The following is a 69,918-nucleotide window of genomic DNA, read 5'->3' as shown; positions in this document are numbered from 1 at the left end:
AATAGCAGTTTACAAGTACTGGTCTTCTTGCCAGCATTAAGCTTACATAAAGCCAATCTGAAGTTCCCAGCCCTATTTGTAATGAACTGTGGATCTGATGCAGATCACCAATATTCTCCTCAACATGTTTATTTACAATCTGCCCTCTGTGCTAATTAGGATGTGACCCTGCACACACAAATGTGGAAGCTGGGTGTATGTGCAGCCATACACATGCATAGACATACACACATCCCCCAGCAATATTACCAGCACAATTCCATCCGACTGATATTGGAATTTTCCGAAAGAGCAAACCAATAGATAACCTATTACAAAACTATAAGAGATCAATAGCTAATTTCTTTGCATTGATTACCACTTGGACATTTAACATGCGCCCTGTGGCCACAGTGTGAGTTCCGCAAGCTTAGATCCCCATTGGCCCTCATGAGTATTAAAATTATCGATTGAGACAGAGGACTAAAAATGTCAAGCTGTTCATTAATCTTAATAAAGACTGGACTTGACCAAGGCAGCCTTTTTCCCAATGCAGGGATACAACCTATCCAACTAGGAGCACATACACGGATAGATTAATGAGCTTCTACTGAGGGATGTGATTTAAGTCTTTGCCATTAATATATCAATTACAAAAGAACAACTCTTTTATAACAATACTGACTTTCACCTAGTGTGCATGCCAGCACAAGAGTTTAAAATTCATAATGACTGTCTAATTGTAGTTATTTGTTGAGAAATTTCAAAGAAACTTCGCAAAACAAGCAGCGCTGCAGTAATGAGGTGTATGAAGCTGATATGAAGCTGCATCTGCTGTTTTGCTACAGATGGCCCTCTGCAGTCCATAATGGACAAATGTTATCAGGCACTGCCTAACAGCCAGTTTCATCTCTCTCTTATGTAGATGAGTTTCAAAGCATGCAGGGGTGTCCTTAGCTTAATGAGGGCCTTAAGCAGGATTTGGTTTGCTCACTTTTCTTACTTTTAATTACTTTAATATTTCTGCCACACTTACTCATATGTTTCCTGCTCACAACCGATTGGCACTTAAGCTGTTTCTATGACTTGCTAGCTGTATATCCACTAATCAGATCATTTTGAAATAAATACAATTAGACAATGCTTGTTTCACATGTATACATACTTCAATAAATGGAAAAAATTATTATAATAATAGCTGAAACGCCATTTTCACTGGCCAGACTGTTTTACCATATTCTGTGGATCAAGAAAAAGCTAAAAGCTTTACAATGCATGCCAACCCTGGAAGAACTATAGTTTTGTATTTTGATAGGGATTATGTTAATCTTATATTTATTAATATCCTGATTTACAAACTTAAACACCATAATACACTACAAATCTAGTCATGCCAATTGGATTGCAGATTGGCTTGCTCCCCTAAACATCACTATACACAGCACAAATTCTTATGCTGATTTTACAAAAGCATTTTCTACACATTTTTCACTATGACATTGTAGTCATTGTTGCACTGTTTTGCTGTCTGAAGAACTTACTTAGCCAGAGATTTGGCTTTTGTGCTGTTCAAACCAAGTAGGGGCTATCTGTTTTGACTTTCTAGGCAAGTCCTCATTCTAAGTGGTTATTTTAAATTACTTGTAAAAATACTGAGCTGTATGCAGAGTTCATGTCATGTGGTGTCAGTTCAAACAGGCCTTACTAACAGAAATATGAGACATAAAAACTAAATAAGCCAAAACTGGTAAACAGCATCCAAGGGAAATTATTCAAGAAGAGACATCTAGATATATTTGACTGAAAAACACTGTAACTAGAGCTGAAAAGTAATCAAAATATTATCAAAATTGCAATATAGCCAAGTGCAATATCCAAATTGCAGCAGCTGCCATTTTTTTGATAAAAGGTGAAATCTGTCACAACACTCCTTATATAATGCATTATGGTGCTACAGCAATGCCTTGGCCTACAAATCATATTCTCCAGACGTAAAGGAATGTTTCTTCAGTACAAGTCCCAACAAAAATCATCAAATTTAAAATCAGTGAAAATGAATTCCATTGCAACGGAAATCATGACTTACAGTATATCACAATCGTAATATTTGCCAAAATAATCAGTTTTTGCATATCATATGCAATCATATCATACTTTCTTCTCAAAAGTTATGTTTCTGTTTCTCCACTCAAAAAGTAGGTCAAGATTTGGAATCTTACAGTTCTGATTTGCACTTCTGAATGCCAAACAAATGGAACAATTAGACAAAAAAGGCAGAAACACACTTAGCACACAGCTAACAGGAACTAACCTGTGCCAGGGTTAAAGGACTTTTCATTTCACCGTCTTCTTTGTTTCCATTCATTTTCTCAGACTGGCCTTGTTGCCTTGTGGCCCTGACTTCATTTCCTTCTCCTCCCATCATTGCACTCACCACATTGGCAGGGTAACTGTCTCCATGGCACCTTCTGTTAACAGCACAACGGCTGTTTGAGGTTAGCTTATTCTTATCTAAACTGGGACAAACTTTGAAAGCAACAAGTATGGAGGACCAGGGATGTCACTGGAAAAGTAACAAAGCATTTCCATAATTTAATTTTTAATAGGCATTAAAAACAGGAATTGTAAAAGGAATTTATAAATGAACTATTAATACATCAATAAATACCTCAGATTTAAAAGTAGATTTACAAAAACAGCATAAAACACTCGTTAAATACACCATTTGTAAATACATTTATTAATTAATTAATAAATAACAGAATTTGAAAAACTATTTGAAAAGCCATTTTAAAAATGTGAATGCATACCTGGATTCCCTCTTCAATTTCCATTTCCCTTTTCCAGCAGCTTTTCCATTTCCTATTAATTGATTTGCTTAGTCATTTAGCTTCTCCTTTTAGCCACTCCATTTAGCCTTTCTGTGACACTCTGAGCCTTTAGTGCTGGTAAAACCAGATTGAGCAATCCCAATTGGCCATGGGATGCAACAAGCTCTCTGATTGGTTAGAGAGCTAACTAGTGAGTTTTAGATGGGAATCCAGGTATGTATTCCCATTTTTAAAATGCCTTTTCAAATAGATTTTCAAATTCTAGTTTCTATTCATGAAATAACAAATGTATTTCTAAATGGTTTATTTAATGAGCGTTTTATGTTTTTTTTGTATATGAAATTAAGGAAATGCTTTATTACTTTTCCTATGACATCCCTGGTGCTCCATGAGAGGTATTTTAGAAAGGCACTACTACACAACATTGTGCTGGTAATTTTAGTGTTACTGAGTTACAGTTATGACTTTAACCACAGACAGTGAACAGAAGACAGTGTTTGTGGAGGCCTAAAATGTTAGTCTGTGTTTTTACTTTTCAGTGTGCTTGTATGTGATTTTCTGCAACAATATGAAAGAGGGAACTGTCCGCATGAGTTATTAATTGTATTTGTCACAATTTAATTGTAACTGCCACAATGATTGTCAAACCCCTATTTAGAAGTAAATAATATGTCAATTATAAAGCATATATATAATTATTTACTATACTACGATAAAGTATGTGAAAGCAAAATTTGAATTTCTAGACAGAAACTTTATATCATCAATTTAGTTAGCGATTAACATTTACTTTGGATGAACACAAGAGGTCACTTGAGCTGTGTTCAAAATCCATATTACATACTAATTTTATACAGTATGTACTATACTAGTATATAATTTTAGAAGTTAGTATACTTAAAAAGAAAAAAGAAAAAAAAAAAGGTGCATTCATGTCATGTCATATCAGAGTTATGATAATTACAAGTTTCCAACTTTGCCTGAAAACAAAGACCACTGTTTAACTGCTAATAAACCCAAATTCGATGGATACAGATTTATTTTGTCAATGCACAGTAATGTAATCCTCACACGACCAACTCACACCACATTTCCTTTGTGCACTGCATTGAGGGAGAATAGTATCCATCAACAGCATCTTTCTGATTTCACTATACTCTTTTACTTTCCCAGTGGAAACACACTTTATGTTAAAAACATATAAGTAGTATTTAGTATGGATTTGGGATGTGTAAAAAGGCTTGTTCGAGGTTAACTGCACCCCACCTGGGAAGCAGAGAGAGCAGGCAAAAGCAGCAGGGGGCATGCACAAGAAGCTGAAGTCAAAACAATTCCCAACAGCCTTCCAAGTCTGTAAAATAAATATTCACCTCCTGTTAGATCAGATCCTGATTTAATTGTTATCAGACAAATCTATTCAGTCTGTGCTCCATAATGTGGTATCTGTAATCATCTTGACAATGTTAAGGTATTCTCCAAACTCCATGTTATTCAATTAATTTACAAAATAATTTGATGGACTAAAATTCCCATATAAGGAATGCCATCACTTCAGTTTGCCAGTGAATATAAATCCACTGTCCTGACTTGATTACTTGTCCTGTCCATCTTAAGAGAAATTCAAAACATGAATCAATAGTCCAACTACATGGAGAGAGGCAAGCAGAAAAACAGGTCATTAGTTTTCATCTTCATTAATCTGTCATAAATATGTGACAGATATTTAGACTGTAAGGGATTGAGATCAGATGTCATTTTAAGAATCATCACACTTGTTAACCAATGTTTAATGTCGCATTTTAATACTTAAAAGACTTAAAAAGGTATATGTACCTTTTCTGCATTAAAATATCTAAAAACAACTAGGCCTGTTATATATATATTTGGGTTATATACTTACATTATCCCAAATGTTTTCCAGCAATTTTCAAATCCGTGATTTTAATCAAGGTAACAGCCCGTTTCATTTGGCCGCCTGTCAATGACGTCATATCCCCTTTGCACATGTATCAGCATTGTGGTTGTCTGCCAGAAGCAGACAAAATTTACTTTATATTCAGTTTTAAGATACATTTTCAAGTTACACTATTTAACTCTTGGTCATTTTAACCATATATTTTAACTGGATGAGGGATTTTTGCCACCAGATGTCTGGATCTTAAGTTATCAGAACAAAGCTGAGCAAATGTTAGTCAGCAGCAGGACAGGCAGCCCCGCTGAGATGTCCTGTGTCCGCTGAACAGCATCAGAGAAACACTGATTTTTTTTTTTTTTTTTTTTTTTTTTTTTTAAAAACATGAAACTGCTTTATTCTGTGTTTTTACCAGATTTAAATCACCAGGTGCATTTCTTTTGCAGAGGAGCAGACCACTGTGGATAATTTGGCTCCAGGTAAAAACCTCCTGAACAATTAACACTAAAGGAATCCTATTCAGAAGCAGCTGGCTGCAGTGACGACAATAAGAAAGAAAAAATTTACAAGAAAAAAAAAAATCAACTATTTCTTATTTTTCATGTGATTCAAATAACTTATGATAAACAAACTAGTTGTTTTGGGATCATGGAAACAACATGTTTTGTGTTTTTCTCACTTTTTGCTATGAAGACATCACTCTGTTCCTGAAGTTACATTTTCTTATCTAGTTGAGCTAATATCAAGCACTCTTGAAAAGTGGAAGTGGCACAGTTCAGACACGGTTAATATGCTCAACAAAGACATTTCTATAATAACATTTCATCCAAAATTGCATACTAGCCTCCTAAGTACAGATACTGTGTAGAAAAACTTGGACTTCACCTCCCACACCTGTTCCAGTTGTTCATTCAGTCCCTGGTACTTCTCAAACTTGTCATGCTCTTTCTTTCTGTTGTTATTGTCATCTGGCATTGCCACACCTATCACAACTGACCCCTTCTTCTCTTTTCCAACTTTCCCAACCACTTGGTTATGCCTCTCAGTGTATGCTGTCCCAGTTTGCATCTTACACCCTGCCACTACACGCTGGACTGTCTCAGGGCATCTTTGCACATCCTGCACCTTGGGTCCTGTCTGTTGTGGTACACCCCTGCCTCTAAGGATCTGGTGCTTAGGGCCTGTTCTTGTGCTGTCATGATCAGAGCCTCTGTGCTGCCCTTTACATCGGCCTTTTCTAGTCAATGGAAAGGTAAGATTTCTTGATGTCAACCCCCTCCTCTATCTGCCATGGAAGGACCACTTCCTCTATCTGTCTTGGTTCACTCAAAGCAAACCTGGCAATATGGATGACACAAGCGCAAACACTGAGCCTCAAGCTATGTCCAAACTAATTCATTTTAGTTTTAAAACACATGAATTTGGCTACATTAATGCCTGGCTTCCATTACTCCAGAGTTTTCAAGCACTTAAAACAGAAACTTTTGGAAACGTTGCTGGACTCATTTTAGTTTAGGTAGCTAACCTAGCTTGGTAGTGGTGTTGCACCATTTACTTTTTTTATAACCTCCTCTGTCAGACTAAACACTCTTTCAATACAGAGCCATCGTTTACAGACAGCTGTGATACATGAGTCAATGTTAATTACATGTTTTTTATAAAATTCCTGAATTTATTGTTCCTTTAGTACGAGCTAAATTACATTTGCGAACTAAGATTTAGCAGGCTGGTTTGCACGGAAAGCTTTATATTCCCTCTTCACTAAATTTGTACAGAACGAAATGCCAGGGGTAAGTAAAAAGGACAGTAGAGAGAAAACAGAGAGGAGTCCCCGAAGCTATGGTCAGTTCCACTAGCCAATTAAGGTTAGCTCGACAACTACAGCGGTTCACGCGCTAGCCCTGGGAGTATTTAATGACGTGGTTTACACCCCAGGTGTTTTACAGGTACCTTTTAACTCCATGGCATGAACACGTAAGTGTCATTTTATGGTTTCACCACAGTTGTATGCCTCACCTTAAACCTCAAAAAGGTGCTAGCACATACGTTGGTTTGACAAACTAAGGGCACTACTTTGCGATGTAGTGCCACGTTGAGGGAAACTTCATAAACAACAAATTACAACACTACCTACACTAACATTTTCAGAGCATTTTGGTGTTAATTGAACTTGTGCAAAACACAAACCTAAGAGGCCTTTGGGTTTAAGCTAACCACACTCTCAAAGAATCGTTGTTTTTACTACGGTAACAAGGTTGCCAAAGTACACAAGCAGGAAAAAAGATACCGAGGCTATTTGTAATTGCAAACAGGTACCTCAAATTATGCTATTACATTAAATAAAACAGGCTGATCAAACTTACATGAGACTAGAATTAAGTTGACGAGTCGTCAAGAAAATGGCCGACCGCTTTGACCGTGGCCTCCTTCAGCCACGGACATTTCTGTAGAATGGATAGGCGCCATTTTGGATCCAGGATCAAGGTGTTTTAATGTATCCATGCCTATGACACGCGCAGTAGGTGGTCTCCCCACCTGTTCCCACACAGCTTTCTTTTACTTTTTATTTACTTTTCTTCATACATGAGTAATTTTAGTTCATGATTTTCATTTTAAATATCTCTGACCATAAATTCTAAAATTATTTAAAATCAATTTGATCCTTCATGAAGAATATAAGGTGTAACTCTTTACTAAAATCAGCATTTTTTTCCCATTTCCAGCAAGACTTCCGCTGTAGGTGGTAACCTTCAGAATAAAAGCAACCAGTTATTTTATGTTCTCCTAAGTTTGTGAATACTATGATGCAGCACAAGATATCTTCTTTTCATTGGCACAATAAGTGATGTTAGGGGGAAATGTACTTTATTATACTTGAGTGCAAAGTGCTTTTGCACTCGTTTCCTACGATGAGTCCCCATTTCCCTCTCCCCCATTTTCTCCTTTATACATTGGATGGCAGTAGAGGTCTTTGAACACACTTTGGTAGGGCGTGTCTTATCCCACTATCTAGGGTCCAGCCGCCATGGGTGCCGTGTTGCCGTGTCATCAGAATAACATATAGCAAAAACGTTTAGAAATTGAAGATCGATCATCGCATTTATTTAATCATTTAACCGGCATAGTCTTGATTTACTTACGACAATGCCTTCCATTAGAAGCTTGACGATGACTTTGGACGCGGTGAATGAGAACGGGACGTTTTCGGAGGGAGACCGTTTAACTGGAAAAGTAACACTGGACTTAATCAAGGAAATTACGGTTCAGAGTCTGCATATTAAAGCTAAGGGAGACGCTGTTGTTCGTTGGACGCAAAAGAGGGGCGATCACTCCCATACATACAGTGCACAAAGGAGATATTTCAAACTGAAGCAGTTTTTAGTCCCAGTGGAATCCAAGGGTAGGCGGTAGTGGTTTTGTTAGTCCTGCATGCCCTACAACCCATATAGTTAAATCTGGCATGGTGCAGGCCTTCTCTGTCCCTGCCTGATCGTACGTTTATGCTATTTTCTCTTCTTTTTGTCCAGTGATGGTGATTACTTGTTTGATTTCCACATTCAAAACTTAAGTAAAAGCACACAAGTCTTCTCAGCTAAAACTAAAATAAACTGGAACTCATTTTAACTACTTTAGGTTGTAGTTTATTCTATAACGGTGCAAAGTGATTAATAATTAGATTACAGCAACAACAACATTAATGTAGTGGACAAAATATGCCATATTAAAATGAAGAGTATGAGAGTAAAAGCATGTTATACTCTCCACCACCGTCTTTATTACTATTTGCACTATGCTAGGAGTGGCTAGTAATAATAGTAGACTACTGTCAGTACTAACACCAACATTATTTCCTTTTCAGACACCATCATTCCCCGAGGGACCCATGTCTATAAATTTAGCTTCAACATACCACCAGGGTAAGTACAGTAAGACAAGTTTACCAAAACGTAATGTTTGTAGTGACAATGTAATTGTTTTGAACAAGCAGGACCAAATAGCTTACTCCTGCCACATTATATAAGTGTTACTTCAATTTTTGATTTGATATTAATCTGCTTGTTCTCCAATACAGAAGCATGCCTTCATCCTTCAAGGGGACTCATGGAAAGATTGTTTACAAGCTGGAAGCTGCGCTGTCCAGGAGTTGGAGGATGGACCGTAAAGTAGAAAAGGAGATACATTTCGTCTCCAAGTCCTTTCCAAATCTTCAGTCTCTGATGGTGTGTAAACATCTAACCATTCATACACACATCTCTGATATGTCAGTTGACAGGAAAATATGTGCCCTTTGGTACAATATTGTATATAGAGATGATATTTTGTAATGTGATTTTACTTTTCATGGGGGTTGTTGCATAGGAGAGAAACAGACTATTGGAATTGAAAAGTATTGTTATCACTCACTTAAACCACATTCATTCATCTGCAGTTCTACCTAGCTACACAGATAGTTTTAGTTTAATATCCAGCTCCACCACCACAGTATAATGGAGGTAATAGGACTTTTTCACAGCCTTTTTCAACATGTTGGAAAAGCGTAGGAAAAGCACTGTTGTATTTAGTAACAGTAATGATGGCTACATTCCATTTAGAGGTGTCAGTTCCAGCGTCAAGTTATGGCACATTCTCACTCGCTGGTTTGGCTTCCTGGAAAACTTATAGTAAATACAACACATCAACCATTAATGGTAATAGCTTCACATGTGCTTTTCCTGCTAATGACAAAATGTCTTCTGTGAAAAAGAGCTATAAGAATTTGGATTTGAATTTTAACTGATGAAATGTTTTGGAAAATTCGATAAAAAAATCTCAACAGCAATACGTCTATACAATAACAATATCCCAGTTACTTTGGATAATTCACCAACTGAGCGGTTGACAGTTTTCATAGATGCTATTTCTTCTGTAAAAAGTATACTAGTACCTGTGAAAACTGCTCACAACGACATACTGTACAGTGGGTGATGAGATTCAAAGGGTAGTGCAGTAGTATTCACTTGTGGTCTTGAGGGCCTGGATATCATGCCCTGCTATACCACTGTAACACTTAAATCATGCACTGTATTGTCTTCATAATGGAAGTGGATCAAAAGTAATTTTTTTCCCTATTCATTGTATTCTAGTCATCCCAAGTTGCTTCAGCAAAAAAAGAGATGGGGCTTTTCTCAAAAGGACATGTACAGATGGATGTCACTGTTGACAGAAGGGCGTATGCCCCAGGTAGTAAAATTCCACTTCAAACATGGTAGGTTCAAGTCATGGAAGGAGATCTTCTTTTGAAGGAAGATCCTGAAAAACATGCTTTTGTCATTTGATGGATGTCACAGCCATCAATTTGCAAAACAGCAAACTATTCTGATAAAACATGCAGTAATACTATTTACATTATAGTTCACGAATTGTCTTAAACATCTTATTACGTTTGCCAATTTGAAAGAATCAGTATGTACTGCACAGTCCTCTTTCATGATAGACATTTTGATGTGTCGTCGCAGGAGAAGCAGGTGTATCAAATGACATGAAAAACAGGTTAGTTCCATTTGAATGTCTCTACTCCAGTGCTCTGGTGTTGTGGATGCTGGTTTACATTTCTGTTATCCTAACACACTTCATTATAGATGACCCAGCATTAATGACACTAGTTACACCTGTGCTCTTGACAGGCTAAAATGTCTGCCAGGAAAATGGTCTGTCAGTGAAGGGTTTATTAAAACTATAATAAAACAGTTGAAAGAAATATAATACTTTAGGATGGGGTTTATCATCTCAGCACTGTTCATGTAATGTGAGTAAGGTGTGCCTCTCAGGCATAGTAAAAAACTTTATATATTAACAATACTGGAATAATACATGAAAAATAATGTAAAATATTATGTTGTTTTCCTCATAGGTCAAACAGTGGCAATTGTTGCAAAAATCAACAATTCCTCATCCAGTGACATGACACCCAAATTCAGTTTAATCCGGGATGTTTTGTTCCATGCCAGCAGCAATGTGAAGCAAGAAAGAAGCGTTATCCACAAGGTGGTTGACAGCTGTATTAGATCCCACACAGAGAAGAGCGTCAGCTGTGTAATAAGGATTCCTCATGGTCAGATACAGACAATCCAGAATTGTGAGATTATCTCAGTGGAATACTATTTAAAGGTATGTAACAGTGGATCTTAATGGTAAAGCACAGTAAGATAAGGCAGTTGACAGAGCTATTTCCCTGATTTTGTAACACTGCTAACCCATAAATATTGTTAAAATTCCAAATTTGTTGTAACTGTCAGGTGTAGAAGTAAAGCATCATGTGCTAATGAAGCAGTGTTTTTTTTTTTTTTCAGGTGTATCTGGACATCAGCTTTGCTTCCGATCCAGAGGTCACTTTCCCAGTCGTCATTCTTCCTCCTGACTTAGCTCTTGGCACTCAGCCTGGTGTGGCTGCGGGTCCCTATCCAGCTGGGGCTACTGGGGGCCCAAGTAGGAGCGACTTCCCTCCCCTAGCAGTGTCTAAGCATTCTTCTCCTGCATCCCCACATTCAGGCAGTCACGAATACCCAGGAGCTCAAAGGTATTCAGCACCAGGACCTGCATACCCAGCTAGCCCACAAATGTATGCTGCACCACCCAATGTGTACTGGGGTCAGCCAGCACACATGAGCAGGGGCTACAATAACCCAGTGCCACAGCACGCTTCTCCATATGGATCTCCATTTTCATCCTCATCGTCAACTTCTGTGCTTCACCCTCCGCCTACTGCTCCAGCGTTTCATCCATCCCCATCTGCCCCAGAGATCCAGCCATCCCCTTCTGCACCGTTTAACATATCCCCAACTGCTCCTTCATACAATGCACTGCCTTCTACACCAATGATGAACACAGACTTCCTGTCTCAATCAGATGAACCTCCTCCAGCGTATTCTCTCCTTTTCCCATCCTCTGCAACTGACACGCCTGATGCAAATAAATAGAATAGTTAACAATGCAAAATCGGATCACATAAATCATGTCTTATTTAGGCTATTGGTGTGGTTAAATTTGAAGCGTGATTTTAAATTTAAAAAAAATCATTGAGTGCAATATTTACTGTTTGCATGCAAACAATTATATATAAAAGTAGGACTTTTGAATTGTATGTGTTAGTGGTTTTCTGGTCAGTTGTCAGGTTGGTAATTGGCTTTGTCCAGCTCCTAAAGTACTCACTCCAACCTCAGTTATCAGGATACACTGTGTTTTACGTGCCTTGTTCAACTCAAGTGTCCCGCTGATCAATTTTTCTGCCTTACAGTTAATACCTACTCTCTACCTCACTATTCTGTGTGGAGGCTACTTACTGTGTTAAGAAAAAAAAAACTTTTTATACTTTTTTTTCAGTGAAGGGGCCAAATATATATTTTCCATTTATTTTAATGTCTGTTGAGTTTAACATGAGACAGCGACTTCTATCTGTGTCATTAGTAACAATACTTTGCAAACCTGATTTGTTGTTATACTAACAAATTGCCAGTGTTGTCTTGGAATAAAGAACTGTCAGGTAAAGTTTCTCTGGGAATCTCTCAGTGTTTGTGTGAACACCTTGTAATAACTAATGTAGGTAACTAGGTAGTACAGTTCTTAACATCTTCCATCTTACAAAGATGCACCTGTTTCTTTGTTTTTATCTATAAGTAATTTGAAATTTCATATCCTATCAGTTAATAGCCTAATAATATAACATAGCTCACATTGTATAATGCTTGGCCCACACATATAAGTTTATTTAAACTCGAGTTTGTATAGCCATTAATCACCTTCAATTGTGAAATACTGAATAACCTGTTGTGCATTATGATGCGTGCCTTCTCGTAAAGGATGTTGACGCAATGTTGGAAGCTTTATAGTGGCTTCACTGTTCGGGTGTAGTCGGATGTAGGCTTGTTTAAAAAGTGCCTGAGTGCCAGCAGGACTATTGGTTCAGTGCTGCGTGCTGTAAAGCAGCAGGTGAAGAATGTCTCGGATCAAGGAGTTCGATCTGACTTATGAAGCTCTCAACGAAGCGGGCACTTTTTCCGAAGGAGATACGGTGTCAGGCAGAGTTAGTTTGACTTTGGCGAAAAACACGAAAGTGAAGAGTCTCTCCGTGAAAGTCAAAGGGGAGGCACGCGTTAGGTGGTCGGAAGGATCACAAGACGACAGGAGATCGTACAGTGCTCACAGGAAATACTTCAAAATCAAAGAGTGCTTAGTCGCAGAAAATGATAAAGGTAGGCCAAAGAAGTCTTTATTATTCTTACTTATCTCAACACGTATACATATTATATGTTGTCTAAAATTAAAGGTGTCAGTATGATAAAATGGATAGATTGTATAATATCTTTATAGCCTTGTAAATGGTACTGCACCCATAGGCTTTTTTTGATACTGGTATACGTGAGGAAGTTTCCACTGTCTGCTTGTCAGGTGACTGGTTAGTGTTAATTCTCGCTTCTTTTGCAGACACTGTTCTTTCTGAGGGGGTCCATCAGTTTAAGTTCAGGATGAAACTCCCACAGGGGTAAGTGGGACTTTTCCAGCATCTATAGCATTAGTACTGTATCAGTGTCTGCTTTTACAAATTGCTGCATTTGTGGACCGGTTCTGTCTTACAGGGAAATGCCATCAACCTTCAAGGGGCTTCATGGAAACATTGACTACACGCTTGAAGCCAAGATGTCCAGGAGCTGGCGGTTTCCCTCTGGAGTACAAAAGCATATCTGTTTTCTTTCGAGGTCTTTAACACACCCTCAACAAGTAATGGTAAGTGGGATGCTACAATGATAAAGGTTATACATTTAATAGACTAGTTCCACATTTACAATGAAAGTAAATGTTTTGATTTCTGAAGTACTTAAAGTGGCTTGTAGCTGCTGAAAACAGTCAAATGACTTAAGAATGTGTGTACTATATTTAAATATGATGGGGAAAAGGCAGACAGCAGGAAGTACAGCAACGTGACGGTCTATACAATATAATGTGAACTATGTTGAGGAAGTAGAAGTTCACCTGTTTCCCTGGACAAATTCAAAGGTTAATAGTGAGATGACAGTATTTTCTCCTGGACTTTGAATTTCATCTGTAAACTGCTATGAAATGATCTTTATTTTCTTCATTTGTTCTAGTGTCCACAATCTGGTTCAGTAAATAAACAGATGGGAATTTTTTCTAAAGGACAGGTCCAAATGTCTGCTACGGTTGACAGAAAGGTTTGCGCTCCAGGTAAAGTCACTACAGCTCACTTACTTTCAAAGTGTCAATTTGAGACATAAAATGTAGTAAATTCTCAGCTAATATCAGATATTTACAACTTTGTACATTGTTTCATTGCTAAGTCAAATGGAAGTGTTAATGTTAGCAGGATTACCACATATCAAAACAAAGGTGATTAAAGTTATTTACATGCTTTCTTCATACAATGTAGAAAACTATACAATTATTTGTATATGATATATTTATACATCATATTTATATTTATTTATGATTTGTTTTTGATAGGTGACACCTTGTCTGTTGTTGCCAAAATCCACAACTTCTCTTCCAAAACCATGAGGCCCAAATTCAGTCTACATCAGAAAATAGTCTACAGCGCCAGTGGCTCAACTAAAACTAGTGACACAAGTCTATGCAAAGGTTTGGGGGAAACTATCGCAGCAAACCGAGAGGAAACAGTCTACTGCCAACTGAAGATTCCTGATGATGCCATCTACTCTATCCAAAATTGTGACATCCTCTCAAATAACTATTACCTCAAGGTATGTAATGTAATAGTGATGCTACATCAACTCAGTAATGAATTAATTGATATTGGTGGTTAAGTAATTGTAGCACAGAGAAACCTTGTCCTAAATCACACACTTCTACAATCATTGGAAATATAAAACATCAAAGCAAAATTCCTCATAAAATTATAGTATAAATATAAACATGACTCCGCATTCTAACAAACAGAAATCATGTTTATCCATCAGTAAGCACAATCACCTTAAATAATAGTTCAATAAGCGGCAGTTTAGTTTAAAACATTTCTGCTGTAGACAGATTCAACCTCTCAATAATGTGTGTTTTCATTTCCCAGGTGTATTTGGACATCAGCTTTGCCACTGACCCGGAGGTGGTGTTTCCACTGGTCATCGTTCCTGCTGGCTTTGCTAACCCTCAGGCTCATGAGGTTGTGGGGCCTTACCCACCGGAGGCTGTTGGGGGCCCAAGTTACAGCGACTTCCCTCCCCCTGCTTTCCCCGTTGGACCTTATCATGTACCCCCAGGTCCAGGTCCCTATGGATACTCAGCGCCATTTCCCGCTCAACCTGTGAACATAACAAGTGGCTATAATAATCAGTGGCCACAACAGCCTGCTCCGTATTTTCCAGCTGCAACCTTCCCATCATCTTCAGTACACTATCAAGCTCCTGCTGCTTCACATCAGTTCCAACAGGGAGAAGGACCTCCATCATATATGGACATTTCCCTTCCTTCCTCTTACACTCGTGGCTCAGATCATAAAATCTGAGCTCCAGAAGGAACACAAGCAAATAGGGTTGAAATAGGATGATGATGATGAGAGTATTTGAGCTATTTTTAATGTGAAATGGGAAAATATTTGCTGTTTACAAATGAAAATATATTTTGTATTTGCCCTACTGTTTAACATTCTTTTACAGTCATGTTATATATGAAAGAATGTTTCATATGTTTAGACTGTGTGTGTCTGGGTGTGTGTGTGTGTTCTGATGTAAAACCAAAACTACCTGTCTGTGCCCCTCATTCATGTCATTTTACAGGGGAAGATTGTTGTATTAAGTTTAGTAATAACTGTTACGGCCCTGGCTGTATTTCCTTAGCTCTGTTCTAGTTTATGTCCTGTGTTGTGTGTGAGTGTGAGAGTGATTGCTCTCCTCCTGTGAGGATGTCTGCAACTGATCAGTTCATTTGCAATATCCTGCATTTTGAAATGCCCTGGGTCCCTGCAATCTGCAGGTAGCTTTCTGACAACAGCAGCTGGTACTGTAGTTTTGTTGTGTAGTGACTGTGTGTATTAGATGTAAAATTGTTGGGCCTTTTGCCCTTGTTGTCAGTGATCTTGGAAATTCTGTAAATAGAATAGGAAGTTTCTCTTCATAAATAGCACTGAAGTTGTTGGGACGAACTGCCATTTTATTTGGCACTGTTTTCTACAGCTTTTATTTACTCTTGGTTTAGAAAATGTCCCTTTGTTTGTTTGTTTGTTTGTTTCACATAGGGATTAGTTAGCACAATTTGAGGAGATATATTCTTTTGTTTGTTGTTTTGGCCTTGGTTCACCCTGAGCTATATTGCTTAAGTATATTGTCACCATTCCACATTTTGTAGTAATAAATTATTTCACTGTGACTGCATTTGGTATTCAGACTTTGGTTAGGGGACCAGGGGGGCAACACATTTTTTTTATGTTGCTCTCCCACTCCCCTAGACAGGGACGTAACAAAGCATATTTAAACTTGGTTCCTTACTTTCAATACAGATGTTTATTTATTCATGCACATCAAATTATTTAGGTCATTTAACTCAACTAGTTTTCTTCTGTGTGCAAGCTTAAAGTTAACCAATGTGGAAACCAGCAAATATGGTTTGGATTGGTAAATAAAACCTCAGATGTCGTACAGAGAGCAACTGTAAGAGTTGCAGGCAAAATGGGAACAATTCTCAAATTTTGTTAGGAGATAAAGTTTAAATTGTCCCTATTCCACTGAATATATTCATTTTGATCAAGGCCTCTCACATTCTTTGTGGTGCATCATGATAGAGAAAAACATCATGTGACCATGCAGGCCCCAAAAGCTGTCCCATTCCTCACAGTAACGAGTGAGCAATCCTATTCAGCTTGGAACACTGTTTTCTCCTTATAACAGATTTATGATCTTTAAATCTAATTGGTAGTCCATGGAGTTGTAACACACTGGTAGTAAACACATTTTCCTGCCTGCCATGGTGGTAAACAAGGAGTGTTTATGAGTTGTGTATATTTTTTTTGAAAAACACAATTTTCCAGAGCAAAGAGAGACAGTAAGCAGAATATGCAAAACAATACACAAATCAACACAGCAGCCCACAACGATTTTTGTCCATAACAAGAGACCTATACAATGACCACCTACTGTACTTGCATGTGAGAAGAAATGAGCAAGAGTGGAAGCTTTCAAAACCTGTCATAGACATTTTTTGCCTTTATTCGGATAGGGACAGTGAAAGGAAGGTTGGGGAGAGAGAGGATGACGTGCAGCAAAGGGCCAACCCATGGCCGCTGTGGTCAGGCCTGAAACTAACTGGTACGCGCTCTACCAGCTGAGCCACCTGTGCGCCCTCGTTGAAGACATTTTTAAAATTTACCCAAGAAATGACAAAGCATTTCGATGACATTTCGATTTGACAACACTACATTTCCCTTTTGAAGTGTTTTTAGAAGGAATGCGTGGCCTCTCTATTCATCCATCCATGTGATGGATGCACAGAGGGAGGTTGCGTAAAGTTTTGTACCCGCCCACTTGCACTAGTTGCTGTTGCTAATAGATGCAAGACTCCAAACTATCTCTGCCTGTCATCGCCATCGCCATGGGGAGAAGACTGCTGTGGGTCTTTCTGCTTGTCGTCGTCATTTTTAAAAGTAAGACAAATAGTAAGGGACGTAACTTTCTTCTTAGTCAGCTAGCGAATATAACTGTACTTGTTTGACTTCAGAAGTTAAGGACAACAAGGACGTTAGCTGTCCAAATTGTTGCATACATCGTAGTTGCCGAAAGACACTTTCCAAGTCCAAGCTACATTAATATTAGGTATATGAATCAATATTAGGGTGTACGTTAACGTTAAGTAGGTAACAAACTTTATCTGTTTAGCTTAGCTGTCTTCTTCATCTTCCACCCGAATAGTTGAGCGAGATATTAGCTAGAAAATTGTTGAAAATTGTCGTAAGAACAAGATTAATTGCTGTTTGCTGCTTCGGCTGAATGCCGATTAGAGCCAAGTATCACAAAACGCGTATTTCATAAACATCTGAAGTAATAATTTATGATACAAGTTTGCTAAGAAGCAAAGAAATATTAAATTGCCATCTCTTTAATGGAATTTGGCTCGACATTGTCTTCTGTTGACACCATTGTTCTCATGTCCTCTAGTCCAAGAGTCATCTCATCTCATATTAGACAACCAGAATATTATGCACACTGTAAACAAACCAATATTTTACCTCAGTGGCATTTATTAAGGTCAAATTCAACAGATGTATTTGCTCAGGTGAGAAATTTGTTGTAAATTGAGTTAGAATATTTATCTCAACTAATTTTTACCACTTTATACCTAGTTCCCTCTCCATATGAGATGAAATGTTTATAAAATTGAGTTAAGATAAAGGTTTGGACAAGGCTTCTTTTTTCATGTGTCCTCCACAGGGGCGTCAGGCTTAAAGATTCGGAACAAGCTGATAGGTAAATGTCTGCAGGTGCAAGAAGGAATTCTGGGAGGTAGAGTGTCCTTGGGGGAATGCAGCCCATATTCACCCTTACAGGAATGGCGTTGGGTCCCACAGAGCCAGGCTCTCAGCAGTCACCACACTGGGGAGTGTCTGACTGCACCGAGAGAGCAGTATGAAGGTGTCCATCTGCAGCCCTGCATCTTTATGACTGAAAGTGACGAGATAGGTGACGGATTGGCAGCAGTGGATATTGGCAGAGATGCAAGCAGCCAGGCGTGGTCCTGTTCCAAGAAAGGCCACCTCACCTTGATAGGGAGGGGACTGCACCTCAGTGCCACACCAGAATCCACTTTGGTCTTCCTTTCGCAGGAACATAAGCAGGTAATGAGGTTATGGAGGAAGTCCTTCTCTATGTGACATAACATCTGATAGTATTTTAATCAAATGATTTAAAATGTATGTAAAAAGTAGGGAGGAATTGTATATTGTAGATTTTTTTTTACCCCCACCCTTCACAAGCAGGGCAGCAGGTGGCGGACACTTGACAACCAGACATTGTGTAATGGGAGAGATAGCAAACATAACCAACACCAAGACCAATCCCACCACTATCTGGGAAAATCATTGGAACCTGCCATCTCTGATATGCACAGACAGGCTGAACCATGTAAGGACATATCTCATTAGCTGTAGTCTACTGAATGTTATCTTATTAGTTTACACTAATAAAAGTAACACACACTACCTTAAAGGTCCAACCACTGGCTTTACTAACCACCTTTTAATTATAAGTCGCACTAGCAACAATGTAAATACTTGACATTATTGCTAACCATTTTTCAAATCACATGAGTTTTATTTTGATGGTTTTCCTTCTTCTTAGCCAGCTAGTGGTATTAGGTCATGCCAGTGCAGTGTACATGTTTACTTGCAGAAAATTGGGACTGGATTTAGAGGAAATCCTTTTCATATGAGAATGCAGCGTGTTATTTCTGTATTATTTGTTTATTTTGTGGGAGTCTTGCAGTAGATTATAAGAAATTAAGGTGATTATTAGAAAAAAATAACAGAAGATTATTGTTTTGTTGTTATGATGTTGCAAGCAGAGACCATTTTTTAAAAGTCTTCCCAGTGATGTGTTCATGGAAACACATCTATGCACTGACAGCTTTACTTCCCACCAAGTAAACATGAACTTCATGAAAAGGATATTGAATTTAGTCATTTTTTCTTGCATTCAAAGGGTTGCTATTCAGCAGCTGATCCTCAAAGCTTGAGCTTGAATGTTTTGATTTCTTTGAATGCACCGACATGGAGCCTTTACAGGATATCCTTCTTCCCATGCATTGTGATTGGTTAGCTCTGTTAAGAGTATTTCGAAATCTTTTTAAGTTGAAAAGTAAAAAATCCATGTGGTATGTCTGATCTCAGTAGCATTATTTATCTGCCTCCGCCTGGAGATTAGATTACAACATGCCTACTTTAGGCTGAGGATCTAATTCATTTAAGTGCGCATTTGAGCAATCAATATGTCCCTCTCTCTGGAAGACAGCCAGCCACTCCATGAAACAGCATCGTTGTGACTTGTCAAGTCCTGGAAATGCTGATTCACTGGCTTAGTTAGAACATGTGATTTTTATGGCCTCCACAGATGATGAAGAAATCAAATCTATATCACTTTCAGTCATCACCTCTGGTTGACTTGTTTCTTTTTTCCACCCACTTCCAGTTGAAGGTATAATGGACATCAAGGGCACAGAAACATATCCCTTAATAGATGGGACTCTTTCATCCTTGAGTACAAAATCCCCTGCAGATCCCACCATGATTTTCTTCAGTATGGACTATGGTAGGTTTAGTAAACTGTATTCAATAAAAGACTGAATGTATCCTCTGTATGACCAGTATTATGAGTGGAAATCATTTCTTTCAACAATACTGTATGTAGCCTGACATAGAAGCCTTAACAGTTCAGTTGTAGAGTTACTTTTGCACCACTAGGTGGAGACAGATGAACAAGAAACTTAGCAAAGTTTATGGTGGGTGTGTAATGATTGTGAAGGAGTTTCAATAGGCTTTTATTTGCAAGTTCAGAGCCCTGACAGGAATTAAGCAAATGCATGAACAAAGATTCATAGTGTAGAAAGAGATAAATAGTTGAAAGTTTAAATGTGTGTCTTGTGAAATGCATGGTGTGTTGCTTGGTCTGTTTATGCATGTGAACATGTATATACTCACTGTATATGTGTATATAGGGATGGGCTGGAAGATAACCATGCTGGTACTAAGCTCTTTGGCTCTGGTACTGGGAACTGTTATTCTTATCCTCAATGTTTACTCCAATAGGTGAGTGCCTAAACAGACGAATAACACACGTGAAAGTAGACATTTTATTTTCATAGATTTACTTTTGAAAAGATAAGTGGATTCATTAATTAGATAACAACATAACATTAATTAAGTATCATTTTGTAGATCAGTTAATCATTTATCTGGTAAAAAAAAAAAAAAAAAAAAAGCCGATGTTTTACTGGTAACAGCTTCTCAGACAAGATTTTACTTATTTTTTCTCTTTTATTCATTGTAATTTGGATACATTCGAGTTGTGTGTGTGGGTGTTTTTTTCATGATTTTGGTCTCTAAGTAATTTGGGTTGGCCATTTGACATTTGAGTGTAATGAGTTAATTGAAACACAAGAACATAAATACAAAACAGACTGCAATAGACACTGGATACCCATATCCAATAACCCTAACCAATTAAAAAAAAATTAATTTAAATTTAATTTTAATATTTTAACAAAAAATGTATGAAACTCAATTTGAAAACATAGAGCCTAGTTAAATGAAGATACAACACTTTATACAAAACCTTACTGGGGGAGAAAAATGTGAGGAATATATTGAGCGAAACATTTCAAAAAGCTCTGATAAAAAGTGAAATGTTATGTGTTCGCTCACTTTCTGCGTTTTTCTGTCTTGCTGTGCCAGAAGGAAGAAGGTGGTGTGTGTTTTGAAGTCATACACCGTGAGGCCAGAGGTGAGTGTTCCTGGGTCCCCGGTGCCTAGTGAAAGGGCCCCACTGACAGAGCACGCCATGCGCCTCCCACACTCCTCCCCCACTTTACAACGTGGAGAAATCCTGATTGAGTGGAAGGACGGCACTGTAACTCCACTGTACGAGGCCTGAAGGTTGTACTGTTATGTTTGGACATGCAAGCGGGATTGGTTTATTTAGTTCTTAAGAAATTGTATGCATGCTTTGTCCTGAATGTGTCTGCAGGCAAATCTGTTGTCAACAGAAAAAAAATTGGCAAAATAAGATTTCGGTATTTTAAGATTGTTGGCATCAAAAGATACTAAGCAAACTGTTCATGGTGTACTCTGGACTATTTCATAAAATGTAAAGTTCATGGCCCATTATCAGACAGTTTTTGTGGGACTTAGCTGCCAGAGGAAGATAAAAGCTGTTGTGAAGCTGCCAGAACAAAAAACGTATGAGCTGTACTGTAAGTTTTCAAAGATACTGACTCTGAGTCCTGACCTCTTGTGTTGGACATCTGAAGAATTGCTAGTACGATGAAAGGTCTGTAAAATAAATGTTTAAGCATTCAGCCATTGTTTGTAGACCTACTATAAGTACAATTTAAGAGCTCAACAAAGCAACCAATAGCAAAGGCCTTAAGTTGGATAAACACTTGAGAAACTAATCTTTATTTGCCAAGGCCTAAACTATATGAAGATCTGATCATGTAGTTCCAGTTTGATGTTGAACACTATTGTGCTGTGGGGTCAGCTCAGGTGTCTCTTTACATACAGTGAAGGGACAGTGAATAGGAAAGTGGTCTCAGATCCCACTGTATTTCAAGAATTTAAAAGGTCTAGAGGTAATCATTGACAGTGTGCTGATTTTTCATTTAAAGAGATTCATAACAACATAGCACGACACACCCTAAGCTCCTGAGACTCGCACCCTTAATATTAGGATTAGTAGGCTATTATGGGAAAGTATAATTACTGTTGTGTTGCAACTTACTTTACTATGTTGTGTTGCAAGAAACACTGTATGGTGAAAGTTGTTTTCATACCATAATTCAGGATTAATTAGTTTCAAGTGCATGTCTTAGCAAAGAAATATTTCCAAAGAAAATATTACCCTAGTTTAAACAGGAAATGTTAGTAGTCTGGCACTGTATAATTCAGTACTGTTCATTTCATGATGCACCTTGCTTTGATACTGACCATACATAAACTTGTATTGATTTACATTGTTACTTGAGTGTACTTATAATGTACTATAGATTTGAGCTTAACGGTTCGTTCTTGACCTTGCACAGCAGTTGACAAAACAAACTCCACTCAAGGGCCACTTACTAACTTTTTCTGGGGTTTTCAACTACATCACACTGTATTCATCAGCAGATAGAGTTTGCTCAGCAATAACTGAACTGTAGAAGTTTAAACTTTCCATTATTCTGAGCACTTCTCATCCTTTGAAGTTCACCATGATGCGGTTGAAAGCTCCAGAAGCCCTTTCAGTGGAGACTCTTTTGTCCACTATCATTGATGTTTTGGTTTTTCTATGTGGAAACCAGGTACACCATCAATTAGTTGTAAATTTGTTAGTTTTTTAACTGAAAGGTTTTTTAAAACTGTGAACTACCTAATAAAATGGCATATATACCTGACTTGCTTTTACAAGTGTTACACGATGTATTGAGTAAAGCTTATGTTATTTTGTGTTTAATGTACATCAGCAACCCCTTTCCCATGGATTGTTATCCGGAGTGAAGCGGAAAGGGAATGACTGCTGATAAAAGTCACTGTTTATAGTAATTGCATCAAACAGTCTGTAAGGATGCAGTAATCATAGATATGTTGACGGTGATAGCTCCAGAGAACATGGCATTTCCTTGTGGCATGGAAACTTCCCAGCTGGAGGAGTCTGTTTACAACTGTACAACCAAAAGGCTGTTTTACAGTTTTTTTTTTGTTGTTGTTGTTTTTCAGAGGGGGTGGGGGTCTGTTGTTCGGCAGGTTCATTTGATCTCCTTTATTTTAACATAATGAGGAGATTTGAACCAAACACTGCACAGAGTGAAAGAACATAGCTGTGTTTTACATTTAAACCTTCTGCTTTGTGAAAAGTGCATTTGCAGCCAGTACTTCAGCCTCTGTTATATGCGTTTTTAATGGATATTTTTGTATTTTTTTTAGAAAAAGTAACACCAAACCTAGAGCTGACACCCTGTCTCCCCTGCTGGTAGTGTTTATACTAATGAGAGGGCACGAAGTTTACTGACAGAACACAGCACCCTGAAAATGACATGGCATCCTACACCCTTCTAAACCACATCCACATGCCAGACAAGAAAAAAACAGGTTATTTACAGTCTTTCTTTTTTTTTCTGAGAAGGAATCATTATTTAATGCCACAACAATCGTTCAGTATTTGTGTTTATTTAGTCTTGAACCTGTGTGTAGTTTTACCATACTTTACTACTTTACTTACTTGTGGTAAAGTTGCCACACAGATAACAATAGAGTACATATTTGGAAAGTTCATTTATGTCTTGTCTATACTCCAGCAATGGATTTGAAAAGAAAAAAAAAGGGAGGGTAGAGGGTGACGAGCGGACATTCAGCTCTATAATTTAAGGTTGTTTACATACACACGGTGTGAATAGTGTAGGAATCATAACCTGCCCATTTTTCTCCTGCACAATACTGGACTTTAGGGTGCTCATGTGAACATTCTCAGACACCCTTAAAGCTAAGTCAGTGGTTTGACCAGATTGTCATTGTTTCCTTCCAAATGTGGTGTGCCAGAGCACTGAGCCAGAACAACAGAGTGCCACTGTCCAAATACTAACAGGCTGCACTGTATGTGCACAGACATGTCTTTTTGCAGGTGAGGCAGAAGAAGGAGGTGGGAGTGACCCCTGTATGAATAAGAGGTGTGACTGACTGACTCAGCACTTTCAATAACCGGCAGATAGTTTGTATCTGGTTTCATACTCCCTCCCTTATTCAGGTCAGGCCATTTGCAAACCATTATGAAAAACATTTTTGAATGATTTTTCAGCTTTATTCTTTTTTTTTTACATGTAGCATTGATGAGGTGATCTGTCCACTGGTTGAAAAAAATTAGCTTACCATGAACTAAGACTGGCACAAAAACATGTAACATATTGCAGAATATATAATAGAAATAGAGGATCATAAGTACACTGGCACTGTATAAGAAAAAAAGAAATAATGTAGAGCGAGTTTTGCTGATCAATTTTAAGACTTTAAAATGCTGAATATACTTGCTTATATTGCTCATGGTTGCTAGAAACTCTGTTATTTCCCAATCCTCCCAAAGTATCCCTCAATCACCAGGATATATTGCTGTTGGGAGAAGAGCCTCCTGACTGGAAAGTAACCACAGTAATATCCTGCTCATCTCTAAGCATCCTAGTCATACCACATGGTATGACTGTGGTACCAGCTGAAACAGACTTCCTGAGGCCACCTTGACCTTTGTATGACCTGTCAGAAAAGTAGATTGTGTCTCCTAGATGAATACCAATCACCCAACGGGAAACAGTTAAAAATCCTTGCACTGTAAACTGGTGTGAAAAGCATTTCAGTACTGAAGACCTGGATGAAAGGGAGGAGAGAACAAGAGGAAGGAACAGAAGCAACAATAAACAGATGTGTTCTTAGGACTCCAGATTTATGAGCATCCTCTATTTCCTTCTCACCAATGCACAATGGCCACTTCTCAATTGAATTCCAACCCCCCCCCCCCCCCCCCCAAAAAAAAAAAAAAAAAAACCATGCAAACATCTTGTAAGCACTTGGTTGTTGTTTCTGTTAAATCTGTCTTCATCACAGTCATTGACTGAGACTCACAGGATAAAGGAAATGATATATGTCTTAAAAACACTTGTGTTTTTATTGTGGATGTCAAAAATCTCACATTTTTCAAATTCTGTTCAACAATAACAGTTGCAACTTAAAAACCTTTTTGTTGGTTTTTATTTTGCTCAAAATCTTACTGTTACACTGGACTGAACTGTTACAACTCCAAAAACTTATCATATAGCAAATTTGTGTATTTATGTCTGCCCTGTTTTACTATTCATTCAAGAATTATGGCAGCTGTAGATAAACTATTGCCAACTCTAATAGGTATATTAACCAAAAATGCTGAATAGCTGGGTTAAATTTGAGACATGTTGGCAAGCTTTATTGGCAAAAAGTAGAAAGAAAATGTTGCACAAGCTTCAAAATAATACAGTCGATACATGTTGAAAAGGAAATTCCATTTAACTAGTGTGGGTGTGTGTGTGTGTGTGTGTGTGTGGTGTGTGTGTGTGTGTGTGCGTGTGTGTGCGTGTGTGTGTGTGTGTGTGTGTGCGTGTGTGTGTGTGTGTGTGCGTGTGTGTGTGTGTGTGCGTGTGTGTGTGTGTCTGCTGTTACTGGTGTTGGTGTGTTGGTGTGGGGGGTTAATTAAGTTTCTGAGTAAATGCACAGTTTGGCTTGCTCATGTAAATTCGGGTGTTAGTGCCTCACCACAGTCTGCAAAAGTGGTGTATTGAACTTGATGTTAGCTGTCTGTTATTTGGATTCACTGTGGCTTTAAAGCTTCACAGTAAATTCTGCTGTTATCACACATGGCCTGCACATGTGTACCAGCTCTTCCCTCAGGTGTTTCATACTGTTTTTAACAAAACAGGCCATTAGTGTCCCAGTCTGAACCAGACACTCTATACAACTGTGTGAGATACATTTTACTGCTCTGTAAAACATAGGGTGAAAGTTGTTTGAACTTACCAGGGCAATTCACCTTTAATATAGAAACTTTTTCTTTCTTTCTTTCTTTCTTTCTTTCTTTCTTTCTTTCTTTCTTTCTTTCTTTCTTTCTTTCTTTACCAAACAACCAGACATTGCAATATAACAATAAGAAAGTTAAAGAATGTCAGTTTTCCCACCTATCCATCAACTTGTTTTTCCTGTTAAAGTGTGTTATACTATGCTCACCAGGTGCAAATAGTTCAATGAGATTCAAACATGCAGGAGGCCAAGGGATATAAATGAGATTTCACCGGTATCCTCAATACCAAACCCTGTAAAAAGGAATATACTTGGTATGTGAGATGTTATTTTGAAGGTATTATATTGGTTTAGCATGAAAGCATTCTGTTTTGACACCGAGGGATACTTTTTTTTTTTTTTTTACACCAGGCCTTCATGGGATCTTGGCCTGCTCTTTGCCACAAAATGTAATGTTAGAAGCTTATGTGCCTTGCCACTGTGATTTTTATAACCTTACTTGTGTTTTTTCTTGTAAAACAGAGGGCCTGCTGAAACAAGCAGCATTTTCTTTAATGTTATTTTCTCACTAACATTTTTGGGCCACATAAGAAATTACATTGACAGAGATTTCTCCACCAGTTCTATCTGTACATCAGAAATGATCTGTATGTGCAGATGTTCATCGCTCACCAAAACCCTTGTTTATGCATTTAACTGAAGTTGCATACATGTCTTAACTAAAGACTATGGCTGCCACATTTGGGGCTTAATCTTACAGACTTCAAGAATGGAAAGGACAAAATAATTGCTGAAACAACAGGCCTATGTTACAAACCTGGTCTAATGGTCGAATTCCACTGGAGCCTCAGGCAGCATAGTGATAGAGACAGATAACACATGTCCACAGTCATAATGTTGGTGAGTGCTGCTTGAATCACCTCTATAAAGGATTGTATCGGTGGTTTTGCATGTTTTAACCCATATCTGTAACTGCAGATTGTGTATACCTAACATTACCGCTAATAAGCTTCCAAAGCATATCTAGATTTGTTTAGAGGAATTTCCTTCGTTCCAGGGAAACATTGTTCATTTTATGACAATATCATTTTCACTGCAGACACCTTGCAGAAACTTGAGTTTTAAAAAAAAATGTAATTTCATGTTGTGAGGAGCTGTTTTGAATATTCTTGCTGCTGATTCTTTTTGTTCAAACATGTCCCAAAAAACCCCATCAGGCAACAAAAGTCTGGCTTTGATTCTTTGAGTCATCATGAGTGTGATATTGTTCGTCTGCTGGTGTTGACATTTTGGTTAAAGATGCTTATTTACTTTCTTGCTGAGAGTTAAATCAGAAGCCAATGCCATTTTCTTGTGCATTAAGTATGGAACTAGAGCATGTGATTAGCTAAGCTTAGCATTAAGACTGGAAGCTGAAGGTTCATAAATACACCTTGCTAGCACCTCAGCAAGAAATACAAACACAGACTAAATTGTGGTTTTTACATTTAATTGTGTTTAGGATTAAACAAGCAAGACAAAATGTGTTACGCGGTGTTGGAAAGCAAATTTTTGAACTTTGAACAGAGCCAAGTTAATTATATCCCCTTGTCTCCACTCTTTATGTGACACTAAGCTCCATACATGATGCACAGACAACAGTCTCTCACCTCATCTAAGTCTTGACAAGAAAGCAAATAAGCATTAGTTTCGCATCTAATTTTCACAACAGCATGACCATATCAAAATAGTTTTGACTAAAACAAATAATAAATGAATGAAATCTTCCCAGGTGCAAATGTTTTAATGAGACTCCCCAGTCTAGGGAACATAAGTGAGATTTTTAGGTATAGGAAGGAATATACTTGGTATGTGACATGCTTATAATTACAAGAATTAAGAGAGAGTGACACAACTGTGACCTAATATTTATAAAATCTGCCATTAATCTACCTCCAGTTTTCAAATTAGCTTTTCAATGAATATATGAAGTAAATCACCTTTTAAGTTGCAATTTTCCAAACTTGTTGGCAAACAGCTGGTACAGAGCAACACTTGAAGTGACGTTTGAGCCACCTGGCAAATCTAAGTGGAATCTTCACTCTCTTTTCGCTGTGCAACTCCTGACGGAAACATCTGCCTCTAGTTACTAGATACTAAACTGTGTTCACTGGCTAGATGCTTACTTTGTCTGTCTGCCATTTGGTGCGGGGCAGGTTGAGTATAGTGCCTGAAAACAGCTGCCTGCTGTGGCCAAAAAAGACACTGATGAGAGCAGAGAGAGTGAATCAAAACAGTAGAGTTAAATGAATTCACATACAAATACTGATGTGATCCATTGTTACAATCCATAGATCTAGCTTTACACTTTAAGGTGTTGTGTTAAACCTATCTGTGTTGTCAATTTATTGCATTTCTAAAAAAAAATTCTGAGTTGATTGATTTAAATCTTCAAGATGAAAAAAAAATCTGATAACCCTGTCTGTTTTGATAATAACAATGCCATGAAGTTTTTCTTTTGAGACTCAAGTAATCTCTTCTACACATGCAAGGTGACCTGCTAAGACCTGTTGGAAGTAATTGTACAAACCTGCTGATTCATTTTGGCTTGCCAGAATCCAAACACCAAACTGCAAGAACAGATTTGCCCTTTGTATGATATTCTGTTCAAAAATTAATCACTGAATGGGCGTATTAAGGTGGATAAAGAGCAAACCTGTTTAAATGTCTTTGTGTTTTGATGATAAATGGCAAGTATGCAAAAGTTTCTATCAAAAGGAACCTTTGGCATGGAGGACCAGGGCTGATTTGATTTAAGCACTGAAGGACGCTGGCCCAGTTCTGGTCTGTGGATACTGAGCTATGCTTGGAAATAAAGCGCAGCCTTGAAATAGCAGTATAAAATACTGCTGTGCACTGCATAATGATGGAGCAGGTCTCCTTTTGGGAACAGAAAATCCCTATTAAAGAGCATAGCTGAGTGAATGGAGAGATCACTTTGTGTAGTTCTGTTTCCTGCTTAGCTCTTAACTCTGAACTCTGCTGCTATACCCTTAACTCTCAAGAATCACAAAAACATGCATATACCAACAGATTTTGGAGTATTTTTTAAGCTGATTTCACAGATATATTATCTCTTTTGTGACCTTGAAAGTTCCCACCACATTCAATTTCTATTCATTCTCGTATAAAAAACTTCTGAATAACAATATTGCAAACCAAGCTTCTTTTTTTTAAGTGATTTTTTTGGGCATTTTTGCCTTTATTGTGATAGAGACAGTGAGGTTGGGGAGAGAGGCAATGACGCGCAGCAAAAGGCCACAGGTTGGATTTTAACCTATGGCTGCTGCTGTCAGGACTAAGCAGATGTAGTATGCGCTCTGCCAGGTGAGCCACTGGGCACCATGTGACCCTAAGTTCTTGAAAACTGATGAATTTGAAGACTAAATAGAACCAAACCAATTACTTCAATCTGCTTAGTCTTCCCCAAAATATCTTCTGACCATCTGACCCAGTGTTGTCCCACCACAAGCAGTGCAATCTGGGCTGCTTACATAGAGGTGCAACTTCTTAGTTTGTCCAACTGAATTTTTTTCTGATGTAATCTGGTTAGGGCCTCCCCCAGAAATGAGAGGCAATTGTGACAAACAAGAAAAAAAGCGATAACAAGAGAGTAACATGAGCCGCATGCCTGCAACAATAAAAAACAAAACTTTATTGTATCAATACAAAAGTATTTCCACTCAACCTACATACAAAATATAAAGGTGCTCACAGTCCAGGTTAGCACCCAATCATGGAGTCATACACAAGAAACAAACACGTGAACAGGCATAACAATGAACATAACGATTTTAAGACTGATAGTTGCTGTACAAATAAGATAACTGTTAACATACATCTGATATTTTCAAACATGAAACTACACGGCCACAATGGCTTTCGAAAGCACTTGGTTCATGCAAAGGGTAAATAGTCAAGTTTGGTAGCCGATGACATCACAATAGTTTGTGAGCTTGTTTAGGAATTGCTGGTCAGGCCTTTTACAGGGCAAAGAGAGTATATAAAAAGACAGCAGCTTTAATATGGCCGCTTTAAGATGGCAGTGGTGAAGTGAAAAATGCTGTGGGAAGGATGCAGCCTCACCACCATCTGTCAGCTCTAAACAACAGCGGTCTACATAGATAGCATCATTTCTCTCGGTGTGCTATAATCTCAAGCAGGTATTCACTGACAGTTATTTGAGCATCCAAGTTTCAAGTTTTAAATTTTAATTTCCCAATTTCCTGGCAATTTCCCTGAATTCAAATCTTACCATTGAAAGGCTCCGGACTAACAAAATGCATAGAAATTGTTTTGGAAAGATGTGCATCTCTCTAGGTATGTCTACTGTATATAAGTGTGCAAAACTATTTTAAAAAAGTGATATAACACTACATTAGTATGGAGCATACAATACTGTTTAAACCAGAGTGTGATAGACACTAAGAGCCAAATGTTCATCTCTTTAGAATTAATGTAATTCTGTGTTTCTGAAGTCGTGTTTCGCTCCTCTACACTCATATACAATTGTTCCTCTACCATACAATACAATCACATGATAATGTAAAGAGAGTGGCCTGTTTTCACATACACACAGTTATATTGGGAGATATCCCAACACCTGTAAAGATGGTCTGTTAAAAAACAGTTGTGGCTACCACAGTTGTGGAAGGAAAAATGTTGGTGTGTGTATTTACAGAATGTGCATCTTTTAGTGTGTGTAGCGGGATATCTCTGACACACTCAGTGCATTTCTTTGGTAGCCTTGGCGTTGTTGGCGTTGACATTGGTGAGTCGGACATTTTCCTCCTCTAAGGTCTTTTTGTCACGTATTTCTCCCTCCACATGGAAGCCAACCATCAACTGGTAGATGATCACACCAATGAAGGTGCCAAGGAATGGGGCAAAAATGGGCACCAGGAACCAGCCATTTCTAACCCTAAGGAGTGAAAAAAGAAATTATACAATACAATACATACAATTATACAAATTTGCTTTTAGCTTGTCCCCAGGCGAACGAGGGACATTAGATGGTGAGCACTGTGAGAGTGTTGCGAAGGAATTCAAATTGTGATAAACAATTCATGAGGAAAACACTTCAAATCTGTGCACTCACGTGAAAACTTCACTGCCCCACCCAGCCATAGAGGTGAAAATACGTGGTCCGAGATCTCTGGCAGGATTGACAGCGTAGCCTGAGTTAAAGCCCATAGACAATCCAATAACCAGAACCACAAATCCCACAGTGAAAGCCTCCAGCCCTTGGGGGATGGGGTTGTTGTATGGATCCACAATAGCCAGAATACAAACTATTAGCGCTGCTGTGCCAATTATCTGGAGAGAGTAACATAAGAGGAAAAGGTAAGTGAGAAACCTGAGCTGCAATATCCATATTTGTAAAATTAAAATTGAGTGTATATTTCAAGAGAGTACCTGATCAAAGAAGCCATTGACAATGGTGAGATGTTTTCCAGGGTAGGTGGCAAAGATGCCAGCTGTGGCTTTAGGCCCAGTCACATTGAAACATCCAGGATGGTCCCACAGGGCATCTAAAGGCGTACAAATGACAAAATATGACATAAAATATTTTTTGTTTAGACAGCTGTGTACTTAGACTTTGCAAAACCAAAACCATAAATTTGTTCATATATGGTGGTAACAAGATCATTTAAATTTGGCTCTGCATCTGGAGTGGTCTCTTACCGTAGTACATGCCAAAAATGATGGCGGCTCCAAAAAATGCACCGATTGTCTGAAAGAGGAAGTACATGGGGAATTTTCTCCAGCGCTCTCTTCCAAGTAGACACAGGGCAAAGGTCACTGCGGGGTTCAGATGGCCACCTTAAAATGTACACGGTGACAGTATGTCAGTACATATACCATAGACCATGAGCAAAAACCATTACCTAAATAAAGACAAAAATACAGACTAACCCAGACCAGGGATAAATCAGGTTAAAATGTGGTCCGACAGACAATCTGTCTGAAAAATGTAATGCTCTGAAAATACTGATTCCTATGCATCCATAATAAAAAAGAAATGAGTCACTGAGAAATCTAATTTGGAAGATGTAATTTTAATTAAGTAAAATTAAAAAGAAATTAAAATTGTAAGTAAAATTGTTTGTGTACCTGATACCTGGCCACAGACCAGGATGCCTAAGGTGGCAGCAAAGCCGAAGGCAAAGTTGACGGTGAGGAACATGCCATGTGAACCGCCGCTCAACACCAGCTGGGCCACAGCACCGCAGCCAAACATCTGGAGAAAAAGAGGTAGGATAACAAGTTTACACTTGTTCCCAATAACTTCCTGCGCAGAGACAACAGGTAATCTAATTATGGTGATATGATATGTGTGATTTTAAATTTAACCTCAAGTGTTAAGGTACTTGTTCTGTGTGTTTAAGGAAAACAAAAGAAGAGACCAAATGTATTCAGTACCTCTGTGCTGTATGAAGAAAAAAAACAAAACATGAATACTGTTCATTAAGGTCAAGGTCAAGTCAAGGACTGAAATGACGCAATGTGATCATTATCAGTGAAACCAGTAAAACAAAGAGCCATTAAATGAGCTCTACTCAACATTAAATGAGCTCTACTGTGTTCATAAGAGGAGTGCAGTAACTGGATGTACAGAAAAGGTCACTGTGTTGACCCTGACTGTGGGAGAAGTGTCACTGCTACTGCCCAGCTGATTCATCTGGGAGAGAAAGAAAAAAAAACTTTCCACTTTGAATAAGGGAAAATGAGAAAACATATGTTTTTTTGTTTTTTTTTTGGGCAAAGTGACCGATGTCTAAAGAAGAAGGGTTTACAGGATGTACAGTACTGCCAAGCAGGTGTCATACTGTGTAATTACGTGTTTGTTTGTGTGTGTGTGTATATCCCCGTGTCCTCTCTGTATGTGCCTGGTAACAGAGGTATGTGTGGTCCATGCTGAGGTTGCTGCTCTCTAAGCCCCCTGATGAGGATGCTTTTCAGTCAGACCACACGACTTAGATGTTGAGGTTAGTTTGAGGGAACCACACTCAGAGGGACTGGCGCCTGAAGGTCGTTCATCATCACTGGGCTCAGTCTAAACTCTTTTCCACCCCTGATGAGACCAGCCAGTACTGGAAAAAAACACTACATATATCTACCCCATGCTAGAATTGTGCTTAGCCGTTTTATTTTTGGAGTGTGGGCGGATGTCTCCCTGGTGTTATGCAACTTTGGACTAGTCTGATGTGAAAATAAAAATGCAAAAACTCATGACTTTTCACTTCTTAATGTCAGAAGCATCAGATTGCAAATGCAGGACCATTACCTCGCAAGTGCCAACTTCGCTACTTAGATCACATTGCACGAGAAAGGTCTCATTTAAATCCAACACTGAATCCTGGGAGCCACAATTATTATTCCTAACTCTTCACTCTGTGGAGGAATCGCAGCAAACTTGCTATGTTGCTGTCGTTATGTTTTAGTTGGTTAACTGCACCCCAGCAGTGATTCATCTGGTCATGCATCCATGCAGCTACTCACAGCTTTTAACACAGTTGGGGAGCTTATAAAAAAAAAACCCCAGAGCAGTCAGCCTACTGAAACATACATTTGGCAATTGTTAAGGAGCTGAAGACGAAAAAAAAAAAAACCCAAAAAACTAAACAAAACTGCTGGCTGGGAACCAGTCTCTAAATCACTACCTGCATGATGTTTTCAGATTCAAGATGAAGAGCCTCAAAATCCCTCCTCACGGCTACTCTCCCGGTCAAATATGAGAACAGTTGTTTGAAGTGGAAAATATTGTACATGTTTTGAGAGTGCAATGACGGGTTAACAAAACAGTTACAGCAGGATGGCCAAATACATTGCCTGCATATAGGGGGCACCTTCAAGGTCACACCAGCCTGTGCTTGACATTTTTCTTCTCAGTGTCTTCAGAAATATCCTGTGTTATGATCCTAACAGGTTGCCTGAGAGTTACTGGCACAGTGCCAAGAATGCCCGACAAAAGAGGTATACACACATCCACACCCACACACCTAGACACACACCATCACACAATTTACCGATCTCTCCAAGTCATCTTACAGTAACAGATTATTACTCATAAGCAGTTTGCTTTGTTTAATTGCTCACACCAGTAGCAACATGTATTGATCGTCTTATCTGGAGGAAGAAGCTGGTGACAAAGACAGAGTCAGAGAGAGAGAGACCTCTGTGATCTGTGATCTCTGATACAGGCAGCAATATTATGTCAGGCATTTCTGTGATGTGACACCTATTGTTCTGCCACGGACGCTCCCAGTGCTGCCACCGACATGTGTCACCCATTAAATAACTGCACCACACCTTTCTGTCCCATCAGTAATCATGGTAAATTCAGTCTCATCTGACCAGTAACAGCTATTAAATGTTCTCAGTCTGTGGCTCTAATATATATGTCATTTTCCATTGCATATCTGTGTTGATACAATTTACTTCTATATTGTTTTCTATTGTATTCTATATAATCGTCTATATGTTATAACTAATCCACTTGAAATTCTGACTTAAGCTCATGCAAACTGCTCCATCTGATGGAAATATGAATGATCTTTAAAATGTTTTACATAAAACTTGGACTATATATCAGAATAAAATGCAGCATGCTTCTAATCCTTCATAATTGGCTTTGAGTGTTTAATGCAGTGAGTCACTAAATGCATCACAGCCACACAGTCAATGTTAAACCAGTACAGGAGCCTTTAGGTTGCCCACTAAACTTGGTTTTTGCACTAGTGTTTAAAATATTAACTGTTAAACTCATTTTAACCTAAGTGTCACTTTTCTGCCCAAACAGGGGTAATAAAAAATGCCTCTAAATAAAATGGTAGCCTCTGACTAACTGGGCTATAAGTCTTTTTTATTTTGTTTGTTTAGTACAGAAGATAGCCACATAGGACACATTTTACTCTGAACATCAGAACAATGCTGTGATGTTCAGATTCAGATTTTCTGACTGCATGTAGCAAAGCTAGAAGACAAAAACACTATTCAGTCTCTGTCCAGTGTGGAATGCATCAGTCTGTGTCAAAAACAGAGAACTTAAATAGTAACTGATGTTTAAAGCCTGTGATGCTGGGTTATTGTTTGGCACTGACATTAACGTGCACCTTATGCACATAAACACACACCAACCTCCCTGTGATGTGATGAAAGAATGGCATGAGGTTTGGGATCCGGGATCCTGGATCCCAGCTCCAAGCAAATATTATTATGTGAATTGTAAATATGGTTTTGTCAACAGAACACTGCAGACCTGAGCGACCGGACACCTACCTGTTTGTTCTGAACTCAGTTTGCCAATGTCAGTAACCCCTTTAAACAAAGAGCAATCATTGGCTCTTCTAATACAAAGGCTGTCACTTAATTCCCTTTGAAGTCTACATATGGCTTATGAATGACATTTTTCAATAATTCATCACAAATGATAGAATGCAAACATTGTCATATAGAGAGTAATTGATCATGTTGCAACATCAAAAGAAAAAAACTGAATAGTGAGGGTACTTAAGAAAACACTCTGAGAGAGGATAGAGTTCACTTATTATCAACATACAGTATATTACAAAACATGAACTTTGTATCCTTTTCTTTTAAAGCTTGGCAGCTCTTTTAACATCATTTTCAGCCTGAGATGATGTGATGAAAGTTTCATGCACTCTCTCTCTTTCTCTCTCTCTCTCTCTCTCTCACACAGACCCTCACACACACATATACACTTACCACAAGGATGAGGGTGCCAAGACACTCTGCCAACGCTTGCCGAAGGAGCACATTACGGATCTGGAAGAACCGGGACAGTTTGTCCAAATACACCTTCTGTCTGCCCATGTTTTCTTGCTAGAGGCTGATGAGACTGTGAGAAGTCACACACAAAGTAGGTAGATAAGTTTTCCTGAGTGGCTGTGAGGCTGGGAGGACCGGGCTCCTCTTATAGAGCCAAGATGGGCTTGGACTGGAGACTGGTGCCAAGCCTGAGCTCGGCCCCACCTTCTGCACCACGCCTCCCTGCCTGTCACCGTGTGATTCACACTATTGTTTGTTCACTGGTCCTCTCTCTCCTTTTCTCTCTCTTTACACACACACACACACACACACACACACACACACACACACACACACACACACACACATACACTCTTTACGTTGCTATACCTGTGAGCTCGATCATTAATCTCACTCATTGCATACCTGCAACCCATAGCTTGTCCAAACAATACTCCAGTTCTCACATTTGTTTTTGTTTTTTAAACTTCTGGTTCATTATGTATTCATAATGTACTTAGAATTTTGGATTCAAAAATATGTTGACAAATGGTTACTTACTTGCGGGGTTTGGAAATCTGCCTGAGATCAGGCAGCTACAGGAACAGAAAAACTTCCTGATGATGCCTCTTCTCTCTCCCTCAGATCTGAATTTAGTAAACGACACTTCATAATAAGTGAGACAGCAACCTTTCTCTGCAACTGGGAATTGTATTTGTATCTTGTTCTATTGATTGTGGTTATATTTAATCAAATATACATTTAGCGATAATGTTATCTTGCACACTTAATGTGGTAAAACCTGATTTACAATGTAATCTGTGTTGTCTGATTTGATATTAACCTAAAACCAAATTGAACTTTACCTGTCTGCCACTTTCAACATTCCTAGAATCAGCTGAATCCAACATTTCTGCTTTTTTATTCCTTCTCTGTTTTGCAGTCAGTTTCTTTCTTAGATTATGCAAATAAATCACATATGGAAAAGCATAGCCTTACTGTACAGATAGAAAGGAGAAGCGCCTGCACTGCAACATCTTCTGTTGTAGCCTGTATCCACCATAATCCACTCCAACTCCATATTATTAAAATGAACAGAATCCTAAATCAAACCTTAAACCCAAACACTGAATTATAAAATGCCCAGCTTGGATCCTCCACATCCTTGTGAAGGATTTGGTCCTCATAAGAGTAGAAATAAAGCACACACACACACACACACACACACACACACACACACACACACACAAATGTAATCCATACCTGTTTGCAGCTCGTACTGGTTCATTCCCACCCGTTCACAGACATCCTTCTCTTTTCCCTCTCTGTCCCTCACCTCGTTTTCTCTGACCTGTTCTTTTGTCCCCTGTCTGAAACCTCATCACCACATATTATACCTTCTTTGTCTGGTTTCAATAGAGGTGTGAGAACATTTCCACTTTTAAAAGCACAGAGACATGCCTCTATCGGTAGGAATCAGTGCACCATTTCTTTACGCTGTTTGGAGTTCTTTTGTTTTGTTTGGGCTATTCCTATTTTACTGCGACTGTGGAGTACAGTATCAGCTTGGATCACCTTCACATTAGACTGCAAAACAATTTTGTGCACATACTGAAAGTAAGAGTTTACTAGATACTTATGAAATCAAATTCCTGAGCCAATATAAATGTATATCTTTTGTTAAAATATTCCACTTTGCTGGAATGAATCTTAGCGCAAGCACGGCCAAACAGTGGTTCAGCAAATTCTAGATATGCGACATGTGTGATCACTGAAGAACCCTGAGGCAATCTGAGTCATGTCAGTCACAATGCTGGTGTCAATCAACCAACATGCGTCATGAAAGTTGTGCAACTGTTCACAGAGAACTGTGTATATGCAAACTTCACGAGGAAGGGGGGCATGGAAGCAGATGTCATATGATATATGATATATGAGAGTCCTGTCTTCCCAGGATTCTGAGTAAGATTTCAGTGAAAACATTGCATGTGTATTGAATATTTTATGGAATAATTGGATGGCACTAAGAGCCAGGAACTTTCAGTTGAGAGGACAATATAAAATGAAAGATAGTGGGTCAGTGTGGCGGGTGTGATCATTGACCCACCCTGAGGTTCCTCCCACAGTCCAGTGACTGCAGGTCACCTCGATTTACCACAAGTATGAATGTGAGTGCGAGGCAACTGACTCCTCTCCAAGTTGTTTCTCTGCTTTCTACGCTGTGAATATCTGAACAGGTTTCAGTGCCCATGGTCAGTGAAGGGAACAGGTTTGGAAATATGCTTGATTTGCTTGGCACTTTACACAAAACATTTTTGTAGAGTCTCACTGGATTGTTTTCCCTTCATCTTGTGGTGCGTATTAATTTCAAGGCATCAACGCATTTGATAGCTTGCTTCAAAATCATAATCTTTCTAAAATCCGAAAATTTCTACTAGTATTTGTCCTGTAAACATTCTATCTTCAGCAGCCTTTTTCCATACAGAGACAGATTTAGGTGCATCTGTGCACACATTTTACTTGACCGCTGATTCCAGAAGGAATCCCATCGAGCAGACCAGGGAAGCTGCATTTTTGGGCCACATGGTTTTAAGCAACTTTTCCTGGAATAGTTTGCTGAAAAACAGGAGAGTAAATGGTAAAAGAAAAAAAGAATGGTATTACCCACAAACATTAGGGAAAGCTAGAATCCCAACCAAAATCATATCTCTGTCCGCATTCTGGGAAAAATAAGTTTTAACAATAAAAAGTTACTGTTTAATACATATTGTTTTTTCATGTTCTCTTTCTTTTCTTTCAAAACTCTAAGGTCCTAAGGAAATGGCATGGACGCCTGTTTTGAATGTCCGTGATTGATGGGCAATATGTAGGCTACCATGTGTCTACCAGATGTGTTTGTCTGCAGTAGGAGTGCCAGTGTGGCAGTTGTTTTCCATCAGGTGCTGGAAGTCAGGACAGGTGCAGACAGATGAAGAAAGATTGATATCTCTACGACAGACGGCGCAAGTTAACACACTGCCTCTGGCCAGACAGAGACACTGAAATTAAAGGATTAATACACTGGAGTTCTAGACCTAGAGCAGGAAATTGTAATTGTCCATTTCATCATTTCAAATCTCCTATTTTTTGATCTCTTAAGGAAGCTCTATGGTAAAAAAAACAAAAAAAAACCCTTACTCGGTAGTAGTGTTTCTGTTTTTTCAGCCACTTTTAACCATGTCATGGTCACTCCATTGTAAGATATCTTAAATATTTCTTAATGGCTGGATGTGTGTAGCTTGCAATAGAGCAATAAGCTTTATTTGATAACTAAATGTGTGGCCTGGCAAAAAGCCCCATGATGTCAGTTCAAACTGCGTTAAAGAGAAATCTGCAGTCATGTCAGGTCTTGATATCAGTGACTAATGCACAACAATACTTTGACCACATTTCAGTATCATGCATTCGGTGGTACTGTGTTATTTTCTTTCCAAGTCAGGTTCCCGGTAACTGTAAAATTGTGATTATTGTTTGGTGAATCACTTAAAGGTGTTCACAGGGACACAAATCATCACAATGTCAAGATCAGATGATATAAACACTCTCTCTCTGTTATACTGAATCCGGTGCATAGTGCCTAAAGCCTGCCTCAAGTACATTTCCACTTTCTCTGTAATTATGCAGCGCTGTAATCAAAAGAATGTTTTCTATGTCAACAGCTGCTGAGATGCAAACACATACACATTGCGTGGCAATTAAGAATTTTTATAAGCTGTAATATTCACGGTGTGAGCAGTTCGTCATCAACCAGCACACGTCATTACTAGTGTATGTGTCTAACTGTTGATATGACAAAGATACCGCAGATCTACGTGTATGCTGGAACGGGACCATTTAATAATGGACATTTTTTTCTTCAGACTCACTGTTATCTATAACAAGCTGCCTTTAAAATATTTTCAGTAATTAAACCTCTTATATTTCTGTGAACAAATTTTTCACACCACATTTAAATTGTGCATGTTTCTACTAAAAGATTACAGTGAGGACTTTTATGCCACTCTCCATCTAAATTCTATACCCTCACTGATCACAACCCCCCCATGCAACTCAGATTTTATCGCCCTCTCAGTAACCTGTGAAGGCTCTCCAGCTGAAATCTTAGACGAACCTTACAGAGCATGAGAGAGAGAGAGATTGTCACGCAACAAGCGTTCTCACTGTACACCTTTAACTACCATTTCCATCTGCATCTGGATCACAGATTATAACACAAAGGCCTTCTGTATTCCCTAGTGCATTACTTACTGTCAGGGATGTACACAAGGCGGTTAACCACATATATTATGATCATTTCTTCCCATAAATACAACTCTGCATTTACACATAGCAGATATGCAGGAAAAGCTTAATTGGTGCATCACGTCCTGTAGATCATCACTGAGGTTGTGATAAACCAACAACTGGAGACATAAACAAGATGACAACACAAAGCTTCAATTTACCAGATGCAAATTCTACTGTGGTTCCTGGTAAACCAGAGGAGTGTGGCAATTCTCTGGTGCTGTGTGTAGAGTGCAGAGGGTGTTTCAGTGGAACAATAAACAAAGAAGAAATGTTTTGCAATATAAATTAACTAATCATTAAGACACAGCGATTACACTAACCATAAAGAACAGAAATGTAGCAACAAATATGTTTGTCAGATTTGTTTTTGGAGTACAGTATGTACATTTATATTTTGTATAGTTGCTACTATTTGGTACAATTTGCAACACAAGCAAAGTAAAGGTTATGTTCTGTAAATATGAGTTGCAGGATTCATGTACAGCTGGTATACATACAGCTTACTGTAAGAACCATGATTTTGCACGCTTCAGCTCTCTGTTTAGAACAGTTCATCTCTTCTTTGTGATGATAAGGGGCCTGATGGAAATGTGAATGTCCTCCCCCTCTTCCTTAAGGCTATTTGATCAGAATTACACTATGCAAGTTTGAACCAGAAGTGTTGTACAGCAATGCTTACATGACACAATTGAGCATTTTACTGTACTGTGACTGTTTCACTGTGTCTAGTGTTGTGTGTTTGTTTGTTTCATTCAGTTAAGATTCCCTGTTGAGCGTTTCTTTGATTACAGATTATCTCTCGCTTGTCAAACCACCAACTTAAACTGGTAGCTCTAAGATCCATTCACAGATTCATTAGAAATTAAATCCAGTCAGAGAGTCCCTTTCTAAGAATTTTTAAAAGCAGCTGGCAAGTCAACTGGCATGTCTCTGCTTAATGATCACGTCTCTGCTCTTTTTGCGTTTGTGCTTTGGAATTAGTCTTATACCGAACGTTGCACAGGCTGCATTACATAGCTGCATCGATGGCCATGGTTAAGAACAGTTTTTAGTGTCTAACCACCAGTTTCAAGATACATGCATGAAAGTATTAACACAAAACCATAACAAAGCTAGATGACAGCTTTTTTCAATGAAGTATCAGAATATAGTAAGAAGTATTGCATTATTACATTTTCCCACATGATGCCTTCAAATTGCTTGTTTTGTCCAGCCACCAATCTAACTAAAGATATTCCATTTACTACAACAGAAAACACAGAAAATCAGCAATTCATCACATTTGAGTAGCTAGAGTCTCTTTGAAAAATTACTTAAATGATTGATTGATTATTAAAATTGCTGATTGGTTTCTTTGATAAGTGGACCAACAGAAAACTAATAATTTAAGCTCTACTGTAACAAACAAACACATGCTGATTTGTAAATGTACATTAACAATGAAAGATACACTTATTGGTAGGCAGTCAAATCAAAAGATTAGATATGCATTTATTGGACATGATACAGCTTCACCGAAACAAACGTGGCTGGTCTTCAACATCAACAGTATTAACACATATTATTTGTTAACAAGATGTCCAAAATTCATTCATGTTTACCTTTTTCCGTTTTTAATAAGTCGGGCAGAAACAAAATAAATGTATCAATAAACATTCACTGGTGAAAATATCAAATACTAAAATTAATGTATCTGGTCAAAGTGATGTGTGTGTATGTGTGTGTGTGTTTTTGTGTGTATACACATCTGAGTAGTCTAAAATGACCATTTTTCCGTCCTGGCTTCCACTGATTTGACTAAGCCCTCTCCCATGACCCGGAAGTCCTCCAGTATCGCTTCAACATTGGGAACAGTATTTACGTCCTCCCCAGTCACCTCCACGCTCCGAGCAGACACCTGTGACGTCTGCGATGTGTGATGAAGAAAAAAAAAAAAGTTTAAGCATAAGGTCGGCGTGATAGATGGTGACACGAGAATGGGCAGGATTGAGGTGACACATAATGCAATGCTGATGACAAAGCAAGCTGTTAGCAAAAGGGTTCTCTCTTATATGGATGCTTCTGGGACATGAGTGACTTAGCTTTTACCTTAAAAGGCATTGAGATGAAGGCCTTTGGTTTCCATAAAACTGCAATCACTGTTCCACCATAGGGATCACAGAAGAAGAGGGCAAAGTCTCCAAACGCATCCTGAAAACAAATCAGGGGAAGTGATGTAGAAGTTCAGGTCACAAGATGACAGACTTTTGTCAAAAAACAAAGCAGATTAATTACTAAGTAGATTTTTTTTTTTTTTTTTTTTTTTACATGGCAGCATCCGAAAACCTTATCAGTTAGTTACTTAAATTTACTTCCTCTGCAAGCCGTTACATTTAACAACTTCTGTTTGATAAGCTCAGTCTAAGCTCATGGATTGACTATTGTGACCCATCATTACTGGCTAGGTGTAGAATTATTCAAATAATGCATACAATGTATTGGCTGCTCCTTTCATGGCATTCATGAGAGATTCAGAGAAAGAACAGGAAGAGAGATGCAGCGAGAAAGACAGAGGGAGAAAGATGAAGAGAAAGACAGAGGTCCTACATTCTTGCCAAGTTTGCTGAAAAACAACTCAAGACTCTTGCCGAGAAACAACCTTAAACATATGAGTCGTGTGCATGAGAGTGTATGGAGAAGGTGATTAACATTAAGAAAAAGTTAACTGCTGAAATAGGAAAGTTCAAGGAAATCTCCATTAACAGAGTTCACGCTTGGATGTTGTGATTCTGTGAACAATGCAAGCACAGAATAGTTTCACTGGATATTTCGCTTTTCTGCAATTCCTTTTTTTTTTTTTTTGTATTACCAGTAACAACCCAACTGTGACTAAACCCTGCTTCACATTTTCTCCTCAAATCTTGTGTCAACAAGTTGTTGATAAAACCACGCCTTCCTAACATGAAGCGCATCGCTGACAGATTAGACTCACTCTGAGCTCCGTCAGGTAGAAGGACACCGGGTTGTAGTCGATGACAGGCAGGGCCCCTCCAGACTTGGCCACACCACCAGTCATGACGCCCCTGCTGAAGTTGACGGCGGGAGGGTCTACTGCTTGGCCGAGAAGGGGAACCTGCTTGGGGTTCAGGTGGATCAACACATCGTAGGCATCCAGAGGAGGGCGCATGACCACCTACACAAACACAGACGCGTGCATCACAATGCTGATATGTTCGCTCAGACAGAAGATCATTTACGATGAAGTGGAGTGGTGAGAACCTGTTACCAACCCTGACATCTTGTATCTGGCCCGCGTCCATCAGCTGATGTTCCAGTACTTTAAGACTCTCTGCAGCCACCATCACCACACGCTGCAGCATCTGAACACACAACCAAAAGTAGCCTTGGACATTCTGAAGTGTCATATAATATAGAGACCATCATTGTGGTTGTACAGCCACACTAACAATGGAATACAATTTCCCAGAACACATGAAAATTTGACCCAACAATTGCGGACACGAAAAGGCAATAAAAATATAAATAACATTATATAGAGAATTATATAGAGTATTATTTCAACTGGTATGATGAAAGCACACCCTTTTACATTAATGCAAAAAGTCACTTAGATATACTGCTGGATCAAAACACAGGTAATATGAGGTAATACAGTGGGTCCAAAAGTCTGAGATCACTTGAGGGAAAGTGGTTGTAAAATCCCTGCCCTCTTCTTACTGAATGATTCTCCTCAAGCACATTTATTTCAGCATTTTAATCTAATGATGGATACTCTTTCCTCCAAGTACGATAGTTGGTTTGTATTTTGACAACTATTACACAAAGGGGCCAAATTACAACCCATGTTCACTCATAAGGATAATGTACTTTCATTCAAACTAACTTGAATTAATTATATGTGCATCGCTAATTAACATTTCTGTGGCCATGGTCATGGTAGGCATTTTGTGTATTAAGAAAGAAGCTCCAATATTCATTCAGATTCACTCCATCACAGTCTGCTCTCTAGTGGTCATTCAGAGGAATTGAGACTACGCACCAGAATAATTCACTCTCCTCATCTGTTCCTATTTGTCTTGAAACACATTTTCAGTTTTGGGAGTATGTGAATGTGGGCATGTGAATTCTACAAGAAATTGATATATGCAACCTGGGCTACAAGATAAAGTAAAATGGAAATATTCCTGAACATTGTAATTAGGCATGGCGAATTAAGCCCATGATGACATCACAGAGGACAAAGTTCCTGCTCTCCGCCACCATTATAAAAAGAGGATGCTGGGAGAGGCTCAGTATAAGTGTTGGGCTTGTAGGGGGTGTAAGGTGGGCGAGCGCAGGAAGCTTATCTGGGTCAGTGACGCACCATGGGAAGCTGGTGTGTGCACCTTTTCTGTACACTACTGTGTGCTGCTGGACTCTTTTACAGCCATGGACACATCCAAACAGAGGAATACAAAACAAAACATTTACCTTATTTTTCTACGACAGAGGACGGCAATGAAAAGCAACTGGTGAGCTATTACTCATGGTCTCCAAAAACATAAGGATTGCTTTCAAAGAGTTCGCTTAGAAGGCTGTTGGTCTTTTCAGATGGAAATTCTTCAGAATTTTGTTTGTTATTTCATAGTCTGGTGATATTTTTAATTTTTTAAAAATGTTTTAAATAATATCTGCATTTCCAGATCAATGATTTACATGAGGTTCTGGAAAGACTTCAGAACAATCAATTTCCAGCTCTGAGAAAAAAGCATGGCTATCTGCCTTTGGTATGTAATGCAATAAATCTGTCCATCTGTAAATTATCTCAATATCTTTTCAGAACAATAAATTCATTCTCTTACCAAGTACATTTACTGTTCACTTATGAACAGTAAATCATTAACAATATCTTATTTAAATACAGTTTGAACTCTTTTTCAGTGTGATCCAGGAGACCTGTGTGCACTAAGGAAAGGCTCCAGAATTGGGAAACTATGCGACTGCTCTCTGCCAAGAACATGTAACTCTTTTCTACACCGTTGTTTGTGATTTCTTTGTAAAGAAGCTTGTGACCTATTTGATGTCAAGATTCCCTTTTATCTTTTTCTATGTACTGACCTATTGTAATGTTTAATATTTTTTTTTGAATTGTGCTAATCTATTAAATGTGTAGCTGTGTGAGTTGTGCATTTGTATTTGTGAATCCACTGACCTGTACACTAGGTGCTCGCTTGGTCCACATAGATGCTTTTTTGTCTTTAGGCGTAGCTATAAACATGACAGGCAGAGACTCCCTGGAGGCCATGAAGTCATTCTTGATTTCTGTGTAGTCGGCAGCTACACGTGACAGAGAGGAGAACAACAATTAAACTCGGATTTGAAACAGCGATGCATACGAGCAGGATGTTAAAGTATGTCGGGTGTGTAGATAGAAGGAGGTCAGGAGGGCTTTGTTCGTGTGACACAGAGGGAAAAGGCGAGCGCGTGAGAGTGCTTGCCTGTGAGCTGGTTGTTGAGGTTGACTACCAGTGGGTTGTTCCTCCAGTCAAAGGAGGAGAGCAGATGAAGGAAGCGAAGGAAGCCCACCTGAGGAGATCTGAGGAATACAGAAAATTCACTCACATGACCTACTGAAGGAACAAAGGGATGTGAACAAGATGTATATTCAAAAATGGCTCTGATGAGGTGGACAGATTATTAAAAAGTGTTACTTACCCAGGAGGAGTGAAGGGTGCAGGCTGCAGGAAAACCGACGCCACCAGCAGGTCTGCTGTATCCTCTGAAATGTCGTCACTGAAGAGCTGAGCCCCCAGCCAGCGTTTGACCAGGCGACACACTGCCCCAAAACATGGGTGCTCCTGCTGAAGCCTACCAACAACAAGATGACATGTATAAGATGGAGCAAAAAAAAAAAAAAGGAGGAGGAAATGGTGCATGTAGGTCAAACAAAAATAATAAAGACACAGAGAACAGACACAAAATAAGGTGACACAAAGGAAGAAAAGTAGGTCAAACAGTAAGAAAGTGAAAACATAATCAGAAAAAAAACAACTATTTAATAGTTATAACAGCAACGTGTAGGGTTGAAAAGACAGAGCGAACCACTAGGAAATCTACAACCCCGCTTTCTCACACAAACACACAGGTACTACTTTGTGTTGCTATTTTAATTTTACCCATGTAATGTGCTGGTGAGTAGAGGCTTGTGAATGGTGGCCATCTCCAGAGCTTGAGCCTCCTCATTGTCCCTTACAACCAGCAGGCCCTCTGCATTCACACTCTCCCTCAGCACCTGAGGCTCCCGATGATATGCCACCTGGATGCGGAACACCAAGCCATCCTGGATTCATAAGCATAAGGAGAAAATACAGTGTAAATAAACAGAATACTGTGAAGTGCAATGAAAAAAATGGATGTTCTACAAACTTATAATTTAAAAAACCTGTTTTACATTGCCTTAACATAGTAAAGTTCAAGTTCACAGACATGTGTGGGACATGTACACAAAATAATACCTTCCAGACATCTAGGTGTGTGGGGCAGGGCCTGCACGTATAATTATGGTGCTTCTTGAGCAACTCTCCCACACGGATGTGGAAGGCAGTTCGGATGTGGCGTATGGCGAGGCGGTCGTGAGGCCACTTTCCACTCCCCTCCATGTGACAGATCACTGCAAGAACAAAGGTTACTGATACATTGGTATATACATTTGTATAGCTAAATGCCTGTGGTTAAATGGCTGTAACTTTCCATCTTTGGACTCAGTTATTCTGTAATTTTGCCTGTTGTCATCCCAGATAGTGGAAAAAATTACAGGGAACACACATGTAGCCACCCGGGAGACAGACAAATCAAGTGATGTTACAGTATGTTTCAGTGAGAATGAAAATTCATATATGTGCAGAAATTACTTACATATAGTTTTCAAAACATTAAAATTAGAATTAACAGCTTTTTAATTAGTTGATTTGTGGAGGAAACACTAACCTGTGATGGGGGTGATATAAGCAGGGCATGGTTTTCCGTCCTTTGGCACCAATGATCTGGACGTTTTTTCTCTCTCACAAAAGGAATAGTCCAGCTTCAGTGGCACAGGGGGAAAGACCTTCAAGGCACAACTTAAATGTTAGAGCAGTCACAAAACCAAACTCAAAATTTACAGTTGCAATACAGCTATCAATACCAGTTGCATTGAAGTGGGTTTTAAAACTATGCAAAATTACCCGTACCACTTACAAACTTACTAGTACTAACCATTACACTAATGAGAGCAGTTCCCTGTTTAGAACAAGACGCTTTACCTGTGTGTATCTGAGTGCAGGGTGGGCTCCTTGTACTGCTGTGATGGTGAGAGGCAGACCTTCCAGCCTCCACAGTTTTCTACTCAGGTCATCATAAGACTGAACCACCAGTAAACTCTCCTCCTCTCCAGTACTAGACATCTGAAATGCATAACACACACATTAACACATTAAACACATGGTGTACAAATACATTATTAAGGGGTGTATTTATTTAGCAATTAAAAGGCAACATTGATATGCCCCTATGGTGGTTTAAACCATTTACACACCAACTTAATATACATTCATCAATAATCAAAGGTGTATTCCCACAGCAATACAAACACCCCCACAACATTTCAGATAAAAAACATTAAACAAACATTGCAGGGTTTCCATACAAGAATATATACCAACAAATACATTCTATTTGTTTTCAATGGAACTCATCGACATTATTTTGAATTTGATGCATGGATATATGATTATTAAAAATAAGCAACGATTTACCTCACTTCCCGTCTTGATGACGTCATCCACCATCGCCCCCACGTACCGCATACAGGATTCGGGGATATCTGCATGTCTGATGGATAATAAGTATATTATCTTAAAATTAAAACGAGGCTTCAACACAATCATACCTACACTCACATCACTATTATTTTCTGTCAGGGCATATGCTGAAGTGAAACGGGTCACAACTTCGTCTTTTTATTACCCAAAATACCCATTCTTCAGTTAGCAAGTTAGCATTAGCTAACTTGCTAACGTAAAAAACACTCGGCTCAGACATTAGCTGCACAAGACATGAAGCGTACGGGGAGAAGACGGAGCTCTGTGTGGGACTGCTTTGAACAAGTGGGGAACTTCGTCCGCTGCACGAAATGCGACGCTACGCTAAAGTACTGCGGCGGAGCCACCAGCTCCATGATGAACCACATGAGCAGGCACCATCCGTCCACAGCGCCGCTAGACGAAGACGAGAAACCGGTGATTTGTACCGTTCAGTGCATCGAGGAGGAGAGTGCCGCTAACTCGGACATCATGCAGGTTGCCATCATGTCACCGAACGTGAACATGACCACCAACCCCCCTGAGCGTGACTATGGAGAGAGGAAGCGCCTGAAGCGGAGCTCTGTGTGGGACATTTTCATCAAAGTGGACGACGAGGTTCACTGCACCATGTGCGACACGAAACTGAAGTACAGGAGCAGCACCACCAGCATGATGTACCACATCAAAAACAAGCACCCAGACACAATGCCTAATGACGGTGTGTCACTGGCAACACATGCAGAGGTGACTGAACTCATCTCCAGAATGATAGAGAAGGACATGCTTCCCATCAGCGTGGTTAATGGGGATGGTTTTCGTGAGCTACTTGCATACACAGTGCATAATTATAAAATGCCATCTGCTGGTGATATCACACGCCTCATTGAAGGCCACGTCCATGAGAAGGTGGAGGAGCTTGTAGTGCAGCTTGGTAGAGTGGAGAAAGTGGCTCTCACTGCTGACTTCTGGACAGCCCTGCCATTTCAAAGGTACATTACTGTATCCTGCTCGTTCATAACAGAAGACTGGCAGGGGAGGTCAGCTGTGCTGCAGACACACAAGCTATCTTCAGACAGCCACACTAGTACTGACAGCATCACAGAGAGGCTGCTCAACACTGTGCAGACCTGGGGTATTGCTGGGAAAGTGACTGCATGTGTTCATAACAACACACAAGACATCTTGTCAGTCCACGCGTGTGCCCGTGTCACCTGGAACTATGCCACTTGTTTTGCCACTACATTGCAGCTGGCAGTCAGTGATGGGCTGAGCGAGGATCTGGTCCGCATCATTGTTGCTGCCGGGAAACTAGTCAGGCACTTCAGTCACAACTTGCTGGCAAGTGAGGCCTTGGAGCACAAGCAGGTTCAGATGTGCCTGCCACAGCACAAGCTTATCCAGTCGAGCAAAGCTAGATGGGACACTATCTGTGATATGTTTGAACGGTTACTTGAGCAACGGTGGGCCATTAAAGCCGTGCTCTCTGATCGCACAATCACCAACAGACAAGAAGCCCAGACCCTTGAGATTGAAGATGACTGCTGGCAAATAATTGAGAATTTCACACCTGTGCTGGCAACTCTGAAATGGGCAACAACAGTCATATCTGCTGAAACGGAGGTGTCCATTTCAAACATCTACCCAATCACGTTCAGCCTCATTCAGACTCACCTTGTGCCAAAAGAAAATGATGTTGAACAGGTCTCTGAGTTCAAGCTGAAAGTTCAGACGTCACTTAGAAATCACATGGAGGTAGGCATAAACTAATGCCAAATATAATTTTGTGCTCCAAGTAAAATATATTTGGCTATAGTATTAGTAGAATAAGTGCTGACAAAAATGAACAATCTTCATCCTCTTTATATAAATTCCTTATTACTGTTATTTCATTTTAATGTCCGCAGGTTGACTCCAATGACCTAGCCTCCAAACCAGCTCTGATTGCCTCTATGCTGGACCCTCGTCACAAACATCTTAGCTTCCTGACGCCAACAGGGAGACTGGCTGCAAAGGTTAAACTGCATGAACTGGTTTCAAAGTTAGATGTGATAACTACTACAGTGGGCACAAAGGATGAACAGCATGAGACCCTGGTCACACCTGATATTAGCCAGGTGGCTATGCCCTCACAATTGAGAAGTGACACCAAAAACACCATGATGTTGCTCCTGGGAGACAACTACAGCTCCTCCTATGCCACAGACTCTGAGGCTCAGGTAGATTACTACTTGAGAGACATTGCTCCCTCATTGGACATAAACCCTCTTGATTGGTGGAGGGTAAATGGACCGAGATTCCCCAAACTGGCCACTCTGGCGAGACACTATTTGTGTGTACCTGGTGTATCACTTCCATCTTTACTGTCAGAGGCTGGGCAAGCATTTGCAACAATGCGTACAAGACTGAGCCCAGAGCATGTTGACATGATGATCTTTGTAAACAGAAATGTGTAACTTAAAACAACCCTACATGATGAAGATCTACACTGACTTCTAATACAAATAATAGAATAAGGTTACTGTAGGGCAGTGTGGAGCAAGAAAGGGTGGGTGTAAGCAGTCAGGGAGGATGTGGAAGATGGCAGGGCAATAACGACAGCAGGTACTTTCCCACTATTAAAATGTTATATCTGCTGGTGCCAATAATGCTATGAACTAAAATTCTTTCCATCAACAAAAAGTTAGAGATTCCTCCCTCAACAGTTGCCGTCAGCTGAGCTGCGGTCAAATACCTAACCGTTCTTAGTTAACACCTCACTCACAACATATCGTTTGACTTGATGACTGACATTCCTGGCTTAAAACAGTGGGCAGTGAGCCAGTGATAACAGCAATATCTGAGTAAACACGTAGCGACTACAATTCCTTGGCATTCAATATCAAATATCAGGCATACCATGGAGGCTGCAAACAGTGTATAAAAACTGCAGTCATTCATACACTTCATTTACCTTGACACAGTATTAGGTTTTGTACACTGTAGTTACAAACACATATTTTGAGTAGATTTCTTTACAGTAGTCTACAAATCAGGATAAAAACCATGGAGAAAAAAAAAACGAAGAAAAGTCTCTGTTTTGTTGCCATAATAGCAGACTGAATATTTGTATTATCAGTACAGCTAGAAACTCACTGATCAAACTAACAACTGTGTAATCACCAGTATTAATGTGCTGTCTTGTTGTGTCTCTCAGTGTGGTGTGCCAAGATAAAATACATACAGCTGTAGCAGGTGTGTGATGATCTGTTTGGGGACCAGACGTTTTTGGCACATGCTCTCTCCATCCCACAGGACAGCTTCAGTGATGGCACCGTCCTGGAAGCGGCGCAGCTCGGAGCGAGAACCCCACAGCTGACGAAACTCAGCTGCCTAGCAGAGGAACAACGCAGGTGTTAATAATGAATCATTGCACAAGCATGGTAACAAAATAAACAACACACCAATAAGTCTGCAAAAATGCAAATGACAGCCATATAAGAAACAGATTACTACAATAGTATTACGTTCTTTTAACTATTTATAACCATACAAGTAGTCAAAAATACAGACTACACTGAGCAGTTCTTTCTCAATATGGGGAAAAAATACATTAAGCCTACCCGAGGTATAAAATCTATAATTCATCACAAATCAGTTTGACCTACAAAATGTTGTTTCACCTGCACATGTGGTTGACACACACACATACACAGAAAAGACAGACAGACCTACCTTGGGGCTGTCTGCAGGTGGGCCTCTTTCCAGGACAGAGGCTGCTAGCTCCGGCTTTAAGAGCAAACCGAAGGAGAGAGGACTTTGAGCTTTGTGCTTTGGGGCTTCACTGTCCACGGACCACTGTGATGAAACAAAAATGAAGTATGTTCAACAAATTCAGCGATGTAAACATCGTCGATCCAGACTTTGTTAAAAGGAGCTCAGACTGGAAAAAAACTAAAATCAGTGTGCACATTCTGCCAGTTGAGTAAACAAGGCATGGGTATCTGTAGCCCCTGAATGTCAATGTTTCCCCACCTCAGGGTCTGGAGAGAGGGAGTGGGTGAGGAGGTGAATCCTTTGGCCCAGTCCTCGCTGAAGCAGTGACAGAAGAAAAGGCAGTGCAGTGTGGACATAATTCCCACTGTGGTCCATCAGCTCACTGAGGAGATTCAGTTTCTTACAGCTGGACTGAAGCTTTCCCAGCTCACATAATCTGAGTGGGAAATGAAAAGCAGAAAAGACAAGATGAGGAATTGAAGTTAAAAGAGGATGTGAAACGAGTTCTGCTCTGAAAGAAAAATAACTCAGGTTTTGTTCCAAAAACGAAGCTGCTTATGTAGTACACAAGATGTACTGGTTGTGATTAGTTTTGGTTGCATTAGTTGATAATCAGAGTCATACTGGAATACGTGGTCACTTGTCCTTATCATGGGTTTGGGGGTCATGAGGAGGCTGTGGAACCCATCCACTGTAGGGTTGTCCCAGAACTGCATCGACACAGACGCCTCATGCTGGAGCTGAGAACCAATTTGAAAATGGTCAATACCCGTTGCTGTATCTCACCAAGGAAAAATAATTATCTTTGAAAACACACACACATTCATTTTCACAGTATTTACCTGTTTGTAGGTGCAAGCTGTCATGTCAGCACACATGTTGAGATGTCCTGAGGGGTCAACAAACACCACCTGGAAAGCATTGTGGAACTCTGCAACAGATGGCTGCAAGGAAAAGAAAAAAAAGAAAGGCCATTAGGACAATAATGGTTAATTTAGGAAGTAGACAAAAGTGTGAGTAAACTACATTCCCAGGTTTATGGTTTTAAATGAGCTAGACCACTCACAGCTGTAGAGTCTGGATCTTTGGCTAGGCTGATCCCATTCATTGTTAGGTCTGTAGATGCTGAGGGTCAGACAGAAAGGTGTGTAAGTTGCAAGACATACAAAACAGTGATAAGCAAGTTAATGAAAGTACAACCACTGTATATCATATTGTGTGTCATATTATCTTTCATTACAAAAATAAAAACAGTAGTTTAGTGCAATTAAAATTTTCTTACCCAGGAAGTTCAAGCTGTTTCGAAGCAGCTGATAGGCTGTCATGGTGTTACTGATTCTGTGAGTGGTCAGCAAATAGGCCAACAGCATTGAAGCCAGGAAACCATTAAAACAACCAGTGCCCTGTAAGACAATGAGAGAGCGATACAGAGGAGAGGTGAGATAAACAGTGTCAGAAATGTAAAAAAAAAAGAAGAGAATATAAGCTCTGTCCAACAAGTAAAAGAGCCACTGTTAGCTTCCTACCTGGTCGAGCTCTCTTTGACGAAGCCAGACTTTGAGCAAAGCAGCCCCATCAGCAAAAGCCGAGCACTGGGAGCTGACAGCAGAGAGAAACTGGAGGTGAGCCCTGGGCAGTAAATCCCCCAGAACAGAGCTATTATAATGTGGAGTGGGAGGTTCGCTGCTCTCTGTAACAAACAAATGATATTGGTCTTGATGAAAGTGATATTTGGTCCTGGATATACTTATGATTGTGGTCTGAGAAAAAGTGATCAAAAGCTGAACAGAAAATGTGAAACGGATAGTATCTGAAGAACAAGCCTTACCAGACTGTGAGGTCTGCAATCCAGTGTACCACTCTGTCCGGATATTATTCCTCTGGGGGTGGAAACGGCTGGGCTTGAAGAACCCAGGAGGTGGACACACATGAACACGCACGGTGAAGCTGGAAGTGTCTTGATGGGACACCACAAGACATCTTGTGTCACAATCATAACCCACTAAATACATACTGTTCAATATTCACATGCAAAGAAAATGAATTGCTGCTAAAAATCCATACAATGAAAACTAAATACAATGCTCTTGAAGGGTTAGTGTGCTGAAGATGAAAAGTTAAATACCTGGAGGGGTCAGCAGTAGAAGGGGACGGAGTCGATTCCCATGGAGACAGGAATAGCGCATGGTTCCAATATCAGAGGAGGATGTAAGATACTGGGCCAAGCCTGCCAGGTAGAGAGCTCTTTTTCTCGGATACCTCTGGTTCACAACATCCTTTGGGTGGAGGACATCCTAATAACAGAGAGATGAGCAGATATACAATGCCAGTGGCACTTAGAGTCTAATGTCTATAATGTCTTATTGCATTGCTCTCCAGGATTCAAGCGACACATTTAAAATAAAAAAACGAAGAAAAAAAAAAAGAGGCAGGTGACTTACAGCTGGGATCGTGACAGCCAGGTCTACCATGATGCGTGGTTTAGTGCAGGTGCCCAGGGGGTAGCTGCCAATCAGATCAACAGAAGCAGGAGGTGCCATGTGGAACTTGCCTTTTGTCGTTTTGGGCACCAGGAGGAAAGGGATCTTAACTGCACTAGACAGCCATGACAGGTCGCTTACCTGAGCACATAGAGATATTGAGTAAATAAATGTGATTACAGGTGTGTGTTTATGAATTTGTGGATATCTGAATGAAAGGAATGGAGCCAGTCACAAAGCGTTTTTTCTCACAGTAACATTGCTACAAACCTCCACTTCTGGTGAATCTGGCACAGCCTGGAGCAGCTTGGTGACGGTCTGAATGAAGGAATCTATTTGCTGTTTCCTATGCTCACTCAGGGCGACCTCTTTCAGCAACTCTTCCATCTGTTATTGGTGACAGATCACAGACAAGCTTATTGTTTACATGGGAAAACAAGCTTGAATTAAGACATAACCCCCATTAGTTTTCCTTCTCTTCTCATGTCTCCGATGATGATTCTCTCTTATGTGCATTTCTGTAAGTCGGAGGACTCACCTGCATTTTGAGCAGGCTGCAGTGAAACAGACTTTCGGCCTCTTTCAGCTGGTTTAGCTCCTCTACAGTGGGAGGTCTGTACAGATCATTCCGAGACAGCTTCACGGGGCGACAGACCACCTCTCCCTCTCCAGCTTCGTCAGGTTTGCTCCTCTTGGTTTTCATGGGAGCCTCACCTTCCTCCTCCTCATGAGATGAGTCTGAGGCAGCCATCTGCGAAACAACAACAACATAGCATGCTTGAGTCAACTTTAAACATGTGGCCCTATATAAGGACTCCAAATAAGGGTATGAAAACTTGGGTAACTATCTACTGTTTTTTTATGAGCGTAAACCCTGGTGTTTGTCACATGAGTATTACCGTATTGTAAATTCCGTCTCTACTAATGCTGTAATTAATTGTGACGAGACATAATTGCAAAATTGCAGGCAAAGCATGTAAGCAACAGCCCGTGTTCCAGTGAGTAAACCCGTCCCGTGTGTTAAGCAGTAGTTAAACACCAGTCAGTTAAAACCATGATAAATGTCTCGAGTCTTACCTCTGCTGGGTCCTCTGCGACTGTCTGTTTCTTCTTCATGTCTGATTTGCTTTTAAACTGATGATAAATCCGATATCTTGAAAGTTTTGATCACCACTGCTTTCGCTTCATCGCGCTCTCACATGTGCATAGGGTCAGTGAAACATGCTATCAAGCAAAATAATTCCACGATTGGCCTAGAGGCGACGGAGGCGAGTGGTGATTGGCTCGCTACTCGTCGTGCGTCACGTCGGCTTCAGCAAGGTGGGTTGCACGGTACTCTAGAGCCAGTTTTGTCATGGGGCCTTACATTTTAATCATTCAGGAATACACAGTGTCCATGCCTGCAATAAATACATTTGTGTCAAAATCAGGTAAAATGTTTATTAAACAAGTGAAATATGTTTATTTTAAATATGTTTACATTCATATTATTTGTTGTAACGCTGTTTTACATTAAAAATTTCAAGCTAATGCCGTCTAATACAGTTATAATGTTAAAGTGTGTTAAAGAGGTGTTGATTCAGCTCTGCTGTTGAATTGCATTGCATTGCATTATACAGAGTGGTTTTTCTGTTGTTTAGTCTACCCTCATTGATTTAAATGGGGTGGACAAAATAATAGAAACACCTACCAGTTGAATCAACAACTAAAAATTTCAACAAATAACTGAACATTATAATTTTCGTGAATTTAGCAATTATTACAGGGCTGTTGTTATAGACTACATTGTTTTTAGCCAGGTGGACCAAATAATTTCCTTTGGTTTACAATTAAGTTGTTTGTATATGAGTTACATCTGTCTTTCTCCATCTTTGCTCTATTTTGTGGGAGGCATTGATAGAATGCATATCATACCTTTTACATATTCTATAAATATATATCAGTATCAAAGAAATGACAATAAATATTTTGTAATCACAGTTTATCAGGAACTATTTTTTAAAATGTAGTACAGTATATCTCACTGTATCGCAAATGCAGACTAGCTAATAAATATATGGAAAAATGGCTTGAGTGGGAATCTTTTCAAAACACAAATCTTTTACAGTGTACCCTACATTGGACATTATGTCAGATGTTCTTGCATTAGAAGGATTGTTTTTATTTCATTAACATATACCACATTCTGTTCTAAATAAATGTCAGAATCAGTTGTCACAGTTCTTCGACTGAACCATTGGGGTGAACAGAGATGGTCGGCCTGTGGTAAACTGATCAACTGAAAACAGTGGCACAGCTATATCACTTCGTATTGGCCTCAGCTTGGTAGACTGGGAAGGAAGTGTAAATTTGAGAGGGTTGCTTTCAACTGCCTGTGGATCCCGGAGAGAAACACCCTTGGCCAAAACCATTGCATCCAGCCTCAGAGACCCAGAGAATTCCATCCCTTCCTGTCTATGTCTAAAGGGAGACACTTTCCTCAGAAAGACACCTGCCTCGTTTCTCCTCTGAAACTTTTCTGGCTGATCCTTGGAGTTGGTTAGTGGTGTCAGTTTGGTTACTTTCTGCTCAGTTTGCTGCTTGTTATATTTTGGTTCTAGTTTGGATAGTCCACTTGGTTTCTTGGAGTTGGGTTTTGTGTAGTCTTTGTCCACAATCTCATACTGAGGAAAGATGCAGTGTCGAGGCAGGCATGAGGGATCAAGTCTTGGTATGGGTTGGTAGTCCTTAGGCTGATATAATGGTCCAGTCTTATGGTTAGAAACAGAATATAACTTATTTTTACCATCTACCTCCACATACTTTTTCTCTGCTGAGCAGGACAGGACTGGCAGCAATTTGCCTGGGACAGGCTTGGGAGGTAAATTGACTTTCTGCTTTTTCTCACGATCAGTTTTTAGTCGTGGCTGAGGACTAAGCACTTTATAGTGCTTGTCAGTCACAGGCCTCCTGGGACTTGTTTCGTCTTCAGATTGGATTGGAGAGCTGTTTTTTTGAGTCATAATATTACATTGGTGGTTGACCCTTGGCTCTGTTTGTGCTGGGACCTCAAGAATGTCAGCCTCCTGTTGGAAGTGGATATAGAGATACAGATATACTGCAGATATGGATACAAATAACCTCTTTGTTGAAATGTGAAGAGAAGACTTGCAGAAAAGACATATCAAGAGTACCTGTTGTGTAGTGGGATGAGGTTGAGGGGTAGCACTGACAACAGGTACACATCCTTGAGCCCAGGCATCAGAAGTTAATGGCACAGGCTCTGAGTCTTCAGTTCTACATGCTTCTTCTGGTCCTTCTCCTTCATCTGGGCACAGGATTTGTTGCTCTAGAATTTGTGTGAAGTAGTTCTTGGCCCAAGATGCGGAAAAAGGTGCTATCTTAAAGGACACCATGGATGTTACATGTACATGTATTATATGTTGTTGAAATGAATGAAAGCAAGATAAATCATTTTATTGGTCTCTCCATGAGTGGTAATCAATAAGATGATGTTCACACTTAAGTGAAATCAAAATAAAAAAGCGTATAGACCTTTTCATTTTTACCTGTCGTTCAATGTATGCCTTCAAACAGCCTTCCATGACCTTGCTCAACAGTTCATCCATGATCTCCCCTACTGTCTCCTCTGCATCCTCCTGGCTCAACATGTCCATCCACTGGGCGCGTGTTAAGCGACCAGGAATGATATCTTCCGCTTCCAGTTCCTGCGCTAGAGGTGGGGTCACTTGGACGGCCGACATGCGTCTAGCCCTGTCAGCTTGGGACTTTGCTGCTGAACGGGGCATCTTTACTCAGGGGCTGATGAAACTAAAACAATAGAAGGAAAAACAAAACAAAACATGAATGGCATAATCAAAAAACATGTTTTCATTTCATGGGAAATACGTAGTTATATAAAACTATAATGCCCAGAATCTGTTTGATGGAAAAATCGCCTGTATCAACATCATATAGGACAAAAAAATGAGAATGCGTATAGATAAAGCGCAAAAGATAAGTGTGTATTTTAGTTTTTGGTCTTTAAAACCTCACCGCGGTGTTTTGAAACCAAGAAGAAAGTCAGTCATACGTGTATCATTTAATTTTGGGTAATTATAACCTGTTACATGGCCACACATATCACCATTCGACTGCAACACTGACATGTATAGGTTACGTTTTGCGAATAATTGCTGTTACAACATTAAGAGCTCAAGTCCAAGTAAAAACCTTACCTTACACTCTACTTTGTATCCTCTGTTTCGTATAGTCTACGGTTGCTGAGCAACCGAGCACGCAAGGGTGACGTAGTACGTATAAGTGGCGTTGTCTCTATGGCTGCGGAGGACGCGGAGGTAATCCTGTTGCTAACGATAGCTAGAAAAGTGCTTCGTTTACGCTAACTTTGTCTGTAATGATCCATCACGACAGCGCTAATAGTGGAAGAATCAGTTGTTATGTAGTCTGAATCAAGCGCATGTGCATGTAGTCACACAAAAGTGACGGTATCTTCTTTTTTAAATACCCGTGTTATTGCAGTAGGCTTACTGCTAACACATCTAAAGTTAGCTTGCTGCTACTGTTAAATATTTAGCGTTGTCATGTCAAATAACGGTATAAGCCTTTAAATCGTTCATTCCACCTAACTAGACTTTAACTGTGGTGACCATTATTTCTTCTCTTAGACTAATACCAGATTACGCACTGCCATTTCAACAAACTGCGCTGTTGAGGTAAGACTGCGCGATGTATCACAAAGAAAAGAGCATCCAGATCAAAAACAGCGCCTCGGCGCTGTACAACAACCTCGGTGTCCTGCGCATCGCCCCGCGGCGCCTCACCTACTTCACGGTGGTCCATGCTAACGTGGTCAACATGGTCAGCGCGTCCTGGGACGGCCTCAACTACTCCCACCGTCAGCTGCAATCCAAAGAGCCCAATGTTGCTACAAGCACTTCGCTCATCATGCAGGTCAGGCCATAGTACAACTTCTAGCTATGTCACACAGTGAGAGCAGGTGGGATAGGAAGTTAGTGTGGTCCTTTAGGTACTTTCATTGATCTCTAGCAACATCAAAAAAGTTCCGTGGAGTGGGCCGTTTTTCGTCCTGTTGACTCTGTTTTACAACAAAGATGAAACAATAACTGTGAGGTTAAGGGCTGAGTGACTCTTAATGTGAAAGTCTATGATTTTAAATCAGATGACAGACTGTAGGAATCGTATCCCCATGTGTACACAGTGCCTACATTTTAGGGGACCGAAAATTAATGGACAAGTTAACCTAAATGTAAATACACTTGTCATATCGTTTGAAGAATTTATTTAATTTAAAGTCAGTTAGTGGCTAAATCTTGGGACCCATAGACATTATCTTCTTTGGAGATGCTCTGCCAGGCCAAGACTGGCCATAAAAAGTTATTGGCTGCCTCATTTGTATGTTCAGGGCCACTGCCATGGTACAATGTCCTAAAATTGGGGGACTGTGTATAAAAAGGCCACCAAATACACACAACACTGTTCTCCAGTATAGATTCAAACACCCTTTAGCACTTTTAACATTGAAAGTAAGTCGTTGTCTGGTCACTGTTTAACTTCCAATCCAATGTGCTGGAGTACGAGGATAAAGCAATAAGAAATACTACCACACAAACTGTTAAGAATTTTACTACATTCTTTAATAGGTTTCTGGCAAATCTAAAGGGTAAATTTTAACATTGTTTTATTTTTCTTTTGCTCTTGCACAGGAAAATAAAGAAATCCTGTGTTTTTTTTTAACAGGCTGCATTTTGTGCTCTGCCCTCTCGTGATCTGCTGGTCGTGACCTCTCAGAAAGGCATCCAGGTGAGTGGTCAGCGCCTGTCATCAAATTTGGAGGTTGTGTACAATGATGGTGCTGAAGTGGGTTGTTGAGTATTTTTTTTAAAATTACACACGTATAAAAAAAACACAAGTATTTATGCATATGTTTTTGCACCCTTTAATTTTCATGTACATCCATTGTTTTAGATGTATGAATCAGATGGCTCCATCATGGTATACTGGCATGCTCTGGATACTCCAGAAACACCTACAGGTAAACTTACATATAAACTGTGGATTTGCTTTATATATAGGCACTCAAAGACTGACCTGTCTCAATTATTTGCATGAAAACTGAATGATAGTAATATACTTAGTTCTTCCTGAAATATGTCAGTGTAGTTGACATATCCTCATGACACAAGCAGAATCAAAACATCATTGTGTGGACCTGGTTATTATAAAGCTGACGCTGTATGACGCTGTACACATGAGCAGTATTTTTCTGCTTTGTTAAGTTTACTCATAGATACTGGTAGATTTGTTTGCTCATACTTTTATACACATGCTCATAGTGTATATGCATAGATGTAAAATCAGAAATTTTCGTGTGAGAGAAAAATATTTATCTCAAGTTTCAGGCCAAATCTAGTGCACTCACAGAAGTTATTTGTGTCCCAGCTCAGGCCGTGTTTGCTCGAGGGATATCAGCTGTGTGGGAGAATTACATATGTGTGGGTAAGTGCAAAGTGAAACATATTTCTTTTAGTTACACATATTGAAAATACAGGCTAAAAAGCTACAGTCTACTTGTCTCTTTCTCTCTCTCTCTCTAGGCGTTTCATCAGGTGCAATTCTCGTATTTGATATTCCCAGTAAAGGCAGTAATATAACCCTGTCCGAGGTCCTGGAGGAGCACAAGGAGTCTATCACTGACATGGCCTCTGAGTGCTCTGGTAGCCAGGTTTGTATGGTGTGTGTGTGTGCTAGTGGTGCTAGTTCAGCGAGTACATTCTCTGTGATGTGTCTATCTGAACTTTTGTCGATACAGGATAGTTCTACCTTTTCCATGAATGGCAAACTACCGAAATAAATTATCACTTCACATAATACAACCTTTTTTTTTTTTCTTTACATAATCCCTTCACTATGTCTCTGTCTTCCTCTCCTCAGGAGTGCATAGCTGATCTGGTCAGTGCAGATGATGGGGGCAACCTTTGTGTCTGGAAGTCAGGGGAGGAATTTCAGCTGCTTAACAGGATCCCTGGCTTTGAGTAAGAAGTTGATTGTGTTAGAGTAATTTTTGGTAAGCAATGTAAAATTGAGCTAAAATAAGGGGTGCAATGGCAGCCAACTGAAAATTACTTATATGAACCTCTGTTATCTAACTTTAATCACCTTTTCCACTCGCACTTTCCTCTCATCTCCCTGTCAAATATTGTTGTACTTACCTACTCTAATTTATGTTCCATTCCACTGTCTTTTGTACCTTCCTCAGTTCCCCTCCTTCCTCTAATCTAATGTCCATTATCTTTTCCCTTTATTCCCCTATGACAATGATCCTCCATCTTCCTCACTGCTTTCAGTATGAGCTGCTCCTCTGTTAAGTTGTGGAAAGGTACAGTGGTGGCAGGTTATGGCACAGGCCAGATCCGTCTCTATGAGGCAGTGACGGGAATTCTGCATGCTGAGGTCAACGCCCATGCTCGCTGGATATACTCATTAGACATTGCTCCTTTTTCTGGACTGGTGAGTTGTATAAACTAAATGGATAAGAAAGAAATTACAGTTTATTGTGTTGGCAAAAAAAAGAGATTCATAGTTTTTGAAATGAAATATGATAATTATTTAAATTGTTCAATTCATTTAGCTCTAACATATGTCCAGATGGTTCTTGGTGATTTTTTTGGGGGGTATATCTCATACCACTGCAGTTTTAAAACTGATCATCTGCTTGTGTTTTTAAGCTTCTGTCTGCTGCCGAGGATTCTCTAGTCAGGGTCTGGCACCTGACTTTGACCCCAGAGACAAACAGTGTGGAGGTAACTGTTATTAAAATAAGAAATAAAAAAAGTATAGTTTGTTCTTTTAATAAGTCCAGGATGAAGGCACGATTTATGACGGTTCCTCCAGGTTTACCTTATATTTGATTATTTTTCTCTAACTCTCAGTGAGACCCTGCCTTTGTGTTTTCCCCATTTCCTCTTAGGTCGCCCATTTGCACAATGAGTGTGTGACAGACACACAAATCTGTGGCGCCAAGTTCTGTGATGGTGATGGCTATGCCTTTGCAGTGACAGGCTATGACCTGAGTGAGATTATCCGCTACACACAGTCGTAGGACCTCGCCTTCATTGGGGCTAAGTGCATGAATGTGAACTTGAGTTGGGATTCAGCAATGACGAGGATATTTAACAAATCGTTTGGATTGTTTCTCTGCATTTCTTTCCTGACATCTGCAAAGGTTGGAATGACATTAGAAAATACCAAAATAATGCAAAAGTAAAGTGTTAAAGTTTATATAAATATTTTAAGTACTAATGTTAACATGTATTTGAATGTAGCTTTAAAAAATAATAAAATATTCTGTAATTCTGTCTGACATGATTACTGTGTCAAACATTGTGCCAGTAAACACTTTTATAAAGAAAGCTGCTGAGTTTTAATTTTGCACTTCATAAATAGACCAGTAGATGGGGCTGTGGGTTAATTATTTTTGAACAGGACTGTGACAGTGTAGTGCAAGTAGACTTCACTAGAGGGCAGGGTGGAGTTGTCTAACAGGATATTGACTGATGACAGAGTATTACAGAAACTCCACATTGTGATTGGATACTGTGTGCAGGCCACAGGATGCAGGTGCATGCACTCATGTCAGCCAGTAAACATGAGCACATCACAGAGGGAGGTCTGAGACATTTTCTTTTCATTGTATTGGCTAATTTCAGATGGCCTCCTATGCATATCTATTCTTATGCTTCCTGCCATGTCCACAGCCTAACATGTGAGAGACATTTATGTATAATTAGATATTAACTTTTATGTATTTCTTTTTTATCTTAATTTTCTTTTACAGTCCAAGACATCTACATTTGAGGGGAGTGTGTTTTTCCCCAACTGTGTTTTTGATGTTTACAATGTATTTGTTATCCTTGCTTTCTGGTTATGCCTTATTTCTTTTTAATAGTTAATAGGTGTTTAAATTTGATAAATACCATGCTTTATTGTAGTAACAGTAGAAACAGAGGGTCTCACTGTTTCCTTGAAAATAAACCAGAAAGGCCTTTGCTGAAAACAAATACAATCTAATTACTACAATTAACCAATTTTTCAGCTTTATTGGGCAAAACCAATGCAAGACAAAACATCATAAAGTACAACAGAGGTACTGTTTTCAAGGATCTGTTGACAAAGCTGAAAAAGGCTTCTCAGCCTTAGAAAAAAAAAAAATCCAGTCTTTGAAGGTCACGAGTTTTTTTTAAGTTCACATCAGGCAGCCAGGTATCATTGTAATCCCACCCACCTTATCGTGACAAGATAAGAAGAATCAGGTCAACTGGGAATTGTGTGCGGTTTGTCAGTCTAGGGCTAAGCGTGTGTTAAATCCCCAAGTTCTATCCCTTTCTGGTTTGCAGTCAACACTGGTCTCATAACATCAACTGACAAGACTGTTTTGAACCCACACACATGGCAGGTTATGCAACTTAAATTCAGTATCAACTGACAGTCATGTTAATGCTAATGGCCGGGTCAAAAGTAAAGCACAAACTTGCGCTACCTTGACATGAACACACACAGTCTTTATGGAATCAATCATTTTTTCTCTGTCATGTTGTGTCATGCCTCCCATGCCTGGGGTGGAGTGGCTCTACACTGGCTGGAGAGGGACAGTGGAGGACTAAGCTATCAATATGAGGTCCCAAATGACACGGACACTGAGATTACATAACTATCTGGAACAGTACGGCGGGAAGGAAAGGTCAGTCAAAGTGATACATGAAACAAGCAAAGCTGTGTAAAAGATCTTGTTAAAGGAAGGACTGAGGGTAGAGATGGGGATTATGACATCACTTTTCTCAGAAAAACACATGGAGACAAACAACAGCAGTAATTTATTCCTTGTTAACTCAGTCAATAGTGCTGTGCAACACTCTAGTCCCATACACAGCCCCGGGGCCACTCATGCTGTGTACTGCTGCAATACTTGTCAATAGTCGGCTCTTAGGTGTTACACACAGCTGAGCACACAATGTTGGAGAGATCAGACCTCAACATGAACTGTTCTCAGATATGGATGTGAATATATGTGGACTGTGTATGCATGTGTGTCAAATAATAATGGTATTAGAGCAACATTTTCCTACTCATATTCCCCAGTAGACACTTTGAAATCTTTTATTAATGAAAGTGACAAGACAAAAATAGAGTCTTCAAGACCTTCAGTGAAAGGCCCCCAGTAGTCCGATGTGTCACTTTAATAAAATCACACCGAAAAGCTTTGACCATAATATGAATAAGACTTATCCCTCGAGAAAGGCTGTCATGCTGATGATTAAGGCAAATTATTAAGGGATGTGTCAAAGTCTCACATTCTTATTGATATAAGTGAATAACCAACAAAACAAGTTTGATAAGTGCACAACCCAAACTATACATGCCTGGTTTGTCATGATACAAGTTCATCCACCAGAGCCTGTTATATGCTAACCTTACGTGTTTGCGGATGTGGTGTGTATCTGTATCTGTATGTGATTCTGTGAGCACCACAGCAGGAATATCTTTTAGGTTGTTTGTTTGTGTGTTTCTTCATTATTCTGGCAGGCCGAGGGCAATTTATCCCAAGGCCATTCAGCCCTGTGGCAGCCGCCTAGGCCTGTGTCGCTAAGCCTGCTGGGATTGAGCCTCACCAGGGGGGATGAAGAGCCTAAAGCCCCTCCAGCTTGCTGCCACAGACAGACCAGCTCTCTGACGAAGCAACCGGGAAACCAGCTCCCGCAGATATGTTGTATAAATAGATCTTCCATATTAAACACACTGAAATGAGAAGGAGAGGGTTACTACAAACTGACAGACCTAACAAACTGCCCCTGCTGACAGATGTGCCGATCGACAAATAATGCATTAAGGCAGACAAACACAGAGGTCAAAAAAACATTTGCAAGCGATCAGCAAATAGCATTTGTTTTTTCTGTATGCATAGTATTTTTATATGCATGCATGCAGGTGTGGGCATTGATTTTTTTTATAATTTTTTGAGCACTGACTGAAATGTTTCTGTAGCATTGAAAAGCTGACATTGTATCGTTAAAGCACCAACATCTGGCGCTGAAAGCTTGATGAAATTCTTAGTCTTGCCTATTATGTTACTTACTTATTTATTCTGTATGAGATATGTTCTGATTTAAACCTATAAGAACAGATTTTTTTTGGCCAAAAACAAGTTGTGAACATGCCACTGACACATCATCACCATTGAAGTTGATATGGCAAACATGTCAGCAAACAGTTGCTTATTTACACATCCTGCATTTATGGGGGAACATTAGAAATCATTTGGAGTCATTTTACCTGCCACCTGAAGCCTTTAAGCTCTATTTTTGTCCCTGCCAATTCCAATATCTGGCTCTTGCAGCTCGATGATGTGTGGTGCTAAGCAAGTAGCCCTGTGCAGTCAGTTTTTAGAGCTTTATCCCTCAAAACATCTGCCTGCCAAGTTGAGGGCCGATCAGCTAACAAACTCTGTAAACTGCAGATTGAGGTGATAATTCTCTGTAGGTTCATCACTTCAAGCCACCTCTTTCACATTGTATAATTGTTTTCACACTGTCACTTGCTATTTCTAGAATGTTTTTAATAAGGGCAAAGGGTCTTTTATCACTGCTTTGTGTTGAAAAAGATTTTGTTTTGGTATTAGGTGTGGAAAAACAGCATCTGTCATTTTTTTTTATCATGCTGATTATGATAATTGGAATGTGGTGTGACTGATGTGGTCTCATGACTTTGGACAGCTCATCTAGTCTGCAAACAGTGGGCCAAAAATGACAAAAATTAATGGATTGTGGCGTGGTAAAGTGGAACTGTTCTATTGCTACAAACTAGATTATAGTTAAGCCAAGCCAAGTGACCCACCTGTGCAACCACAGCGTCTGTAGATCATTAGACTTTACCATGGAAAAGTCACACCCACACATGTCATGCAAGGACAATCCACCCTTCTTGTCTGTGTGGGCCTCTGATTTGAGAGAAATGTCTCAACATACAGTAAAGGCTGACTCACACTATTCCACAAACCATGGCTCATGAGATGAGAAGTGGAGGCTCCATGGATGAAAGAAATAAAAGGGTAGCTACTACAATGTCGACAGACTCAGTTGAAGTAATTCAGAATGACAAGGCTGTTGTTCATTCAGTCACATTCTGAGTAACTGAATCCCAGTTATATTAGACATGTTGGGTTACATATTGTACAAATTGAGGCCTATAACACACTTTAAATGAATGCGATCCTGCACCTCAGTGGTGGTCCTACCTTGCCATTACTTACAAGCTTGCCTGATTGACCTTACATAGTACCTCATCAGGGTCATACAATGCAACACTCTAAATGGGAAAGTGCTTTGTGAGCCAGGAGTGGAAGCATAGCACTGTTGTACTGGATGCCACTGATGGCATATTTTACTCCCAGGCAGATATTGGAGGTGGGATGCATTGCTGCTGTCAGGCAAGGTTAAGCAGGGCAGCTTTGAATCAAAAAACTCCAGGATTAATTGTTTTATCTGATATTTTTTGCCATTTAAGTAGTTAAAAAATGGGGAGTGAATACAGGGCTAAGAGGACACTGACCATTTCGGAGTAATGCATTATACAACAGCAATTAGTAGGTCTGTCCTGACCTCTCAACTCTACACACACACACACACACACACACACACACACACACACACACACACAACTAGCATACATATCCACAGTAACGTCATTTAGAAGGCATGGGTAGGCAATGGGACTTAAGTGCATTAGATTCGAGTAAAATAAACATGATCAGACCCTGCCATCTGCACTGGGATGGCTTGGTTGCCTAGCACTGGGTACTGTTTGGATTGTCTGACGATGTGCTGACGTTGGAGTGTGTGTTAGTGTGTTCATGTGTGTGTGTGTGTGTGTGTGTGTGTGTGTGTGTGTTTTTTATGCCTATGTGTGTATGTAGCAATATGGGCAGATGGCACCATTCAAATGATGATGGATTCATTTTCCAGAAAGTCTTTCAAATAAAGTCAGTCTCGTCTCAGATTTGAATCAGTGTGTCTGTGTGTGATTGTGTGTCTGCAGATATTTAGTATTATATGATTTGTGATAATGACTAAAATGGTCCCTGATTACTTGTTTCTATATCTCACACTCCTCTATTTAGCATCAAAAAATAATGACTTTAATTGTGACAAAAAACTAGATGGAATATTCAACTAAGGAAAATGGAATATAATAGATTACTTTCAAAGATGGTCAATTATAGACATCTGCATCATGAACGGGATCAAAATTTGGTTACTTTTAATTCACCCCCCCCCCCCCCCCCCCCCCCCACCCACCCCCCCCCCTTCTCACACATACACACCCCTCTCATTACCTCTAGTGTGTGGGTGAGAGAGTTATTGAGTCTCAAAATAGAGTCACAGCAATAATAACAGCAATATCCTGGCAACCCTTATCATTGTGCTCTGGCAGTGAGACTGCTAATAGGGTTAATATGAAAGAGATGAATGGGCGTCTTCAGGGCACAACCTGAATTCAAAATACATAAACATTTCCATCACACACTGGGTAATGTGTGTTCTTTGTTTCTCTGCATACGTACATAGGTGTGTGCAATGTGTCAGAAAGAGATTGAGAGAGAGAAACGCAGGCTTTATAAGTGGACCAACTTGGCATTCACCTCAGTGCGCACTCACCATTCCTAATTGGCAGTTATGGAGAAAGCCCAGACAAACGAACACTGCAGAGATGTCATACAGAGGTTATATAGGGCACCACTGGAAAACAGATGTGAAACAAATTGTCATTAAATCGTCTCAGTGTTAAGAGGCACCGGGTTCAGCAGTCAAGAAACAAAAGAGTGCACTCAAAATTTCAGTCTATGAACACACAGAACAAGGATGGGGCATTTTAGTGAAACTGATATTATCTGCTTAAAATCTCAAATTGATTAATCAGGGATAATGAAACTTTTTTTCATTGTGTCAGGGAAGCGCTATTTAGGGAAGTGCATACTTTTCATTCACCATTACCTCCGCCAGGGAGGTTGTGTTTTCACCTGTGTCTGATTGTTGGTTTGTTTTTTTGTCTGTCTGCAGGATCACACAAAAAGTACTGAGCCGTCTTTCACCAAACCACGTGAGGGGATGAGGCATGGACCAGGGAAGAACCCATTCATTTTTGGTGCCGATCCAGTAAAAGGTTAAGTTCCTTAACATTGTGAGATAGAACATTTTTTGACATTTTCGTCAATTTCAGGTAATAGTGTATTGATGTTGATGTACATTAATCAGACATATTAATGGTGTTGGGATCTATGACTTTGCACAATTTGGTGTGGATCCAGATAGCAATCTGGATCTCACAGACGTGTAGGATTGTTTAGCCTTGGTGCCGGTATGCACTCTGCTGACTGCCATTCTAGTTTTAGTTTTGACATCCAGGATTTAAAACTTTTAACTGAAGTTATGTTGTGCTGTGCCTACACATATTGGTTTATTTCTTTTTCATCAGTTACTTTTGTTTAGTTATATTTATTGTATATTCAATCCGAGAGTAAACATAGCAGACATTATGTAAGATAGCTTACACGTAGTTCTCAAAAGCGAGTTGATATGTTGCCCCAGTGACCCTTTTTACCCAGCACATTCCCCAGCTGTTCTGTCACTCAACATTAATGCACATGCACCACAAATACACACAATTTAAATGTGTGCCCACGTGTACGCACCCACAACCCAATGTAGACGATGACCCATAGAGGTAGTGTTTGAGTGGTTTAACCTTTAACTGACTGGCTCTGTCTTAATCATTGTCAGTGAATGTTTTTTCTTGCTGAACTCATTGGACATGAACTTAACCTTTCCATGACTGAGATATAAATGACTCCTCTGAAAAGTGTGCGTCCTGGTATCGTGTATCAGAACTCACACATGGTGTAAGAAAGAGCGAGGCCTAAAAAGAAACAAAGTTTGTTTTGCCTCTGGTTCAGACTGTTACATTGCACTTTTGTGCTATGCTTAATTTGCATATTGCAGTAAATAACCAAATGTTTCAATAGATGATTTCAGCTCTTCTGATAATAACAATGCTTGTAATGGCAAATCACTCAGACAGGTTAGGTAGAACATGTCAGTTATAGAATATACTTATGATGTCAATGCTTTGGAAGGATAGGACAAGATAGAGGTGGGAAATCACTGTTTTCAGATTAAAAAGCCAAACACTGAAAGCCGGGGCCTGTGTCTTAGCCTGCACACTCTCCAGAGATTAAAAACTTAAAAACCACACAATGCCGGGCAGTGGATGCAGCTGATGAGTAACTCCTGACTTTTAGTTTAGTTTTGTTAACTTAGTAGGCCTACCTGTCCCCTCCACCCATCTGGCCTCCTGACTGTTCGCCAGGACACAGTAAATTATGTGTGATTAAACAGAAAGGTGGTAAATAGAGCAGAAATACAAACACTGCAACCTGCTCATTTGTCCTGTGAAAGCTGTCGGACCTTCGTGAAAAACAAAGTAAGCCACACACCCCTCCATTATGGCCAGTCACTCCTACACTGCATGCCTGTGTGGATGGAGTGAGAAGAAAAGAGAAAGAAGTTTGGCTATGAGGGAAAGCCAGAGGAGAAGAGAGACGTGACAGGCCCCATGTACTTGGAAGACCTTAAGAAGCTCCTGCTTTGGCCATTGAGTCACTGGT

At 39.6% G+C, this 69,918-nt stretch overlaps 6 protein-coding genes and 1 long non-coding RNA gene across 9 annotated transcripts; 4 read left to right on the top strand and 3 right to left on the bottom strand.

Annotated features, from left to right (window-relative positions):
* Positions 1-7,746: 7,746 nt before the first annotated feature.
* LOC111229856 (arrestin domain-containing protein 3-like) lies at positions 7,747-12,251 on the top strand. Its single transcript, XM_022756346.1, has 6 exons — positions 7,747-8,122; positions 8,582-8,639; positions 8,795-8,942; positions 9,846-9,942; positions 10,613-10,869; positions 11,052-12,251. The coding sequence occupies exons 1-6, from the start codon at positions 7,867-7,869 to the stop codon at positions 11,676-11,678; spliced, it is 1,443 nt and encodes a 480-aa protein (XP_022612067.1). The 5' UTR covers positions 7,747-7,866; the 3' UTR covers positions 11,679-12,251.
* A 367-nt stretch (positions 12,252-12,618) lies between these two features.
* Positions 12,619-16,092, top strand: LOC111229899 (arrestin domain-containing protein 3-like). Its single transcript, XM_022756429.1, has 6 exons — positions 12,619-12,950; positions 13,183-13,240; positions 13,335-13,482; positions 13,845-13,941; positions 14,218-14,474; positions 14,798-16,092. Exons 1-6 carry the CDS (start codon positions 12,695-12,697, stop codon positions 15,230-15,232), a joined length of 1,251 nt encoding a protein of 416 aa, XP_022612150.1. The 5' UTR covers positions 12,619-12,694; the 3' UTR covers positions 15,233-16,092.
* Positions 16,093-17,304: 1,212 nt separating this feature from the next.
* Positions 17,305-22,839, top strand: LOC111230360. 2 transcript variants are annotated; one of them, XM_022757070.1, is made up of 6 exons: positions 17,305-17,362; positions 18,147-18,550; positions 18,692-18,836; positions 19,899-20,018; positions 20,425-20,515; positions 21,161-22,839. In XM_022757070.1, the coding sequence occupies exons 1-6, from the start codon at positions 17,311-17,313 to the stop codon at positions 21,357-21,359; spliced, it is 1,011 nt and encodes a 336-aa protein (XP_022612791.1). In that variant the 5' UTR covers positions 17,305-17,310; the 3' UTR covers positions 21,360-22,839. The 2 variants fall into 2 exon arrangements, with proteins under 2 accessions (XP_022612791.1, XP_022612783.1); XM_022757062.1 differs by having other exon boundaries at positions 18,689-18,836.
* A 6,821-nt stretch (positions 22,840-29,660) lies between these two features.
* Positions 29,661-35,957, bottom strand: LOC111228980 (aquaporin-3-like). Its single transcript, XM_022755115.1, has 6 exons — positions 35,762-35,957; positions 32,147-32,273; positions 31,718-31,855; positions 31,448-31,563; positions 31,131-31,348; positions 29,661-30,953 (listed from the first exon to the last, which is right to left on the bottom strand). Exons 1-6 carry the CDS (start codon positions 35,867-35,869, stop codon positions 30,758-30,760), a joined length of 903 nt encoding a protein of 300 aa, XP_022610836.1. The 5' UTR covers positions 35,870-35,957; the 3' UTR covers positions 29,661-30,757.
* Positions 35,958-41,595: 5,638 nt separating this feature from the next.
* nol6 (nucleolar protein 6) lies at positions 41,596-55,391 on the bottom strand. The gene is made up of 26 exons (XM_022755545.1): positions 55,260-55,391; positions 54,721-54,933; positions 54,453-54,569; positions 54,144-54,323; positions 53,828-53,996; positions 53,531-53,659; positions 53,229-53,392; positions 52,985-53,105; positions 52,769-52,827; positions 52,545-52,646; positions 52,327-52,442; positions 51,961-52,138; positions 51,661-51,783; positions 51,170-51,318; positions 47,902-47,977; positions 47,410-47,550; positions 47,096-47,213; positions 46,624-46,778; positions 46,285-46,448; positions 45,824-45,976; positions 45,607-45,704; positions 45,321-45,445; positions 43,399-43,488; positions 43,101-43,301; positions 42,218-42,319; positions 41,596-42,035 (listed from the first exon to the last, which is right to left on the bottom strand). The coding sequence occupies exons 1-26, from the start codon at positions 55,296-55,298 to the stop codon at positions 41,886-41,888; spliced, it is 3,432 nt and encodes a 1,143-aa protein (XP_022611266.1). The 5' UTR covers positions 55,299-55,391; the 3' UTR covers positions 41,596-41,885.
* A 462-nt stretch (positions 55,392-55,853) lies between these two features.
* LOC111229134 lies at positions 55,854-57,980 on the bottom strand. The gene is made up of 3 exons (XR_002665396.1): positions 57,731-57,980; positions 57,356-57,558; positions 55,854-57,247 (listed from the first exon to the last, which is right to left on the bottom strand). It is a non-coding gene; the product is annotated as an uncharacterized LOC111229134 (long non-coding RNA).
* Positions 57,981-58,494: 514 nt separating this feature from the next.
* wdr54 (WD repeat domain 54) lies at positions 58,495-62,583 on the top strand. 2 transcript variants are annotated; one of them, XM_022755316.1, is made up of 10 exons: positions 58,495-58,519; positions 58,850-59,135; positions 59,943-60,005; positions 60,171-60,237; positions 60,645-60,701; positions 60,800-60,927; positions 61,137-61,237; positions 61,550-61,712; positions 61,931-62,005; positions 62,173-62,583. In XM_022755316.1, exons 2-10 carry the CDS (start codon positions 58,911-58,913, stop codon positions 62,302-62,304), a joined length of 1,011 nt encoding a protein of 336 aa, XP_022611037.1. In that variant the 5' UTR covers positions 58,495-58,519; positions 58,850-58,910; the 3' UTR covers positions 62,305-62,583. The 2 variants fall into 2 exon arrangements, with proteins under 2 accessions (XP_022611037.1, XP_022611029.1); XM_022755308.1 differs by having other exon boundaries at positions 60,800-60,936.
* The last annotated feature ends 7,335 nt before the right edge of the window (positions 62,584-69,918 follow it).

The sequence above is a fragment of the Seriola dumerili genome, unplaced genomic scaffold (genome assembly GCF_002260705.1).
Source record: "Seriola dumerili isolate Sdu_G_001 unplaced genomic scaffold, Sdu_1.0 BDQW01000017.1, whole genome shotgun sequence".
Taxonomy (NCBI): domain Eukaryota; kingdom Metazoa; phylum Chordata; class Actinopteri; order Carangiformes; family Carangidae; genus Seriola; species Seriola dumerili.
The sequence above is the reverse complement of the archived record's forward strand: the minus strand, read 5'-3'. Positions and strand labels throughout refer to the sequence as shown.

Bases quoted from the DNA above. Each gene is read 5' to 3' on its own strand.
- LOC111230360 (XM_022757062.1), top strand. From the start codon at position 17,311: ATGGGGAGAAGACTGCTGTGGGTCTTTCTGCTTGTCGTCGTCATTTTT. The intron at 17,363-18,146 runs GTAAGACAAATA...TGTCCTCCACAG, and splicing joins TGTCGTCGTCATTTTTAAAA to GGGCGTCAGGCTTAAAGATT. The intron at 18,837-19,898 runs GTAAGGACATAT...ACCCACTTCCAG, and splicing joins GCACAGACAGGCTGAACCAT to TTGAAGGTATAATGGACATC.
- LOC111228980 (XM_022755115.1), bottom strand. From the start codon at position 35,869: ATGGGCAGACAGAAGGTGTATTTGGACAAACTGTCCCGGTTCTTCCAG. The intron at 31,564-31,717 runs GTAAGAGACCAC...GTACGCCTTTAG, and splicing joins CATTTTTGGCATGTACTACG to ATGCCCTGTGGGACCATCCT. The intron at 30,954-31,130 runs GTGAGTGCACAG...TTCACTCCTTAG, and splicing joins TGGGGCAGTGAAGTTTTCAC to GGTTAGAAATGGCTGGTTCC.
- wdr54 (XM_022755308.1), top strand. From the start codon at position 58,911: ATGTATCACAAAGAAAAGAGCATCCAGATCAAAAACAGCGCCTCGGCG. The intron at 60,702-60,799 runs GTAAGTGCAAAG...CTCTCTCTCTAG, and splicing joins GGAGAATTACATATGTGTGG to GCGTTTCATCAGGTGCAATT. The intron at 61,238-61,549 runs GTAAGAAGTTGA...CACTGCTTTCAG, and splicing joins AACAGGATCCCTGGCTTTGA to TATGAGCTGCTCCTCTGTTA.
- LOC111229856 (XM_022756346.1), top strand. From the start codon at position 7,867: ATGCCTTCCATTAGAAGCTTGACGATGACTTTGGACGCGGTGAATGAG. The intron at 8,123-8,581 runs GTAGGCGGTAGT...TTTCCTTTTCAG, and splicing joins AGTCCCAGTGGAATCCAAGG to ACACCATCATTCCCCGAGGG. The intron at 8,943-9,845 runs GTGTGTAAACAT...ATTGTATTCTAG, and splicing joins CAAATCTTCAGTCTCTGATG to TCATCCCAAGTTGCTTCAGC.
- LOC111229899 (XM_022756429.1), top strand. From the start codon at position 12,695: ATGTCTCGGATCAAGGAGTTCGATCTGACTTATGAAGCTCTCAACGAA. The intron at 13,241-13,334 runs GTAAGTGGGACT...TCTGTCTTACAG, and splicing joins AGGATGAAACTCCCACAGGG to GGAAATGCCATCAACCTTCA. The intron at 13,942-14,217 runs GTAAAGTCACTA...TGTTTTTGATAG, and splicing joins CAGAAAGGTTTGCGCTCCAG to GTGACACCTTGTCTGTTGTT.
- nol6 (XM_022755545.1), bottom strand. From the start codon at position 55,298: ATGAAGAAGAAACAGACAGTCGCAGAGGACCCAGCAGAG. The intron at 51,784-51,960 runs GTGGGGAAACAT...GTTTCATCACAG, and splicing joins CCCTCTCTCCAGACCCTGAG to TGGTCCGTGGACAGTGAAGC. The intron at 42,036-42,217 runs GTAAAAGCTAAG...CACACATCGCAG, and splicing joins TCATCTCAATGCCTTTTAAG to ACGTCACAGGTGTCTGCTCG.